The sequence below is a fragment of the Erythrolamprus reginae genome, chromosome 12 (assembly GCF_031021105.1).
Source record: "Erythrolamprus reginae isolate rEryReg1 chromosome 12, rEryReg1.hap1, whole genome shotgun sequence".
Classification (NCBI taxonomy): Eukaryota; Metazoa; Chordata; class Lepidosauria; order Squamata; family Dipsadidae; genus Erythrolamprus; species Erythrolamprus reginae.
The window spans coordinates 1,863,919-1,936,007 of NC_091961.1; the positions used below are offsets into that span (position 1 = coordinate 1,863,919).

Sequence of the window (72,089 nt, forward strand, 5' to 3'; positions counted from 1 at the left end):
CAGTAAGGGGCCTGCATAAGTGCACCAGTGTGCCTTCCGTCCCCTGTCCGAATGTTTCTCTCTCACTAGTATCATGTATAGAAACATTGTTATATCTCTGTATGACACCAATATGTAGGCAAAAGAACCCCAAATAAATAAAAATAAAAATTTTGAAAAACGGGAAGAGGAGTCATTAGATGCCCCCAGAGGATCCGGCATCTCTGCTAAGTGCTTTGAACAGCCGTGGAGGCTGAGGACGGACCCTGCCTCAGACGGCTCACCATTATCCCTGGAGCCTGAAGAGGGTGGACAGGGGGGAGACGAAGGGGGCTGGGAGGGAGGCTCGGGGCAGCCCGTGTGAAATCTCCCACACCCACCTCCTGCTTTGGGGACAGTGCAGTCAAATTTATTTATTTTATTTTATTTATTTATTTATTGGATTTGTATGCCGCCCCTCTCCATAGACTCGGGGCGGCTAACAACAATGATAAAAACAGCATGTAACAATCCAATACTAAAATAACTTAAAAAAACCTTATTTTAAAACCAAACATACATACAAACATACCATGCATAGAATTGTAAAGGCCTAGGGGGAAAGAGGATCTCAATTCCCCCATGCCTGGCGGCAGAGGTGGGTTTTAAGTAGCTTACGAAAGGCAAGGAGGGTGGGGGCAGTTCTAATCTCTGGGGGGAGTTGGTTCCAGGGGGCCGGGGCCGCCACAGAGAAGGCTCTTCCCCTGGGTCCCGCCAAATGACATTGTTTAGTTGACGGGACCCGGAGAAGATTCACTCTGTGGGACCTAACCTGTTGCTGGGATTCGTGCAGCAGAAGGCGGTCCCGGAGATAATCTGGTCCATCCAGAATATGTGCGAGCCGCCGCCCAGTCCAGACGCGCCCCCTGTGCCCATTGGGTGTGCATGCGCCTGTTGACGCAGGATTTGGCTTTTTCGCATGCACAGAAAGCAAAATCACATGGGAGGATGCTCGTGCGAATGAGATTTCAGCAATTTTCGCCGGGTTTTTTGCTTCTGAGCATGCGCGGAAACAAAAACATCGGTGAAAAATCGCCGAAATCTCCCACACGCCAGCATCCACATATGAGATTTTGCTTGCTGTACATACAAAAAAGCCAAATCTCGCACCGACGGGCGCATGAAACACCCAATGGGCACAGCGAAGCAGTGGAAGTGATGTGCCGGTGCCTGGAGGCTGTTGGGGTCTGGATGGGTGTCAACAGACTCAAACTCAACCCGGACTAGACGGAGTGGCTGTGGGTTTTGCCTCCCAAGGACAATTCCATCTGTCCGTCCATCACCCTGGGGGGGGGGAATCATTGACCCCCTCAGAGAGGGTCCGCAACTTGGGCGTCCTCCTCGATCCACAGCTTACATTAGAGAAACATCTTTCAGCTGTGGCGAGGGGGGGGCGTTTGCCAAGGTTCGCCTGGTGCACCAGTTGCGGCCCTATTTGGACCGGGACTCATTGCTCACAGTCACTCATGCCCTCATCACCTCGAGGCTCGACTACTGTAGCGCTCTCTACATGGGGCTTCCTTTGAAGAGTGTTCGGAAACTCCAGATCGTGCAGAATGCAGCTGCGAGAGCAATCATGGGATTTCCAAAATATGCCCATGTCACACCAACACTCCGCAGTCTGCATTGGTTGCCGATCAGTTTCCAGTCATAATTCAAAGTGTTGGTTATGACCTTTAAAGCCCTTCATGGCATCGGACCAGAATATCTCCAGGACCGCCTTCTGCCGCACGAATCCCAGAGACCGATTAGGTCCCACAGAGTGGGTCTTCTCCGGGTCCCATCAACTAAACAATGTCAGTTGGCGGGACCCAGGGGAAGAGCCTTCTCTGTGGCGGCCCCGACCCTTTGGAACCAACTCCCCCCAGATATCAGAGTTGCCCCCACCCTCCTAGCCTTTCGTAAGCTCCTTAAAACCCACCTCTGTCATCAGGCATGGGGGAATTGACACTTTCCCTCCCCCTAGGCTTATAAAATTTATGTATGGTATGCTAGTATGTATGGTTGGTTTCTAAACTGGGGGTTTTTTTTTAAATTAACTTAAATATTAGATTTGTTTACATTGTATTATTATTGCTGTGAGCCGCCCCGAGTCTGTGGAGAGGGGTGGCATACAAATCTGATTAAATAAAATAAATAAATAAATAAATAAATAAACCCACGACAGCCTTGGAGGTCACACTGTTAGGAGGTAACGTTAGGACAAGCAGCCCTTCATTTTCGCTGATTTTTTACCTCCGCGCATGCGCAGAAGCAAATATATCGGCGGAAATCACGGAAATGTCGCTTGCACGAGCGTCCTCACACGAGATTTCCCTTGCTGCTCATGCGCAGGAGCCAAATCTCGTGCCGGCGACAAGCACACGCGCAGCCGCGACGGCCTCGGAAGGCACAGCGGTAGGAGGTAAGACGAGCGGCCCTTCACTGTCTATGGGACAATGTTGATGACTTGAGTTGAGGGAATAAAGGGGGCTGGAAGGATCCGAAACCAAATCAGAGTCCGTGGCAAAGTATTCCTAGAAAGGGCAAGCGGAGCAATGGACAAGAATAGGACAAGACTGCCCCCTGCTGGATAAGGAATTTATAAACCTGATTAGATCTCTTCTATTTGGGGTCACTCAGCTTCCAGATAAGTGACTATCCAGCCACCTTCTATTCTTCTGACTTCCATCGTTCCCAGCCAGAAGGTTGGAAATTACCGAGTGGAAAGCACAATCTATTATATGAGGGAGACATTTACAGGTGGAACTTGAAAAATTAGAATATCATGCAAACGTTCATTCAACTTGACTGTAAAAAATACGACTTCAGTAACCGAGTTGTCGAAGCGTGAAACTCATTACCGGACTCCCTAGTGTCATCCCCAAACCCCCAACACTTTACCCTTAGATTATCCACGGTTGACCTATCCAGATTCCTAAGAGGTCAGTAAGGGGTGAGTACAAGTGCACTAGAGTGTCTTCCATCCCCTGTCCTATTGCTCTCCTATATCTCCTATACCTTTATTCTATTCCTGTATCTCTTCTTCTATTCTTTCATTGATATATTTTACTATGAGTATCTCCTCTATAACCTTCATCATGTATTTTACTATGTGTGTATGGACAACCATTTGTCCAGGATGGAACACATTTGGACAGGGGATTCAGCTAGAAGACCCCCAAAGTCCCTTCCTACCCCAGGATGCCATGAAATACAGACAGCGGGCAGTCAATGAAGCTGTTAATCCAAGGTTGCCATATACTTTGTATTTATTTGATTTATCTGTGACATGGGTCATTCTATTGCAAACACTGCCCACGGGGCTCCTGACAGAGAGACAGGTCATCGATTTGAGCTTTGCATCTGACTTCGTTGCCAATGATGCCTTCGAGAGCTACCTGTAGAAGACAATAGGAAAGGAGATGGAGTTGCCATCATTCCCAGCAGAGATCTCTTGTTGATACGATGGAGGTGGACAGGGTTGCTTGCAAGGAAAGACTCGTTTTCTTCTACGTTCCTTCGGTCCTTCAGGCTCCTGGTCGTCTCTTCTAAGGTCATTGCAACTTGGGTCTCAGAGATTTGTCGGGATGATTGGGTTGCAAGGGGAAAGAGTTCTCCATGCTTCATTCCTGTGGCCTCTTCTTGACCTTTGGCTCCATATGTCATGGAAGACCTCCGTCCCGTTTCAGCTGAGCCAAGAGTTTGGATTTGGGGCAGAGATCTTCCAGTAGGCACCAAAGCCTCTTTGGAGAACTTTGGGACCGTACGGTATGCAGCTGAAGCTTCCACCTTCTTTTTTGCATCATGAAGGTTATAAGCATCTGGAACAGAAGGTACCACTTTTGGTGTTGCAACGTTTGAACGGGGAGGCATCGAAGCAACAGAATATGGTTGGGCAGAAGGACCTCTGATGGTGTGATGTACATTCAACTTCTCCTTGAAGATGGTGGGTTCTTCGGTTGCCTTGGAGGAATGAGTGGGGATTGACTGAGATGGGGACTTCACACCTGGGTGGGTGCCTCCTCCTGTTGCGCTGAGATGGCTTTCTTGAGATGCTTTCGAGCCAAGGGTAGCAGCAGCTGTCTCGTCAGATCTGGATGCACCGTTTCCTTTTGTAAAGATCTTTCTCGTGCTCTCCAGAAAGTGGGTTGAACTTTCTCCATCCAGTATTGACCCAGTGACTTCCTCTAAAGGTTTCGCTTTAGTTGGTGGTCCAGACTCAAACTGTAGGGGTTTTGTGTGCTCCTCATGGGACCCCCTGGTAGAAAGTCTGGCATGAGACGTCCCATGAGTTTCAGTGGAAGCCAAGGTGCCACCAATGGTCCCCAGTGGCATCTCTCCACTTGGTTCAGAAGGAGTGCCTGCGTTGTGTTTTGAATCATAAGACATAATAGTCTGGTTTTCCCTATTAGAGTCCAGAATGATGGTACTGGATGAGTCAGTAGATAGCGCAACTGTAGTGCCTACAATGGATGTGTTCCTTGGAAGCGATGAAGTAGCTGTTCTAAGATGTCCACCAGCAGATCCCTCTTTAGGGTTCACAGGTTCTGGAGACTGTAAGGAACCTGTGACTGATGGTGGAACTGTTCCTTCTAGAGAAGTCAGTTGCCTTTCTAACAAAGGAAGCCTTGTGCTAGGTCTCCCAGCTGTCCCTTCCTGAAGATGAGCCATGGTCAAGCTCATCCCACCCATCGTCAATCCTGCCGTTGGACTGGTTGGCATGAGAGGTCTTCCTTCTGCAGAAGGGACAGTTCCATTAAGCTGGAAGGGAAGTTCTGTTCGCGTGGCAAGTTCTAGACCTCGTGTAGGCAAGTTTCTAGGACGTGTTACAGAATCTGTGGCCCCCACATAAGAATGACTTTGGGGTCCATTCAGAGTTGGCTTGCCATGAGCCAAGATGGTGACAAAATGAGAAGACCCTACCATTGGTGGTGCGGCAGTCCTGGTGCCACTTATCCCAGTAATCTCTGGAGCCTCCTTGGCTGGACTTGTTTGCGTGAATTCATTCGTTTTCGCTGACAAAGTCTCTTCTTCAAAATGTTCCATGGGATTACTGGTTCCATTTCTACCTCCTGACTTCGTGAAAAGTATAGGAGAAGTATTTTTTCCTCTCCCTAGCTGAAATATCCTACTTGACGTAGGCCTGGATTCTTGAATTCTTGGCCTTGGACTTCTTTGACCAGTAATCCCCAATTTTAATTGCCTACTTAAAGAGCTGAGTTTCTCAGTGGTGAACCTCACAGGTGTAGTTAATGTTCTAGTTACAGACATCGCTAATTTCTTACCACATTGTTTTGGGGACACTATTGCTCTCAGCCTACTAATAGAATTATTGGCTTGAGTTTCATGACGTTCAACTCCAGTGATAATTGACAAAGGAGAAGACGGTCGACTTGGAGTTTCTTCATCCCTTGGTTCATGTTGGGTGGTCACTTGGCTCCAAGATGGCCCAGTGGAAAATTGTTTGGCCAAAGTGGTTCTTCTAGGTCTTTCCCTGTGGCCCAGATCAATCTTTTGAGTCATCAGTAACCTCTCCAGGGTCTTCCTTGATGCTGTTTCTACAGTCTTCCCCAGTGTAGGTCTTTTGACATCTGCAGATGGAGACCATCCCACAGTGACAAACCTACTAAGGGGGTGACGCTTGTCACTGCTTGCTTGGGACCGATTGTCGCCCGATCCTGCAGCTGTCTCAGAGCTTTGCATTGTAGGTTGGGCAGCCACGTTGCTTTCGACAGCTGAAGAAGCCACTTTCCCCCAAGTGGGAATTTGGCTTGGCAACTCTGCATGGTCCACAAAGTGGCTTTCAGCCTCCACTTGCCTTTCTGTAACATACAAAGAGACAGTTCCAGGAGGCTCACCTGTAATGGATCCCCCCCATTCATAATCATTTCGTGCCAGGTGAGATGGTAGCCGCGAAAAGGATTCTGTTATCCTAGAAGAGCTATCATACAAAGAACTCTTCTCCTTGAACTCTGAAGCCACAGGATGGACAGTGACCGATCCCTGAAGGGATGATGGCGCTCCAGAAGTGACCCAACCCATGTATTGTGTTTGACCTTCCAGAACTTCAGGAACTGGTGTCTCCTTTCTAGGAAATAGAAGAACGTCTCCATGTTCATCTATATTTGTCATGGTAAGAGGTTGACTATAAGGAAATGCAGTTGATTTCTCATGGTACGAACTCTCTGCGTCTACTACTTTCCTTCCCCTTGAGCCAAAAACGGTGACGATGTTTTCCAGAACTTTGGTGCCTTGAGGTTTTTCTCCCAATTCCCCATGGGTGGAGATGGTGGTTGGGTTCCCGAGGATACTAGAGCTAGGTACAGAGCTGGTCACGTTAGCCAAGACGTTCTCCACTGAAGCTGGGCTGCCTCTTTGATTCATCGAAGCAGTTACAACTTGACGGAAGGCCTCCTTCGATTGTCCCTCGGAGTGTTTCTCCACCGCAGGTAGGGGGGACCTTGTAGAACCCATTCCGACATCTGTCCCATTGTGCCCCATGTCCAACAAGCCTGACAACTCCACAGCTGTAGACAGATCCCTTCCTGTAGGTCCCAGAACGGTGGCTTTGGAGTCAGGAACTTCCACGCTAGCTTCGTTCCGACCAAGTGTCATCGTAACTCCATGGATTTTTCCCACTGAAGAAAAGATGGAATTTCTGGGCCTGATTCTTGTTTCCATGGGGGTTGGCTCAGTTGGTGTATGTGCTCTTAGATACTGGTGTCCTGACTGGTCTCCAGTGATCGGATTCTGGGATGTCAACGATGGAGGAGCTTTCTCAACAACATTGCCTGTTGTCTTGATCTTCATCGGTCTAGTTTGCGTTGTTCCCAGCACTTGTTTTGAAGGCATCTGAAGTTCTCTGCTGGCTTCTCTTGCGTAAGAAGTCACGGCAGATAATACCACATTCTGTTCTGCCACCTCTGTTCTCCTCAACTGACCTGCTACTGTGCTTAGGTCTTCGCCAAGGGTCTTTTGAGCAATGGGTTCTGTAGTCTTTCTAACAGCACTGGCTAAATTGCTTTTACCAGTAAAGGGCTCAGGCTGAACGGGGACAAAGTCCATAACCTTCTCTTTGATGGCTTCCTCAGGCATCGCTTCTGGAAATATAACACAAAAAAATTAGATAACCATGAGCTCCTAATGTCACATAAAAAGGCATTTTCCACCCCTTAGCCAGCTACACATGTGCCAACGCAGTTTTCCCTTTTAATGACAACTTGAATAAGCCATAATTGCTTGTGTTCATCTATTGAGCAAAACCATAAAACCTGGTTTATCAGCCAGCGTTGAATTCACATTCAATCTGTAGAGTCTGGAGGACAGAAGGAACAGGGGGGACATGATTGAAACATTTAAATATGTTCAAGGGTTAAATAAAGTTCAGGAGGGAAGTGTTTTTTAATAGAAAAGTGAACACAAGAACAAGGGGCCACAATCTGAGGTTAGTTGGGGTAAAGATCAGAAGCCACGTGAGAAAATATTATTTGACTGAAAGAGTAGTAGATCCTTGGAACAAACTTCCAGCAGACGTGGTTGGTCAATCCACAGGAACTGAATTGAAACATGCCTGGGATAAACATAGATCCATCCTAAGATAAAATACAGGAAATAGTATAAGGGCAGACTGGATGGACCATGAGGTCTCTCCCCACCTTTTCCTTCTGTCCTCCAGACTACACAGATGGAGTTCCTGAAGTCTTTCCTGATCAGTTTTATACTTAAGTCCTTCCACCATTTTTGTTGCCCGTCTTTGGACCCGTTCAATTTTATCCATCTCTTTTTGTAGGTGAGGTCTCCAGAATTGGACACAGTATTATTCCAAATGGGGTCTCACCAGTGCTCTATATAGTGGGATCACAATCTCCCTCTTCCTGCTTGTTATACCTCTAGCTATGCAGCCAAGCATCCTACTTGCTTTCCCTGCCGCCTGACTGCACTGTTCACGCATTTTGAGACTGTCAGAAATAACCACCCCTAAATCCTTCTCTTCTGAAGTTTTTGCTAGCACGGAACTGCCAATACAATGCTCAGACTGAGGATTCCTTTTCCCCAAGTGCATGATTTTACATTTGGAAACATTAAACTGCAGTTCCCATATTACAGACCTACAATAGCTGGAATTAAGAGTGTCAATCGTTCACGGCCCCATTTTGAGCCTTACCTGGCTGAGCTGCCACCTGAGAACATTTGTAGAGTTTGTTGATTTTTGCAATGTCCGAAACGCTCAGGTTCAATCTTTGTCCAAGGAACGCAGAAGGGCTGGAAAGTGGGACGATGGTCGGCAAACCAGTCATACTGAAGGCGTTCCTAAAAAGGGTGAGAAGACGATGTCGTCGGGATTTAAAACCTGAGGTCATATTCCAAGTGACAGTGGAAATGCTGCCATTACTATAAAGTAGAAGGAACGCTGAGTCTACAACCTGATTGGTCAATACTTGTATATATCGTAATACACCTTTTCCCATAGGTGTGGTCTTGTGTTTAATGGTTAGTGGTTTGTGGTTTGGTCTTTTGTGGCTGGTTGGTTGGTCTATTGTGGTTTAGTAGGTTAGTTGGGGGAAAGATAAGAAGTAGCGTGAGAAAATATTATTTTGCTGAAAGAGTAGTAGATGCTTGGAACAAACTTCCAGCAGACGCGGTTGGTCAATCCACAGTAACTGAATTGAAACATGCCTGGAGTAAACATAGATCCACCCTAAGATAAAGGGCAGACTAGATGGATCTATGTTTACCCCAGGCATTTTACTTATGATAAGCTGCAAGCAAACTATTGGCCTTTTTCTCTCCTTCCTTCCTTCCTTCCTTCCTTCCTCTTTCACTCCCTCCTCCCTCCCTCCCTCCTTCCTTCCTTCCTCTTTCTCTCCTTCCTTCCTTCCTTCCTCTCTCTCTCACACACAAACTACCAAAGATATATTCTCCATGTACAGGATGTATCTACTGAGCATGGCCTCTATTAAAGTAAAAACTTTACTTTGCAAATCATTAACTTCTCTACATTTTTTTAAAAAAGGGGGGAAATGTTACAGTCATTTGCATTCATAATGCTGTCTATGAATCGCTCCTAATTTCTGTAATAATGAAGATGAATTAGCCCCAAAGTTATTTTTTTAAGTGCACGCTGCTTTGTTTAAATGTCATATTATCTGAAACTCCAGCATGGCCTTTTCAAATGCAAATTCCCCTTTTTAAAAGCGATGTAGGAAGTTTGCGCCCACCCCTCTCCTAGAAAAACGAAATATCCTAAGGAAATATTTTAAAAGGCAGGATATTATATAGAATATTCCAGGCTGAGAAATGGAGAAACATGCTTTTAGGCAGGAAAAAATGATTCATTCTTAGTAGCCTCCACCTTTGTCATAGAGAAAGGATGGAAGGCTGAGTTAACCTTGAGCTGGTCAGGATCGAACTCCTGACAGGGAGCAGTGAATTAGCCTGTAATACTGCATTCTAACCATTGTGCCACCGAAGCTCCTATAAGGTAACATTGCTAGAGATTGAGAGCAAATCAATATAACATATCAGAAAATATTCTGATAAGAGAATATAAATTAAGAGATGCTATTCCTGCAAAAAGTCCAATCCATTTTTCCTGGCAAGACACTTGAATGCAGAATAAATGAATAAGTAACCATTAAAGCCCACCAAGCATATCAAAATACAGACAAAACCATATAAATAATATAACACACTCCAGTAATCCACACACCAGAACCAACCAATAAACGTCCCAAATTTAATTGCCATTAGCCAACTACAGTAAAGGTTTTGTAGTCTATAATGCAAGATTAATGTGTTATTGTAGGACTTTGCCAAAAATGCATTTAGTACATATAAAAGTTGCGTGATCATCTGAGGAATTGCCCAAAAGGAATGTAAGAAGTATGCTGTGAGTATCTCTAGAGAAGCTACAATAGAATAATAAGCCAGATTGACCAGGGTAGAAAGTGGGAGACCATGAGTTTAAACTCCATCCTAACCATGAAAGATGGTTGGATGGACCAACTTGAGGCCGGTCTCTCCCAATCCACCTCAGAGATTTGTCGTTGTGTAGAAAAACAGGAGAAATAATGAGTGTGTGTTTGCGCCTTGAGTTATTTGTAAAACGAGTAAAGGTTGGATATAAATAATAAGAGTGATTGACGACAGAGACAAATCCTTTTTATGTAGCAACTTGCCAACCACAATAATGAAGAACCATAAAATTATAAGGCTGAAAGAATCCTCGAAGGTCATCAAGCCGAACCCCCGGCCCAAGGCAGGAGACCTTATCTCACCCCAGACAAATGGCTGTTCAATCTTTACTTTACTAGATACGTTACTAGAAAAGCCCTCCACTCCTCCACTCACAACAGAATCCCCTACGCAACTAGACTTACCATCCTAAGTTTAGAAAGCTTAGAACTACGTTGCCTTAAACACAACCTAAGCATAACCCATAAAGTCATCTGCTACAACGTCCTTCCTGTGAACAACTACTTCAGCTTCAATCACAACAACACAACAGATACAAACTCAAAGTGAAGCACCCCAAACTCGACTGCAGGAAATACGACTTTAGTAACCGAGTAGTTGATGCCTGACTCTGTAGTATCATCCCCTAACCCCCAAAACTTTACTCTTAGATTCTCCACTGTTGACCTCTCCCGATTCCTAAGAGGTCAGTAAGGGGCGTGCATAAGTGCACCGGCGTGCCTTCCGACCCCTGTCCTAATGCTCCTCTTTTACTAATATCCTCGGCCACCCCAAGTCTATGGAGAGGAGCGGCATATAAATCTAAATAATAATAATAATAATAATAATAATAATAATAATAATAATATTAATATATCTTTGTATACCACCAATACGCACAGTACTTGACAAAACAAACAAATAAATAAATACCATAGAATTATAAGGCTGAAAGAGTCCCCAAATCTTTAGTAAAGATTTTATTCATAAGCCTGAGAATGAGTGGGCGACGGTATAAATCTTCTCCATGAATAAGTAAAATATACTTCGCATACCTGCTATAATGCATAATGGAGGAATAATCATAATCGTCGAGCATGTTCGTGTTCCAGTTCTTGATGAAATTAATTTCGAAACCTGAAAAACCAACAGGGGCATTTTTAATCATCTAGGAGTCACCTTAGCAGGCAACGAGCAATCGGGAGTTTTAAAAATGGTGAAAATTAAGCAAAATTTAAACACAGGCATGGATATGTTTTCCTCTGCATTTAGAATGACCTTCTCATAGCTGGTGGTAACATAAATGTATAATTGTATTGGACTAGATGTCTAGATGTAGTTTTAACACTACAGTTTTAATACTAACCTAACTTTTGTGACTGTATGAGCAGAGTAGCTCTTGTTTACCAAAGTTGTGCACACACAGAAGTGTTTAGATTGAGATTAGTTGTGAATAACTACTCGGTCTCAGACACACACAGATACACTAGCTTGAATTAAAGTTTACATGTTCAGATAAACAGTCTAAAGCCATATACTATAAATCAGAAGAACAATCCAAATATTACCAAGTACGTAGTGAATTTGTATGATTGATTTTTTAATATATTGGGATTTTAGGTTATTTACTTTTAACTAATTAGATTTGTCTTTGTATTTATTGTTTTATATTATATGCGGTAAGCTGCCCCGAGTGTTCGGAGAGGGGCGGCATAAAAATCAATCAATCAATCAAACAAACAAACAGTCTTTGTCATAATCAGTAAACAAAGATACCAAGCCTAAACACATTTATTATTATTATTATTATTATTATTATTATTATTATTATTATTATTTAGATTTAGATTTGTATGCCGCCCCTCTCCGTAGACTCGGGGCGGCTCACAACACAATAAAAACAGTTCATGACAAATCTAATAATTTACAATTTAAAATATTTTTAAAAACCCATTATTAAGCATACATACATACAAACATACCATACATAAATTGTACAGGCCCGGGGGAGAGATCTCAGTTCCCCCATTCCTGATGACAAAGGTGGGTTTTGAGGAGTTTACGAAAGGCAAGGAGGGTAGGGGCAGTTCTAATCTCTGGGGGGAGCTGGTTCCAGAGAGTCGGGGCCGCCACAGAGAAGGCTCTTCCCCTGGGGCCCGCCAACCGACATTGTTTAGTTGACAGGACCCAGAGAAGGCCCACTCTGTGGGACCTAATCGGTCACTGGGATTCATGCGGCTATAATACATGACTACAATACAGAGAAATTGCAGAGCTAATCTAACAACGAGTAGCCATTAACAATGAGTAGTCAGACAGAGAGAAACAGAGAGGGTGACTCCAAGAAATAAGATATAAACTCTAGCTCCCTCTTGTGGCAGTCTGCAACACCTGCAGCCAATATAGTGCCAATCCAATAATGCAGAACCTCTGGTTGGCCTATTGGGCCATTTTCACCATCCTCCGGCTTCAAGGAGGCCTCCTGTGCGCATACATGGGGAGCATCGTGTGTGTGGGGGGGAAATGCGCATGGGTGGTGGTGCATATGCACAAGGGAGGGCATGAGTGTGAGATCATTTACTGCAGCGAACCAAGTCCCCCGCCCCAAGACGGTTCCGAGAGGGCCCCCATCTCCTACCAGTCAAGATTTCATTCCAGGAAATGCTGATGTATTTGTCTCGGTCAGCCCTGGAGTGCTCGTGCCAGAAGCCCAGCACATGCATCAGCTCGTGCAGAACCACCCCTTTGCCTTTCTTCAGGCAGTCTGGAGCCAGCGACAACACCTGGATGCCTCCGATGCGCCCGGCACTGGAGAAGCAGCTGGGAGAAAGAGGAGGAGGAGGAGAAAGGGAAGGGGAAGGAGAAGAGGAGAAGGAGAAGGAGATAAGATGGGCTGATGCCCCAGGCAGAGCATCCTCCCCTTTAAATAAAAATGACTCGGACATTTGCCATACTAGACTTATAGGAGACTTCAGAGTAGACCGACTCGGACTTCAAAGGATAATCAGAACTGCAGGGAAAACAATTGCTGCCTTCCATTGTCAGTGTTCATTGTTTTAAGGGGCGAGTACAAGTGCACCAGAGTGCCTTCCGTCCCCTGTCCTATTGCTCTCCTATATCTCCTATACCTTTCTTCTATTCCTATATCTCTTCTTCTATTCTTTCATTGATATGTTCTATTACTATACCTTCTTTTCTATTCTTTCTTAGATATATTTTACTATGAGTATCTCCTCTATAACCTTCATCATGTATTTTACTATGTGTATATAGATATATACCCACTAAAACCATCGTTGTGTATTGGACAAAATAAATAAATAAATAAAATAATAAATAAATAATAAATAAAATAAAATAAAATAAAATAAAATGAAATGAAATGAAATGAAATGAAATGAAATAAAATAAAATAAAATAAAATAAAATAAAATAAAATAAAATAAATAAAAGTTTTCAAATGCTGGCTGAGGTCTTTTGCCACAGCACCCAGTGTGCCAATTATCACTAGGACCACCTGTACCGGTCTGTCTGTCTGTCTGTCCGTCCGTCCGTCCGTCCATTCATCCATCCATCCACCCACCCACCCACCCACCCACCCTCCCATCTACAACTGGGCAGGCAAAAGCAACACATGAGCTTCAGCGAGACAGTGTCCTCCTCGGTTATTACTCACCCCGACAGAGGGACAATGGAGACGAAATCCCTCTGGTAGGAATAAGGGACAAAGTGGATGCAGGTGAACTTTGCGAAATCTTCAAATGCTTGCTTGATGATCTGCACACTTTGCCTGTCTGCAATGGACAATTCAGGGACAATTTGGGGGTGGGGGTAGTGGGGAGGGGGGGTTTTTGTCCTTAGAGTGAAAGCTTTTGGAAGGAAATAGGAATGGAAGGAAATGTTTTCAAAACAAAGAACAAACACCACGGGAGTTCGCCCCTTCCGTAGGCCCTTAAATAGATTTGGCCGTACCAAGAATCCTGGTTTAAGATCCTAGCTAGAGATGCCCCGGTTGAAAAAAAAGCGAAGCATAAGATTCCAAAAGCCTTGGAGAAACACCAACTGAACTTGAACTTCTGGACTTTTACAATGATTTCTTGCCATTAAAATTATTTGCTGTTATTTGTTTTCTTTTCTTTTTTTTGAAAAAAGTTTTATTAAATATCTACATTAAAAATACACAACAAGGGACAACACAATGACAATATGTACACATAAGACCGATATGAAAAGAAGGGAAAAGGGAAAAGAAGATGAAAGAAAATAAAAAGAAGGAAAAAAATAAAGCATCCTGCTTTATACATAACATATTTGGTACCATTATTTACGATTTGCACTACTCGAAGAGTAGAGTAATTTATGTGCAGCTTACGTCTAATTTACAAAGGAATATCTTCCTTTTAACAATTGTTATATATTTAATACATAAATACAATCTTATAATTTCCTTGTCAATATATCTGTCATATATCCTTTTTTTCTTCAATGGTTTAATGATGCTGTTATTTGTTTTCACGTCACCAAAGTTTTCAGAATAATAACATAAGAGTTGGAAGGGGTCTTGTAGGTCATCTTTTGACCCTGGTCCTTCCCAAAAGATGGAAGCCGGCCTGCTATTGTTTCTTTTCATCCCCGTGGGAGGTTTTTCCCAGAGTTTGATCCTTACCGTATTTATAGGAGACGATATAGGGAATTTGGACAATTCCTTTTCTCTTTGGCCACCTCGGACTGGCAGAGGAGAAACTCCTGTAGGGGCTCTAGAGAGAAAAAGGCAGACCCTCTTTCACGGATATGGACACCCTTTTCTTGCAACAATTAGGATAACTGTAGTTATTCTCCAGGCATTTAATAAACAATCCATTCCGCCACTTTATCTTAGTACTATGTACATGACAGTTGAGTTTGGCAATATATAAACAAACTAACAATGAATGCTTAAATGTATTGAAATACTATAGCTTTAAGAGTTAGTGTTGCAGATCACCACTAGAGGGAGCCAGAAGCACGATTCTCTCTCTCTCTCTCTTTCTCTCTCTCTCTCTCTCTCTCTCTCTCTCTCTGTGTGCTATCTGGTTTTTGTATGACTGAAACATTATTCATATCTCCAGGTTACCTGCTGGACGTCTGCTAGAATTCCCTGTTTCCTTTGTGTGTGTGTATCCTTGATAACTCAGGAGTCACTCTGCACACTCCTTAACACTTTATAAAGTTCAAATTCACCATCTGCCTTTAAAGCAGGTGCCTCCAATCAACTCCCAGAATTCCCCAGCCAGTTTTGCTTTAAAAGCTTCATCATCAGAGGCCTTTCAGGACCACCTAACAGCCACATTAACAATAAGAGTTAGAAGAGACCTTGGAGGTCTTCTAGTCCAGCCCCGAGAAGCTTCATCAACCTGGACCAATGGTTGTCCAAACTCCTTTTTTTTAAAAAAAAACCTTGCCCAGCTCCTAGAAATATTTCTTGACTTACCACCTTGATGATATCACCTTCAAGCAGAAAACTGTGCTCCGGCGCTTCTAGTGGAATCAGTCCTGGCAAGAGAAAGTGGGAATGGGTTTCAAGACAAACTGGACCTACTCGGAAACTCAAGAGACATCATTACTCATAATAATAATAATAATAATTAATAATAATAATTTATTGGATTTGTATGCCGCCCCTCTCCGTAGACTCGGGGGGGCTAACAACAATGATAAAAACAACATGTAACAATCCAATAATAAAAACAACTAAAAACCCTTATTGTGAAATCAAACATACACACAAACATACCATGCATAACTTGTACTCATAGCTCCTAAGGGGCCCAAAAATGTATAAATATTGTAATTAGCCCATGCACAAGACGGGGAGGCTTTGAATTTTCTTTTTAAAAATCTATTAGTGCTCTCTCGTCCTCATCGCAAACACATTGTTTACCTTTTTTAAAAAGTATTTAGAAACAATATTAAGGAATAGAATGAAATGTGAAATCGAATAGAAAGATGGAAAAATATAGAAATATAGAATCATAGCAATATAGAAATGAATGAAATATGAAAAATGGAAAATTGAATAGAAAAATGTAGAAAAATACAGAAATAAATACAGAGATATAGAAATATAAAAATATATAAAAATAGGAAAAAATGGAAAAAGGAAAAGAAAAATAGAAAAATAGAAATGAAATAGAAAGATAGAAAGATAGAGAGATTGAGAGATTGAGAGATTGAAAGGTAGAAAGATAGAAAGATGATAGAAAGATAGAAAGATAGAAAGATAGAAAGATAGAAAGATAGAAAGATAGAAAGATAGAAAGATAGAAAGATAGAAAGATAGAAAGATAGAAAGATAGATAGAAACATAGAAACATAGAAACATAGAAACATAGAAACATAGAAACATAGAAACATAGAAACAAAAGAAACATAGAAACATAGAAACATAGAAACATAGAAACATAGAAACATAGAAACATAGAAATAGAAGCTAGAAGGGACCTTGGAGGTCTTCTAGCCAGCCCCGTGCTCAAACAGGAGAACCTATACCATTTCAGATACATGACTGTCCAGTCTCTCCTTAAAAACCTTCAGTGATTGACTGCCCATGATTTCTGGTGGCAAGTAGTTCTTTTGGTTAATTATCCTCACTATTAGGAAGTTTCTGCTTAATATAGAGTGGTGATCTTAACATTAGCAGTAGATCTGGGAAGGAAACATTTATTGTTTGGCAAACAGTTTCCTACAACTTCCCACATTTTATTAATTGCTCTGCTCAACTCCAGATGTAGATATACTATTCACCAATTGCATTAAAATATTAAGTAGAAATGCTATTTATTGTCTTCCTTTTTTTTCTTTCCTAATAGTATATTTCCACAGTCCTACTTAATCTGGATGGATATTAACTGACCCAGGGTGGCTGTAATATTATATTTATCCATTTTATTATCTTCTTTATTTCCTCTTTTATTGGTATTGTTATTACTAATATTCTCTTTTTCACTTTGCAAGTACTATACTGTAATAAAGATATCTGAGTGATTTGATGCTTAACAACGTTAATATTTTAATATTTCAAAGCGTAACTAGGATTGACAATGCTTATTTTATTGAAATTGAACTGAATTCAAAGGCTTACACTAATTAAACATTCGCGTGCTAATCACTTTTCATCAACATTGTAAAAATATCACAGTGTTGAACTAATAGAATGTACAGAGCAAGTTTTACAACAGTGTAATTAGAATAAAATAGGGAATGGGAATGAGGATATGGAATATAGAGTAGGGAATAGGGAATAAAATAGGGAATAGGGAATATAGAGAATAGAATATAAAATAGGGGAAAGGACCGTAAGTTCTACCTTGGTTGATGTCAAGGATGTCATCCCTTGGAGCCTTCTTCTCCTCCTCTTCCTCCTCCAGGTCATAATCCGGAGTAGGGGCTACTTGGAAGGTGTCTCCACGGCTGCGTACGGGCTGGGCTGAACCAAGAGAAGGGAAGAAAAATTTAGCCAACCTCTCTATCTGCCTGACGGGCGCAGGAACCCAACAAAACTTTTCCTGCTTCGGTCTGAACTCATCCAGGGAAGGGAAAACCCATCGCTTCCTTGGCCCAACAGACCAACCTGCTACAACAATGTTTCGGGACCTCAGTGGCTTGAAGATGCGTGGACTACAACTCCCAGAATCCCCCAGACAGCTTTGCCACACACAGGTGGATTAGAATATGGAATATAGACTCAAAGAGTTGGAAGGGACCACCAGGGTCATTGGGTCCAATCCCCTGCTCAATGTAGGATTCATTAAACCATCCCAGAAAGATGACTGTCCAGTCTCTGTTTGAAGACCTCCATTGAAGGCGAGCCCACCACCTCCTGTGGCAAACCGTTCCACTGGTTTATCACCCTTATTGTTAGAAAGTTTTTTCTGATATCTCATCTAAATCTCCTCCCTTGCAGTTCCATTCCATTGTTTCTAGTCCTTCCATGTGCTAATGAGAACAATGCTGACCCCTCTGCTCTGTGACGGCACTTCAGATATTGGTAGACAGCTATCAAGTCTCCTCTCAGTCTTCTCCTTTGCAGACTAAACATCCCTAGGTCCTTTAACCTAGGTCCTTTAATAAGACATGGTTTCCAGACCACTCACCATCCTTGTAACTCTCCTTTGAATTTGCTCTAGTTTATCAATGTCTTTTTAAAATTGGAATATGAAATATGGAGAAGAGAAGAGAAGATATAATGGAATGGAGTGGAATGGAATAGAATATTGAATGGAGTGGAGTGTATTAGGGTAGGGTAGAGTAGAGTAGACTAGAATAGAATAGAATAGAGAATAGAGTAGAGAATAGAGTAGAGTAGAGTAGAGTAGAATAGAATATTGAATACAATAGAATAGAATAGAGAATAGAATAGAGAATAGAGTAGAGTAGAATAAAATAGAATAGAGAATAGAGTAGAGTAGAATAGAGTAGAATAGAATAGAGAATAGAATAGAATAGAGAATAGAGTAGAGTAGAATAGAATAGAATAGAATAGAGAATAGAATATTGAATAGAATAGAATATTGGATGGAATGGAATTATGATCTTTCTTGTCAGAGTTGTTCAATGTATATTTTAGTGGTTAAATGAACAACATGGTCACTAAGTGAATCTTGCTTCCCCGTTTGGGGATCACATGACCCCAGGATGCTGCAACCTGTCATAAATATGAGTCCGTAGCCAAGCGGCCCAATTTTGATCACATGACCAATGGTCACAAGTGTGAAAAGCAGTCGTAAGTCTTCAGTGCAGTTGTAACTTCAGAGGATAACTAAAGGTTGTAAGGACCGCCTGCCTTTTTTTTTTTTTTGCTGGAGGTAATACCAGCATGCGCCACAAGAGGGCAGCTTTTGACCAGGGATTTCCAAAGTAGGTTGACTAAATTATCTTTCAGTTTATTATGGTGATAAACTTTAGATTCTTGTGGCATCTTAAGGTTGCCATGCCTACCTCCTGGAGTTAGGCACAATCTACTTGGAATGCTGCTCAGAAAGCGTTCCTCCTCCTCCTCCTCCTCCTCCTCCTCCTCCTCTTCCTCCTAAATGCGAAGCTGGATGTTTTTTTTAATCAGAGCTATCGTGAACATTACGTGGCTGGGGATAAATTAAGAGGTTTTTGCAATTCTAGAACTTCCTGAATCACATTGCATCTCCAAGCACGGTAACATCCATTACTCAGTCTTCTCATTATTTCATTTTATGTATATTTATGGGCTGCACGACTCCGGGCTTTGGGATGTTTGCAAATCAAAAATATTATAAACAAGGAAATGTAAGTAAAAGATGAAATTAGAGGAAAGGAAGGGAGAAAGGGAAAGGGGAAAGAAAAATGGAAAAAAGAAAAGAGAAAAGAGAGAGGAGAGAAGAGAAAAGAGGAGATAGGATGAAAAGAGAGAAGAGAGGTGAAGAGGAAAGACAGAAGAAGAGAGAAGAAAGAGAAAAGGAGAGAGAAAAGAGAGAAGACAGGAGAAGAGAAGAAAGAAAAGAGAGAAGAAGACAGGAAAAGAGAGAGGAGGAGAAGAGAGGAGAAGAGAAGGGAAAAGAAAGAAGGAAGAAAGAGAAGAGGGTATAGAGAGAAAATAGAGAAGAGAGGAAAAGAGAGAGGAAGAGGAGAAGAGAAGAGAGAAGAGAGGAAAAGAGAGAGGAAGAGGAAAAGAAAAGGATACCTGGGATAACCCCCAAAACTCACACCTATGAAAAAACCCACACACACCTGCCCTCCCCAGTCCCAGTGGGGAAATGGAATCAAAGGAGCCCAACAATCCTGGTTTGTTGCCTGCACAACACAAAAAGCACTCAGCCATGTTTGCTGGATGTTGTAACCTTCTGAGCAGGAACAATGATTCGGTATCATGATCCACTAAACAGTGGTTTGCTTTAACTAAGCCCTATTGAACAGGCCACCATGGCCTAGTTCAGATATCACACCAAGCCATAAAGCAAAAACAAACCCACATTTCCTGAAAAATAATAGAACAGGGAATGTCCAACTTTGGCCACTTTTAAAACTTGTGGACGATACTGAGGGTTGAAGTCCACAGCTCTTAAAGTGGCCACGGTTGGATGGATACCCCTGACATAGACCATAGAATCCTAAAGCTGGAAGGGACCCGAGAGGCCTTCTAGTCCAACCCCCTTGGCTCAAGGCAGGAGGCCTTATCACCCCCTGGTTAAAAAGTCCAATTAACATTTGGTCTTTGCATGGCCTAGTAGCAACTCAAGGTCAAATGAAGACCACCAGAATGGAAAGTAGCAATATCAATAGGATTTACACTTCTACACCCCTTCACAGTGGTTATATACCCCTCTCTAAGTGGTTTACAGAACCAGCCTCTTGCCCCCAACAATCTGAGTCCTCATTTGACCCATCTCGGAAGGATGAAGGCTGAGTCCACCTTGAGTCTAGTCTGGAGGACAGAAGGGAAAGGGGGGACAGGATCAAAACATTTAAATATGTTAAAGGGTTCAATAAAGTTCAGAGGGGAAAGTGTTTTTAATAGGAAAGTGAACACAAGAACAAGGGGCCACAATCTGAAGTGAGTTGGGGGAAAGACCAGAAGCAACGTGAGAAAATATTATTTGACTAAAAGAGTAGTAGATCCTTGGAACAAACTTCCAGCAGACATGGTTGGTAAATCCACAGGAACTGAATGTAAACATGCCTGGGATAAACACAGATCCATCCTAAGATAAAATACAGGAAATAGTATAAGGGCAGACTGGATGGACCACAAGGTCTTTTTTGGCCATCAATCTTCTATGTTCCTATGTTTTAACTTCTAGGAATTCCTGCCCGGGCCTTACCTGAAAGAAACCAAAGGTAGCCTAGAACCAGGATCCCAAACCCGGAATTGCAGAGACCCATGGCTGAGGAATCAACCTTAGCAATGCTAGAGTTTGGTTTAACCACTAATCAGCTCCAGAAGGACAAATCAACAAGCATTCTTGAGGAGGGAGAATGCTCCCTTGACCTCTTATATAGAGCCCAGGTGTAGCTGTCCACACAAGCAGGTTTAACCCCTTGTGTGACAGGGAGCCCATCAGCCTTTGCTGCAATCAGGGCTGGGAATCATAGAATCGTAACCTTGCAAGGTACCATCATCTGGTCAAATTCTTAGTCCAGGAGATGCTAGAGACCGCTTCTCCAAAGTAGTCAATGGGGCTACTCCTCGTTGCTTCTTTGTAGTAGAGTTCACTGAAGTGGTATTTGTTGCATTATTGTCATAAAATAAATATGGGAGTTGGGGGTCTATGAACCCTTTGAAATTTCTTGAGGGGGGGTGATGAGTTGAAAAATGTGGGGACCCCTGCTTTAAGAGCATTGACCAACAGCCTATGAACATAGAAACATAGAAGATTGACAGCAGAAAAAGACCTCATGGACCATCTAGTCTGCCCTTTTACTATTTCCTGTATTTTATCTTAGGATGGATCTATGTTTATCCCAGGCATGTTTACATTCAGTTCCTGTGGATTGACCAACCACGTCTGCACCTACAAACAGGAAGTTCTTCCAGATGGTTACCATAGATCTTCTCCTTGTAGGCTTAACCCTTGGTTGTGGTTATGACTTTGGAGGTCTTCTAATCCCACCCACCCCCACTCAAAAGGAGACCTTACACCAGGGGTCTCCAACCTTGGCAACTTTAAGACTTGTGGACTTCAACTCCCTGAGCTTTGCTGGCTGAGGAATTCTGGGAGTTGAAGTCCACAAGTCTTAAAGTGGCCAAGGTTGGAAAACTTTGTTGGCTGAGGAATTCTGGGAGTTGAAGAATAGAATAGGATAGACTAGACTAGACTAGACTAGAATAGAATAGAATAGAATAGAACAGAACAGAATAGCATAGAATAGAATATAAGTCTTTATTAGCCAAGTATGATTGGACACACAAGGAATTTATCTCTGGTGCAGATGCTCTCAGTGTGCATTAAAAAAATATGCATTTGTCAAGAATCATGAGGTTTGCCATCAATGATATAAGATCTCCTGCTATGAGTGAAGGGTTGGACTAGAAGACCTCCAAAGTCCCTTCCAACTCTCCTGACACCCTTGCACATAGGACAACCCCACCTCTGCCCTCCGCTGACTTACCACACTTAGTAACCCTGTAGAGCAGGGGTGGGCAAAGTGGGCTCTTCTCTGACTTGTGGACTTCAACTCCCAGAATTCCTGAGCCAATCATGCTAGCTCAGGAATTCTGGGAGTTGAGGTCCACATGTCAATTTTGCCTACCCCTGCTGTAGAGCAAGAGACCCATGTTATGATTTTATCTTATTGTATAAATATGACTTTAGCAATCGAGTTGTCGAAGCGTGGAACTCATTACCGTAGTATCAACCCCCAACCCCCAACATTTTCCCCTTAGACTCTCCACGATTGACCTCTCCAGGTTTTTAAGAGGTCAGTAAGGGGCGTGCATAAGTGCACTGGTGTGCCTTTCGTCCCCTGTCCAACTGTCTCTCCTATATATCATATTATTATTATTATTATTATTATTATTATTATTATTATTATTATTATTATTTATTAGATTTGTATGCCGCCCCTCTCCGGAGACTCGGAGCGGCTTACATGTTATAATCTCTTCCATTCATATACATCTTTTCCTCTATTCTCCATTGATGTATTTTATTCTTATATCTTTTCTTCTGTCCTTCCTTTGACATATATTACTACATGTCTATTCTCTTTTGCCTCCATTGCGTATCAGACAAAATAAATAAATTAAAATGTCCCCTTGTCACATTCTTCTTACTCCGGCAGACGAGGCTTTGCAAGGTATGTGGAGCTTTCATCACACTGCAAAGTCCTCCATCTTGACTTTTTTGACCACACTGGGGGAGGCTCCTGCTCACAGGCCTTTGGGGGCCCAGCACAATCTTCTCCCCTTGCGTGATGTGTGATTCTGCCTCGCTGGCTTGGGGCTGACTCTCAGGAAGTTCTTCCCTGCCGCCACTCAGCCTCTCCCTTCCCGCCGACTGACGCCAAAGTTTCCTGTGCGAGAGAAGCTCCAGGTGAGAACCGGGCGGAGGAAGGGCAGGCCAGACAGTCGCAGAGCCTTGCAGAGTTTGGCCCCGGGTGCAAGGACCGGTCTTATTATCTCCCGGCGGCCAAAACCGATGCGGCTCATTTCCCTCCTGCCCAGGCATTTGAGACGGCAATGTCAGTCTGGCAGGATCCGTCGGTTTCAGAGCCAGGGGGCGTCCACAATGGTGTGTGTGTTTGTCTGTGTGTAAGCAGACAAGCTGGCTGTGTTTGTGTGCAGTTTTGTGATTCAAATCCTGCCCCTTTTGAAAACTGACTTACAAGAGGATGTCCAACCTTGGCCACTTGAAGATTTCCATACATTACAAAGCATCTAGAAATACGTTTACGAGAGGAGCCTAGTGCTTGGAAAGGTTAGAACTACGTCGCCTTCAGCACGACCTAAGTGTAGCCCATAAAATCATCTGCTACAACGTCCTTCCTGTCTACGACTACTTCAGCTTCAACCACAACAACACATGAGCACACAACAGATAGAAACTCAAAGTAAACTGCTTCAAACTTGATTGCAGGAAATATGACTTTAGTAACCAAGTAGAGTAGTTTATACACGAAACTCACTACCAAACTCTGTAGTCTCATCACCGAATCCCCAAAACTTTACCCTTGGACTACCCACTGTTGACCTCTCCCGATTCCTAAGAGGTCAGTAAGGGGTGTGCATAAGTGCACCAGCGTGCCTTCCGTCCCCTGTCCTAATGTTTCCCTCTTATTAGTACCCATGTCATCTATATAAACTATGTATACCATCAATACATACTTGACAAAATAGAGAGAGAGAGAGAGAGAGAAAGAGATGATAGATAGATAGATAGATAGATAGATAGATAGATAGATAGATAGATATGATAGATAGACAGACAGACAGACCGACAGACAGATAGATAGATAGAGAGAAAGAGATGATAGATAGATAGATAGATAGATAGATAGATAGATAGATAGATAGATAGATAAAAAGATGATTGATAGATAGATAGATAGAGAGAGAGTGAAAGAAGATAGATAGATAGATAGATAGATAGATAGATAGATAGATAGATAGATAGATAGATGAGAGAGAGAGAGAGAAAGAGATGATAGATAGATAGATAGATAAAGAGATGATAGATAGATAGATAGATAGATAGATAGATAGATAGATAGATAGATAGATAGATAGATAGATAAAGAGATGAGAGAGAGAGAGAAAGAGATGATAGATAGATAGATAGATAGATAGATAGATGGATGGATGGATGGATGGATGGATGGATGGATGGATGGATGGATGGATGGATGGATGGGTGGGTGGGTGGGTGGGTGGATGCACTAGATGGATAGATGGATTGTATTGAATTCTTATTGCTGTTGTGAGCTGCCCCAAGGCCTCGGAGAGGGGCAGATTACAAATCTAATAAATTACTTATTATTATTATTATTATTATTATTATTATTATTATTATTATTATTATTATTATTATTATTATTATTATTTTCTTCTGTTAGCCATTCACCAATGCAGGAGTTTCCTCCCCCCCCCCCAGCCCCTTCACCCGAGGGGGGACTGGGAAGGAGCCGGGCGTCTTGTGCCTTGCCTTAAAGGCTGTTTCCTGAGTCTGGAGAAAAACCCACGTGCGGGGGCTGGGGGGGGGGCATGACTGCTTGTCACTCTCCCACCCACCCACCCTGCCAGAAATATTCCACGCCCCACCCCCCTTGAATCAGCTCGGCTGCTGGCTCCGTCACAGCCCCCTCGCTCCCCGCAGCCGCCGAGCGCCCCGGGCCGCGCCAGATGTTTCCGTGCGTCTCCTGGTGGTCTCCCCTCCAACGCAGCTTCTAAACTTAGCTGGGGGTACATTGGCGACGTGTCTCTCTGCACGCACACACACCTACACACGGGGGGGGGGGGGGGTTCCAGCCGGGGTTCATTTGGGGCCGCGCGCTTTGCATTTTCCATTTCGCTTTGCACGCGAGGTTTTTGCGCCCCTGCAGCCCCGTCGTGCTAAATTCGCGTTGCATTGAATGTTCCCTCCCTCCCTATTGATGGGGGGGGATTCTGCCCCCTTTTTGGCAGTTCTGTTTCTCTGCTGTCGAATGCCGTTCGCCCTGCAGGGACTGAGCCAGGCAAGGAATCTCCGAGGTGGAGAGAAAAGGGGGAAGGCGACCTGGGCTAAGTTGCAAGGACCCTCCCTCCTGACTTGGAGTCAATTAAGCCCCTTAACTGCTTAACCTCTGCTGTGGGAATTCGTCTTTCTGGGTAGAAACCTGCATGGACGGGACCACTGCCATTTCCGCTTAAAAGCCCTCCACTCCCTATTTACAGTGGTGCCTCTACCTACGAACGCCTCTACTCATGAACTTTTCAAGATAAGAACCGGGTGTTCAATATTTGTTTGCAATTTTCCACTTACAAACCCCAGCCTCCGAAACTGTAACTGGAAAAGGCGGGGAGAAGCCTCCGTGGGGCCTCTCTGGGAATCTCCTGGGAGGAAACAGGGCTGGAAAAGGCAGGGAGAAGCCTCCGTGGGGCCTCTCTGGGAATCTCCTGGGAGGAAACGGGCAGAAAAGATGGTGAGAAGCCTCCGTGGGGCCTCTCTGGGAATCTCTTGGGAGGAAACGGGCAGAAAATCTCCTGGGAGGAAACAGGGTCGGAAAAGGCAGGGAAAGGCCTCTGTGGGGCTTCTTTAGGAATCTCCTGGGAGGAAACAGAGAGAGGAGAAGAGAGAAGGGAAGAGAAGACAGAATAAGAATAAAATAGAGAAGAGAAGAAGATGAAATTATTCCGTTAAAGAATAAATTTCTTCTTTAACGGAAGAAATGGAACATTTCATCCTAAGGCCGATTAAATGAAGGACCCTCCGCGCAACCAAGCAAAGCACTTTGAGACACACACATCCTGCCATATAAAAAGTGGTTGTTTTATTGCAACGGGTGTCAATAAATATAAAGTGCAGAAGACATTCTGAAATCAATGTCCTTCACAAAAGAGATTCTCCTCGCAGCACACACACGCGGAGGAACCTATGAGTATTGCTTTTTGGGGAGAGAGAGAGAGAGAGAGAAGAGGGGAGCAGTTTGGGGCCCAATCCCCCATTGCTCCGGACCCCCAACCCCCTGACGGTTGTGCTCAAAGAGAAGGAGACATCCCCAAATTGTCACACTTCACTTTTCAGATGGTTGAGGGCACCCTTCATCAATTCACACAGCATGCACCTATTGCAGTGGTACTTGTCAGTTGTTGGTACATCTGACCCAAAAGTACCAGATTAGGTTCTCTGGTGCGTTTCACCACAATAACACTGGGGAACAATTTGTAACACAATTTTTGAGTTTGATTTTTGAGCTTTTTTTATACTTAGGCATGCTGGTTTCAAAACTAGTTTGTTTTCTTCTACCACGTCAAGTTTTTTCTCTACGGCTTATATATATATATAATATAGTTAATTGGGCAACATGAGCATCAAATTGCATTTTTGACATAGCCCTCTTGCTAACTTCTTGGAAAATCTTGGTGGAGTCAGTGATGATCAGGGTGAGCGATTCCACCAAGATTTGAAGGTCACGGAGGCAGGGGATCAAGGTAGAATATTATTATTTTAAAATAATTAGATTTCTCATATATATTGTTTGTACTTACAATGTTGTACACCACCCCGAGTTGCTTCAAGAAGGGCAGCATAGAAATCTAATTAATAAATAAGTTAATAAATAGATGGGATGTACATATGATGGCTGACTATTGTTGGAGCGTCAAGTCCACAGATTAAACACTCCAGAAAAAGTTCTAACTGAATTTTTTTTTACCTTAATATAATTACCATTCGATTAAAAAACCATTTTGTATGAACACAATTTTAACCTGCAGTATTATTATTATTATTTATTAGATTTGTATGCCGCCCCTCTCCGTAACTGTTATAGCCTTTGTATGAATAAAATTATTCTTTGTAAACAGTATATTTGGTAAAAACTTACCAAAGAATAATTTTATTCATACTTGCACAATTACATGCACAATTTCTATGACTTTTGAGGGTGTCCTGTAGCTTAAAAAGTTGACGTGATAGACAAAAACTGTGCTTATTTTTGGATCCAGGGGCCAAATGTTAGTTGAAAACAAGTCACAGATTTGAGACAATTAAATTCTTGTTCCTCAGTGTAATGCAGAGCTCTCCAAACATGGCCCCTTTAAGACTTGTGGACTTCAACTCCCAGAATTCCCCAGCCAGCATGATCTCCACACTCCACACCTCCTTCTAGCCCTGATGACGCTACCGACTTTGGTAACAAAACGTTTTCAAGAAAACGGTTGTGCGCAGAGAGAGAAACCCAGAATTCAACCTTGAGCTACAAAAATATTTTCTTCTGTGGGTATCTCCATCTTTTAAGCTGTTGCTCGACTTTTTCCAATAAATGAACTGTTGGGCATTGAATGCATGGGGGGGAAAAGAATCTATCAGTGTCACTTTGCAAAGTGACATTTGGACGTCCCTATCACTGAGGTTCTACGTAATGGTCCACCATGGCAACGGATGACCAACAGCACCACAAGGTTGCTGGCTTTGGGCAAGGAATAAACTCAACGGTCCATCAACCGGAACCTGCCCCCACCATCCAATGCATTAGCAAGCTCAACCTCTTTTTTTTTAACTGTTAATTTTGATATATTTTATGACTTTTGAGTTTTAAAAAATTGAGGTCCTCCAAGATACCCAGGTATGAGCCACTTGGGCTGGAAAGGATGGCACTGTATCCAATTTTGGAGGACACGAAGGGAGATAGAGGGAGTCTTGGATTTAAAACAAGCTCATTTTGTGATGGTTCAGAGTTGGAAAAAGTGGCTTAGGACATTAGTTTGAAACGTGACCTAGAGGTGGAGCTCCTGCCTCACAATCAGCAGGTTGTGAGTTCGATCCTAGGTAGAGGCAGATGTTGGGCAGGGGGTTGGACTATAGATGACCTGCGAGGTCCCTTCCAACTCTGTTAAATCTGTTAAATAGGGCCGTTTTTTTCAGACTTTATGACTTTTGCCAAATCCACAAGGTCATTCACGGTTGACATTCCGATGCTTGACAAATGGGTCACATTTATGGCTGGGTCCCGAGGGTGGGGAGGGGAGAGTCACGTGATCTTCTTTGGGGACCTTCTGAACAGCAAAGTCCCCCCCTCGATTCACTTAACAACCGGATCGCTAGCTTAACGGCCGCCACAATTCCCTTAACAATGGCGGTGAGAAAAGCCGTCGGCTGGGAAAAAACGGGAGGGGAAAACACACTCAACACCTCTCTCTCTCTCTCTCTCTCTCTCTCTCTCTCTCTCTCTCTCTCTCTCTCTCTCTCGGCTCCCTCAACGTCGGGCTCAACGGGTGATCGTACCTTGTGGATCACCTCTTACTGGAGTTGAGTTGAATTTAGGCCAGGCATCCAAACTAGCAGTCGGCGGACAATACACAAGCGTACAAATAAATAACATTTGTCTCTCTTCGTCTCCAGCTTATTCGCTTTTTTTTTTTGTCTTTTGTCGCCGTGGAAATTTCACGCGGCGGAGGAGAAGTCCGACCAGGGTGGGTATAGCAGAGGGGGGCAATTCCCCGTCCCTCTTTGGGAGGTTGTTGCTGCCGATGAGTACAACTGATGGAAAAAAGGAGGCGGCCAGGGCCCAGCGCATGGCTCCCCTCCCTCCCCCGCCTGGGAGGTGTAAACAGAAACGCCCCCACCCCCTAAATCTGTGGTCCGTGAGAAGCCCCCCTCGGCCTCCTTGGGGCTAATGGCAGAGGACCTCGGTCTCGAACTGGAGGAGCTGTCCCATGAAGCCGAAGTTGGGCGAGATGACTCCGCGGCGCTGCTTGATGAAGTCGAAGGCTTCTTCCAGCCGCACCCGACGGCTCTGGATCAAGTAGGCAAGGCAGATGGTGGCGGAGCGAGAGATGCCCGCTTGGCAGTGTACCAGCACGTGCCCACCGCTGGCCTTGACGGAGTCTGCAGAGGGAAGAGGAGAGAAGAGGAGATCAGAGGTGTCTTCACCATCGGAAACTCCCCAGGCCTAAAAATAATAATAGACCCTTTGGCTGTTTTGGGGGGGGCACAGAATGGGGGCAATGAGGCCTCACGGCCCCACCTGGCAGGTGTAACGCTTGGAAGGCTGGCCAAAGAAAGAGGCCTGCTGTAGGTTATTATCAATTATTGCAATGGTAGGCAAACCTATCTTCCAATAAATCATCTCATTATTCTGCATTATTTAACTCTATAAAATTATGTTCTCTCTGTATCTAAGGTAAAGGTTACTTGCTTATTCAGCTCATAACAACAACAACAACAGAGTTGGAAGGGACCTTGGAGGTCTTCTAGTCCAACCCCCTGCTTAGGCAGGAAACCCTACACCACTTCAGACAGATGGTTATCCAACATCTGCTTAAAAACTTCCAGTGTTGGGGCATTCACAACTTCTGGAGGCGGGCTGTTCCACTGATTAACTGTTCTGATTGTCAGGAAATTTCTCTAGAGTAGAGTAGAGCAGAGCAGAGCAGAGCAGAGCAGAGCAGAATAGAATAGAATAGGACCTTGGAGGTCCTCTACCCTACACCACTTCAGACAAATAGTTATCCAATCTCTGCTTAAAAACTTCCAGTGTTGGAGCATTTACTGGTTAATTGTTCTAACTGTCAGGAAATGTCTCCTTAGTTCTAGGTAATGGATCTCTCCTCGATTGAGTCTCCACAGTATAACTACCATCATTCCTTCCAGCCAACAGATCAAACCGGGCCAACTACGGTAATTCTACCTTGCTTCTTCCAATGACTTCATTGGGGTCAACCAAGGGAGACCCTCCCTCATTCTACAGAAGGGTGAATTCCATCCCTCCCAGTTTACCAAGAAACAATGGGTTCCTCCAAACGATGGCACTCACCAATGAAATCTATGGCTTCCTGGAACCATATGCTGATATCGGCCATGTGGTTATCTTCTACCGGGATGCTCTTGTACAGGAAGTGTCCTTCGAAGTAGTTGGGGCAACTGGAAGAGACGTTAAGGACCGCCGTGATTCCCAGGGACTCCAGCACCTCTCGGTTGGAAGAATGGTAACAGCTACCCAAGTAAAGGAAGGGTAGGATCTCTACGGGTCCATTCTGAAAAGAGAAGAACCAAGAAGACAACCTTCAGCTTTGGGGTCCATCAATTAGCTGAAGACAGAACGTAGCTTCAACGTAGCTTTATTTATTTTATTTATCTATCTACTTGGATTTATTTTATTTATTTACTTGGATTTTAAAAAAAATATCTTTATTAACTATTAACCATTTAAAAAGACAAAGCAAATACAGAACAGAAATAATTTACAATAAAGACATTAACAAAAACAAACCATAGCCTATAAGAACATAAAAACTAACTTAAACACTTAAACGATTTATAAGTTTGCCAACCTACTGATTGGCATTGCTACTACAGCTTTCTAACTATTATTTTCCACATTATTTATAAAAAATCTTGACCGTGTTAATTTCACATTTATATCTAATAATAATAATAATTTTTTAAAAGGGAATAACAAGAAGTAACAAGATTGCTAAATTATTATTATTATTGTTGTTGTTGTTGTTATTATTATTATTATTATTATTATTATTATTATTATTTATTAGATTTGTATGCCGCCCCTCTCCGAAGACTCGGGGCGGCTAACAACAATGAAATGATAATACAGTATATTTGACTGTGATGTGAATATTTAGGATTTTAAGTATTATTTTTTTGTTAACCCAATTGTACCATCTATTCCAAGTTTGATAGAATTCTGAATTGTCTTTTTGTTGAATTTCCATTTGTCATTTTGTTCATCTCAGCAATTTCATAAATTTTATTTATTATATTTAAAGTTGATGGGATACTGCTTGAGTTCCATGTTTGCGCAAAGGTGATTCTGGCCGCAGTAATTATATGTATTATTAAATATCTAAACAAACCCCAACCCTGTGTTGCAAATCGTGGTCAATTTACATAATTTCCCAATTGAGAAGAAATCTCCAAATGTTAGGAGGAGAAAGAGGTGTTGTGTTACTATTTAAAACTTCTGGGTTAAATTGCATAATTCATTAACAGGAGGTGGAATAATGGAAGGGGTGACAGCTGAGAATTAAAGGGACTTTTGGCTCAGGTATAACCTGCAATTAAGCCACCAAGAAGGTAACTGATCTTCATACCTTCTTGGTTATCTCCAAGGCATTCCTGCCCGGAGATGGTTGCAATAGGCCATTAAACCATAATTAATTGATTTAGAAAATGATTATGCGACAGCTAAAATCCAAGTTTAGCATAGAATAGAATAGAATTCTTTCTTGGCCAAGTGTGATTGGACACACAAGGAATTTGTCTTTGGTGCAGATGCTCTCAGGGTACATAAAAGAAAATATACATTTGTCAAGAATTCTGCTTGTGATCACTTCTGAGCCATAAGTAAATAAACAGATGAATAAAAGAGAAGTACCACCTACTACTCTAAAACTATTAACTAAAATTATGGAATGTGCAGAAATGTCAAAATTAACGATGGAAATTCAAAGTAGAGATGAATCGGATTTCTACAAACCCTGGGGAAAATGGTATCATTGGCCAAGTCAAAGAAAATACCTGAATATTATTTTAAAAAGAAGACAACTAAACAATACTTCCCACCATCAACTCAAGAGATAAAAAGAAAATAGCTTTCATTTTGAATCACATTAGTTATTGAACAAGACATTTTTTTCAAACTGTATAAACTAATCCCCAAAGGACTGTTTACTTACACAAACCTACAATGACCATTAAAGATTATACTTCAACACTCAACTTGAATAACAACACTATATGAATAATCAACATTGAGGAGCAACATATAACATATAACTATAGAAACCGATACTATAGGTTGTTTGTGATCAAAATGCCAGCTAGATAGTTGTCATAACTCTTTTCTCTTCCCCTTTCTAATCTTTACTTTTCTTTTATTCTTCAATTCTATCTTTATTTTCTCTTTTTTGTTTAACTTGCATTTTTGAGATACTTTGTATTTGTTCATGTTCTCTTTTTAATGTATATACACTGCTCAAAAAAAATAAAGGGAACACTTAAAAAACAGAATATAACTCCAAGTAAATCTAACTTCTGTGAAATCAAACTGTCCACTTAGGAAGCAACACCAATTGACCATCAATTTCACATGCTGTCGTGCAAATTGAATAGTTGTGCAAATGAAATATTCAATGAGAATATTTCACTCATTCAAATGTGTTATTTGAGTGTTCCCTTTATTTTTTTGAGCAGTATATTTAATTTTAAAAACAAATTTTTTAAAGAGAAATACGGCCCTTCTCCTATGTCAACTTTGCGTTCCACCACACGGGCAATCATTTCTCCACGGATTACTCACTCAAGAAAGTCTAGACGGTTTAATTAAAGCAGGCCAGAAGATTAATTAAATATAGTATATATATGCCGCATATTTTGCTTGGGGAATTACAGGTGTGTCGGTAGGTCTGTAGCTGCTTCCCTTATCCATTTGCTCCTACACCTTTTACCTGGTCCAGGAACTTACCTGGTCATACAAGGGAGTCACCACTTCTGCGCCATTGTCTTCAGGGCTTCTCAAGGCTGCCGAGGAAGGCGCCAAGGTAGGTGGGGCCACTGCGCACAATTCTGGGAAGTTGGCTTGGAAGTGTTCGAATCCACCTAGATGAGAGGGATGGGGAGGAAGTGGGAAGGACGTTAAGCTGGGAGACAGCAGATAATAGCCATCTTCCAGGCTATTCCCGTCTGAACGGGAAAGCTGGTTAGCAGTCAGCAGGACGTTCTTGGTTCACGCCTAAAAGTGGCCTTTCTCAACCTTGGCAGTTTTCTGAGAGGTGGACTTCAATTCCCAGAATTCCCAAGCCAGCTGGGAGATTCCCAAGCCAGCTGGGGGAATTCTCAGAATTGGAAAAAGCCTTTATCCTTAATTTAATTTTATCACACAGGTCTACAAAAATATTTTTTGTAATCATCGCCGTTGACCTTGCACTTTTCTGAATCAATTTTTTTTGTTCCGATTTCAAAAATGTATACAGTTTTTCTGTAGCAGGTGTAGATTCCACTGACCAGCATCATTATTATAAGGTATAGGAAATATACTGGCGATATTAAGAAAACAGTAACACAGGTCTACAAAAAAATATTTTTGGTAATCATCACCGTTGACCTTGTACTTTTCTGAATCATTTTTTTTGTTCCTATTTTTAAACTGTCTATAGTTTTACTTTTAACAAGTATAGTTTCCATGGAACAGCATCGTTATTATAAAGTATAGGAAATATACTGGTGACATTAAAAAAACAGCAATCTACATATCAGAAAAAATGTAATCACAAAAATGCTTCCATATCAGACATTTTATGTGATAGAACAAAACTAAGCATATTTTTGGAATCAGCGCATCAAACTTCATAAAACAGACGTATTACTTTTGCTGGTGATTTGTGTGAGTTTGTGTGTGTGTGTGTTGACCAGTGTTATTTGTATTCTGCCTTCATTTTTTTTCGTTTTACAAATTTTACAGATTATCTCAGGGACCGCCTTCTGCCGCACGAATCCCAGCGGCCAGTTAGGTCCCACAGAGTGGGCCTTCTCCGGGTCCCATCAACTAAAAAATGTCGCTTGGCGGGACCCAGGGGAAGAGCCTTCTCTGTGGCGGCCCTGGCCCTCTGGAACCAACCCCCCCCCCAGAGATTAGAATAGCCCCCACCCTCCTTGCCTTTCATAAGATGCTTAAAACCCACCTCTGTCGTCAAGCATGGGGGAATTGAGATGCTCTTTCCCCCTGGGTCTTTACAATTTCATGTGTGGTATGTCTGTATGTATGTTTTTTTTAATATATTAATGGGTTTTTAAATCATTTTTAGTATTTATTGGATTATTATTGTACATTGTTTTATTACTGTTGTTAGCCGCCCCGAGTCTCCGGAGACGGGCGGCATACAAATCCAATAAATAAATAAAAATAAATAAATAAATAACTCAAGCCAGGGAATATATCCAACACACACCTTCCTCTTTCTATGTTGCCCACAACAACAACTATGTTGTGGGTTGGGCTGCGTGAGAGAGAGGGACTAACCCAAAGTCAACACAAACTGGCATTCGTGGCTAAGGTAAGACCTGAACTTTGAGTCTGCTGCTGCTTTCTAAGCCCAGGGGCCTTGACCACTAGTCCCAACTGTCTCTAATGATCCAAAATTTGCCAGCGGAAAGGACTCAAAGCAGGCAAGGGATATTTTTAATTCCAAGTATAATTTTAGGTGCTTCGGTGGTGACGTGGAAAAGCCACAGCTAAGTGATCCACTTGAGGAGATGCTAAACCACGTCTTGATAGATCACAGATGCTGACATGGGCTGTTTTTTCATTTGTGTGTTGGGTCTAAGCATCAGACATGACCCAGTGAGGACCAAGAGATGAAGCAAGAGCCAAAATCTTGCAGAGAGACACAAAGGATGTCACTTGACACTCTGCTTGACTGTGGGAAGAAATAATTGCAGATGTTCCAAACCATAGATTATGGACCATTAAACCGGGCACATGTCCAGTTTAATTCCTACTACAACATCCAGCTGGAATCTCCTTGGAAGTCAGAATGAACCTGGCCCGAAGGTCCGCTACGGCCGAGATTGGGCATTCGTGCCTTTTAATGAGATTCCACACAATTTAAAAAAAAAATGGATTTATGATTGGCAGGTGATGAACAAGTCACACACCGACCCAAATGAAGAGGTTGCAAGACAATGGTTGACACCTTGACTTCTTTGGCCATACTCCTGGGATCATCCTGATATCATTATCCTTTAGTTCTGTGAAGAGAGAAGCCAAGACTTCTGCCACCAGTCCTCAGCAGATGATCCCTGTTCTGTCTTTGAGAAAGGCTGCATTCACACAACCTGCCCAACTAGCCTGAAATAGACACTTGGGGAGGGTCAGATGGGGAGGAACCAACCATCATCGAGCACCAGAGACTGTGCCCAGAAGCCAGGCCAGTATCTAGGCTTGGTGTGAACCCATGGGACAATGGGTGGGTTAATTCTGGTTAATACATGTCATGTGTGAATCCAGATTGTGTAAAGCAAAGGTTGTTTGTTTGTTTGTTTGTTTGTTTGTTTGTTTGTTTGTTTGTTTGTTTGTTCGCTCACTCACTCACTCACTCATTCATTCATTCATCCATTCATGGGATTCATATTGCCACTTATTTGTGCATGGCGACTCAGAGGCAGCGTATAGAATATAAAATATCATCTAAAATAATAAAACTAATAAAAGAGGAGTTCTATAATAACATTAATGCAATCCCACCTCCAACAAAGGTCTCCCAAATGAAAGTAAGTTAACAGTAGGACATTTTTTTAGTTGCTTCTCCTGCCTCTGCCCTCGTGTATGTGTGTGTTGTGTGTATTTTGTGTTGTGTTGTGTGTGTGTGTGTAGGAACTACAAGCCGGCTTCATGCCTTCCCAGTCCCTGTGCGGACCCCGTCTCTTCCCCCTGCCGCTGCCCCCAGCCCTAGCCCTTGTGTGTGCGCCCGCGCGTTGTGTCTTTGTGTATGTGTGAAGCAACCACAGGCTGGCTCCTTGCCTTCCCATTACACCGCGGACCCCGTCCTTTCCCCCTGCCACTGCCCCCAGCCCTGGCCCTTGTGTGCCGCGCGTGCGCTGTGGGTGCGCGCCATCCTCCTCACCTTGCAGCAGGTAGATGTGCGCGGCGCCGGCCCTCTCCTCCCGCAGCAGCGCGTTGAGCAGCAGCCGGGCCAGGCTGTCCGGCCTGAGGGCCGCCGCGGAGCCGCCGCCTTCGTCCAGCACCACCAGATGGGCCAGCTCGCCTTTGCGCAGCCGGGCCAGCAGCGCCCGATCCGGCACCAGCCGCTCCAAGCTGACGCCGCTCCGGCCCCGCGACCGCCGCCGCAGCAGCCCGTTCCAGGGGACCGGCCGGGCGTCCAGCAGGTGCGCCTGGCAGTAAGCCAGGAAGGGCCGGCAGTCCAGCACCAGCGTCCGGCCGCTCTCGTGCGGGTCGCGCAGCAAGCGCGCCAAGCCGGAGCTCTCCAGCGGCACCACCACCTCGATGACCATGCCGGCGTAAAAAAAAAAGACGGGGGGACACCACGCGTGGGCAGGCTCGGTTCACACGACACGCGAGTCCAGGGATGGCCCTCGCTGGGTTCTGCCTGCGCTGCCGGCCGGGAAGGAGCCTAAATAGGCTGCCAAGCCCCGCCCGCCTCGGCCATAGTCTGCGTGTCACAAGGAACTCCCCACCTGGGCCGCGCCCCTCCCTCCTTCCCTGCCTCCTTCCCCGGGAGGGGGGAGAGTTCCCCGCCTGGGCACATGCTCTACAATGCGCGCCTGGGCATCCCTTGGTCTCCAAAGAGATGCCAGGGATTCCAAGGGAGGGAGGGAGGGAGAGAAAGGAGGGAAGGAAAGAAAGGAGCAGGAAGGAAGGGAGAGAAGGAACGGAAGAGAAAGAGGAAGGAAGGAAGGAAGGATGTGATGGATGGGAAGGAAAGGAAGGAAGGAGGGATATAGGAATGGACAAAGGAAGGGAGGGAGGGAAGGAGGGAGGGAGGAGAGAGGGAGGATGGATGGATGTAGGCACAGAGAAAGGAAGAGAGGAAGGAAGGAAGGAAGGGAGAGAGGGAATAAGGAAGGAGACAAAGAAGATTGAAGGAAGAAAGGAGGAAGGGAAAGAGGAAGAAGAGAAGGAAGGGAGGAAAAGGGAGGGAGGAAGGAGGGAGAGAAAGAATAGAAGGAAAGAAGAAAGGAGGAAGGGAGGGAGAGAAGGAAGGAAGGGGATTGACAGAAGAAAGGAGGGATGTAGGAATGGAGAAAGAAAGGGATGGAGGGAGGGGGGATGGATGGATGTAGGGACAGAGAAAGGAAGGGTGGGAGGGAGGGAGGGAGGAGGGAGACAAAGAGGATTGAAGGAAGAAAGGAGAAAAGGAAAGAGGAAGAATGGAAGGGAGGGAGAGAAGGAAGGAAGCAAGGAAAGAAAGAAGGAAAGAAGGAAGGAAGGAAAGAAGGAAAGAGTAAAGCAATGGACCCCAGGAATCACAAATTTCATTTAGCAGGGGTTCCCTTTGGCAAATCATCTTAGCTGCATTATTGGCTTCATTCTCTGAGAAGGGGATGGCGTCTCTACAGTCTCCAGGGCCTGTTTTCTTGGGAAGTTTGGAAAACTCCTCCGAATTCCAGAATAACAAAGTTGGAGCCTTGGAGGTCTTCTAGTCCAACCCCCTGCTTAGGCAGGAAACCCTACACTACTTCAGACAGATGGTTATCCAACATCTTCTTTAAAACTTCCAGTGTTGGAGCATTCACAACTTCTGGAGGCAACTTCTGTTCCACTGATTAATTGTTCTCACAGTCAGGAAATTTCTCCTTAATTCTAAGTTGCTTCTCTCCTTGCTTAGTTTCCACCCATTGCTTCTTGTTCTACCTTCAGGTGCTTTGGAGAATAGGTTGACTCATTCTTTGGGGCATATTGAGATATTGGAAGACTGCTATCCTTTCTCCCCTGGTCCTTCTTTTCATTAAACTAGCCGTGCCCAGTTCATGCAACCGTTCTTCATATGTTTTAGCCTCCAGTCCCCTAATCATCTTTGTGGCTCTTCTCTGAACTCTTTCTAGAGTCTCAACGTCCTTTTTGCATCGTGGCGACCAAAACTGAATGCAGGATTCCAAGTGTGGCCTTCCCAAGGCCTTATAAAGTGGTATTAACACGTGATCTTGATTCTCTCCCTCTGTTGATGCAGCCTAGAACTGTGTTGGCTTTTTTGGCAGCTGCTGCCCACGGCTGGCTCCTATTTAAATAGTTGTCCACCAGGTCTCCAAGATCCCTCTCACAGCTACTACTGTTGAGCCAAGTACCACCTATATTGTCACCTGTGTGTTTTATTTTTCTTGCCTAAATGTAGAACCTGACTTTTTTTCACCTCTGAATTTCATTTGGATGATGGATGGGCTGGGGATGGGAACAAGCCAAGGATGTGGGCACCACCACCACCACCACCTCCAAAAAACAGTTCGGTTGTAGGGGAGAAGGGTTAACCCTACCCAGCCCCACTCCAGAATGAAATGTTTGGGAGGAAGATACGAAAAGAGGCAGAATATTTATATATTTCCCCAAAAGGAGAAGTGGGAGGCAAAATCTCAGCTTCTCTTCATGGACTCAGGGCAGTTTACAAAGATAAAATAGACCTGGATGACGAAATAAGGCTCAGTGGCAGCAACAGATAAGGATTTAACACAGAGGTGAAAGGATGAAATTGGATATTGAGTAAAGATATGTATGTTTTAATATAGAATATATGAAATAATAATAATAATATAAAAAGGGAGATAAGGGAATAGATTTTATAATATCGTTATTTGTAGAGGATACGTGTTTGATGAGAAGTTAACTTTAATTAATTTAGCAGAGAGGAGCAAATTTTAAGATATTTAGACTTTCTTTTTGAACATTTAATGTAACAAGGAAATATTGTGTGTTATTACTTTTAGGCATTGACTCGGTGTTTTTTATTGCATATGCTGTTATTTTACTGTATGTTGGAGAAAAACAAAGAAAATTTTATACGCGAGGATAAAAGAGACATGGTGGCAATAAATATAATTTCATACATAAAAAAATCAGTAAAACCCACTATAAAAAAATCAGTCACCCTTCTATTATTATTATTATTATTATTATTATTATTATTATTATTATTATTATTTAGATTTATAGGGGGTGATTGATGTATTCCCTTGTTGACTAGTAAGATTTATGTGTGGTATGATTGGGTAGCATTGACTGTTTTTAAATGATTGTGGGTTTTTAGCTTTAGTTTTTAATTATTGGATTTGTACTACATTGTGTGTTGTTGTTGTGAGCCGCCCCAAGTCTTTGGAGAGGGGCGGCATACAAATCTAATAAATTATTATTATTATTATTATTGTTGTTGTTGTTGTTGTTATTGTTATTATTATTTGCCGCCCCTCTCCGAGGAAGGAAGGAAAGAAAGAAAGAAGAGGAAGGAAGGAAAGAAAGAAAGAAGAGGAAGGAAGGAAAGAAAGAAGAGGAAGGAAGGAAGAAAAGAATAGGAAGGGAGAGAGGGAGGGAAGGAACAAAAGAAGAATAAAGGAAGGAAGGAGGGAAGGAAGAAAGGAAGAATAGAAAGGGAGGGAGGGAAAGAAAGAAGAGGAAGGAAGGAAGCAAAGAAAGAAGAGGAAGGAATGAAAGAAAGAAAGAAGAGGAAGGAAGGAAAGAAAGAAGAGGAAGGAAGGAAAGAAAGAAGAGGAAGGAAGGAAAGAAAGAAGAGGAAGGAAGGAAGGAAGAAAAGAATAGGAAGGGAGAGAGGGAGGGAAGGAACAAAAGAAGAATAAAGGAAGGAAGGAGGGAAGGAAGAAAGGAAGAATAGAAAGGGAGGGAGGGAAAGAAAGAAGAGAAAGGAAGGAAGCAAAGAAAGAAGAGGAAGGAATGAAAGAAAGAAAGAAGAGGAAGGAAGGAAGGAAAGAAAGAAGAGGAAGGAAGGAAAGAAAGAAGAGGAAGGAAGGAAGGAAGGAAGAAAAGAATAGGAAGGGAGAGAGGGAGGGAAGGAACAAAAGAAGAATAAAGGAAGGAAGGAGGGAAGGAAGAAAGGAAGAATAGAAAGGGAGGGAAGGAGGGAGGGAGGGAAAGAAGAGGAAGGAAGGAAGGAAAGAAGAGGAAGGAATGAAAGAAAGAAAGAAGAGGAAGGAAGGAAGAATAGGAAGGGAGGAAGGGAAGAAAGAAAAGGAAAGAAGGAAAGAATAGGAAGGGAGGGAGGGAAGGAAGGAAGGAATGAAAGAAGAGGAAGAAGAAGAGGAAGGCAGGCACATGCGTGCCCTTTTCACATCCTGGGGTCTCCTGTCTGAGCAGGGGGTTGGACTAGTAGACCTCTAAAGTCCCTTCCAGCTCTATTTCATAGTCTATAGTCGAAGACCAGGCGGGGCCTTTACCCAGTAAAGAGAAGCTGGTGTGAGGGCTCGTTTTGTCTTGGCACCAGCAGGTGGCGCTGCAGGCACTGAGCCATCCAAAGGGATAGAATAGAATAGAATTCTTCATTGGCCCAGTGTGATTGGACACACAAGGAATTTGTCTTTGGTGCAGATGCTCTCAGTGGACATAAAGGAAAAATATACATTTGCCAAGAATCAGGAGGTGCAACACTTAACGAGTGTTAAAAAGCAATGAGGAAACAATCAATATTAATAAAAATCAACACAGTCCTACAGTCCTAAGTGGGAGGAAAAGGATGATAGAAACGATGAGAAAAACTAGTAGAAATAGAAGTGCAGACTTAGTAAAAGGTTTGACAGTGTTGAGGGAATTATTTGTTTAGCGGAGCGATGGCGCTCAGGAAACAACTGTTCTTGTGTCTAGTTGTTCTTGTGTGCAAGGCTTTGTGCCATCGTTTTGAGGGTAGGAGTTGAAACACAGTTTATGTCCAGGATGCGAGGGGTCAGTAAATATTTTCCCCACCCTCTTTTTGACTTGTGCAGTCTATAGGTCCTCAATGGGAGGCAGGTGATGACAAGAATGGGAGCCACGTTGTGAGTTTCTGTTCCGTGTTGAAACAAGGAGTCATTTTGGATGGCTGAGCAAAACTCTCCATCCCTCCACCACGTAGCACCTACTCTGGGGTTCCACACAATCCATGTCAGGCACAAAGACTCCGCATCCTATGTTCGGTTACTGTTCGAAAGATTTACCGTTCAAGGAATAAATGCACATGAAGCTACTCGACAAAAGCACTAAAGCAGCACCCGATGAGGGTCGACAGTATTCAAAGAAGGGTGGGACTTAAGCTGCAATGGAATGGAATAGAAAATAGAACGGAATAGAATAGAAAAGAATAGAATAGAAAATAGGATGGAATGGAATAGAATGGAATAGAAAATAGAATAGAACAGAACAGAATAAAATAGAATAGAAAATAGAACAAAATGGAATGGAATAGAATAGAATAGAAAATAGAATAGAATAGAATAGAATAGAATAGGAATATTCTTGCAAATACTCGATGGTGGACATTGAAAATGCAATGTTTTCTTTTTCAGCACCTCAGATGTTGGAGAAAAATCCGACCTCCGTGTAAAGCTTGGACTCTACTCAATCCCTTTTCTTTCTTGTCCTGGACCCATTTCGCTGATTCTCCCCGACACAAATTCGCGGGCTGCTTCACACGACCCTCTCGTCTGGATGGGGCCGTGGGAGGTTCAACAGGGGAACCCAGGCCTGGTCATGTGAAGCCGCCTTATTAGGCTCGTGAATCCAGCCACTCTTTTATTAACTCCAGCTTATTTCCGACGGAGCCTCCCGAGACGAGGAAACACCCGGGGGCCCATTACCCAATCCTTTGTGTTTATTTGTGTGCACTTACGGAGGTGTCTGTGCTTCTCCTCCATTGGACATGGGTTCGAGGAGGTCACGCCCAGGTCTTTGATTGTCTTGGAGGAAACTCCTTTCCATATCACCCGCAGATCATCATCCTCCACAGATGGAGCAAATTTTAATATTTATTGATTTGATTTGATTTGATTCCTGCGCCACCCTATCCTCCAGACTCACAACAAAATAGTACACAATACATAGAAATCTAATTTAGAACACAATAAAACGCCCAGTCTCTTAAAAACCAATCACTCACATTCAAACAATTGGAGATAAATTCGATTTGTCGGCCAGGGGTTAGGTGGTGTTCTTAGGGGGCTGTAAATTTTTTTACTACCACACTGTGGGTGTGGCTTATTTTGTGGGCGTGTCTTGCTGGCCATGTGACCAGGTGGGAGTGGCTTGATGATCACGTGACCAGGGGGTGGCTTAAAGGTCATGTGAGTGGCTTAAAGGTGGCCAACTTGAGGTCACTCACGTCAAGAGTTAGGGTTAGGGTGTCTGGCCTCTCCTCACCTCTAAAAGATGCAATTTCCTTATCTATTTACTATTGCTGAACATCCAAAATATACTCTTTAATTCTATGTATAGATGCCACAGGTGTACATACATATTACACACAGGCACACAAAAATATAAATTATCTACTATATAAAGTATATGTACACACACACACAGTTCTAAAATTATACACATTCAACCTCATTTACTGTGATAGGAAAAACCTACCCAGAGCCCAGAAGGGGAAAATTAAAAGAAAAATCAAAATTTCTCTACCGGTTCTGTGTATCTGACCAATTTTTTTCTACCAGCTCTGTGTATCTGGCCATACCTGTAGGAGCCCATCACTGCTTAGCGGTCACAAGCCTATCGGCAAAGATGGGTCTTTAGGTTCTTGTGGGAGGCAAGGAGCGTGGGGGCAGTGCGAATCTCCGGGGGGAGCCGATTCCAGAGGGCCGGAGCCCCCACAGAGAAGGCTCTTCCCCTAGGCCTTGCCAAACGATATTGTCTATCCAGAGATAGGTACCAAACCCCATTTTTTTTAAAAAAATAAAATAACATGAAATGAAACCTCAGCATGATGTAATATCCTCCAGCAGTGTCAATCAATCCTGCCTCACTTCCTTGTCTTGGGTTTGGTGGCAGAAAATGTGACAATTCCCCCCCTCGCGCCGCCGCCACTTTCAACCCACAACTTTTGCAGGAAACGTGCCCCCTCCCGGTTCAAAGCTCCCACCACCACTTCCTTTATCAATGAAGCAACTTGTTCCATTGGGGTTTTTTTGGGGTTTTTATCTTTCTCCCACTCTCACCTGGGACCCTTCAGTGGCGGTTTCTTTTTTAAGAAAATAGAACCATGGTCCCAAAGGTGTAAGGATTTGCTATTTTCCTTCCTTGCACAGAGGCTCTGGGAGGGCGTTTATGGCTTCCAGAGAGACTCTGGGGGGATGAGGGAGGGTGTTTTTACCCTCCCCTGGCTCCAGGGAAACCTTTGGAGCCTGGCTAGGCTAAAGTGACCATTTGCCAAAAAGAGAGAAAGATAGAGGGAGGAAAGAAGAGAGAGAGAAAGAGAGCAAAAAAGAGAGGAAGGAACAAAGGAAGAAAGAAAGAAAGAAAGAAAGAAAGAAAGAAAGAGGGACCGAAAGAGAGAGAAAGAAAGAGGAAGAAAGAAAGAGAGGGAGGGAGAGAGAGAGAAAGAGAGAGAAATAGAGAGAAAGGGAGGGAGGGAGGAAGGAAGAGAGAGAAAAGAAACAGAAAGAGAGGAAGGAATGAAGAGAGAAAGAAAGAGGGATGGAGAGAGAGAGAAAGAATGAGGAAGGAAGGAAGACAGAGAAGGAGGGAAGGAGGGAGGGAGAAAGAAAGAGAGAGAAATAGAGAGAAAGGGAGGGAGAGGGAGGGTGGAAGAGAGAGAGAAAGAGAGAAAGGAAGGAATGAAGAGAGAAAGAAAGAGGGATGGAGAGAGAGAGAGAAAGAAAGAGGAAGAAAGAGAGAGAGAGAGACAGAGAAAGGGAGGGAGGGAGGGAGGAAGAGAGAGGGCATTGAATTATGGATGTGGGCACTCACACATGCGCAATAGCATGCACGCACGCTCTTTCGGCCCCCGAGGAAAAAAAGGTTCACCACCTCTGGTGTAGGATCTCTTGCTTGGGTGTGGGGCTGGACTAGATGACCTACAAGGTCCCTTCCAATTCTCTTAACCTATTTAATTGAAATGTGTTCCTGGTTTTGGGTTGGTTGTTTTCTTGGCCGCTTTGCATGTGAACTTTTGCAAAGTTTGCGATTGTTTTCCTTTTATTTCAATTCCGTTCCCCACCCAGAGACACTCACTGAGATTCCTGGCCAAATACCTTGGATATATAAATAAACAAGCGCCTGTAATTCCCCAGACAGTTTGCTTTAAGACATGTGGATATCAACTCCCACATTATGGAGGTGGATGGACACACGTGTTAAGGTTGCTAAATGTTGACAAAGATTTTTCAACTTCACCGGAGCTGGAAGAGGAGGAGGAAGAGGAGGAGGAGGAAGACTGTGGGGCCCTTGGTGGTCTCCCAGCTTGGATATTTTCTACCATCCTTTAGTGTTGCACAATCCTACCCTGTTTCCCCAAAATAAGACCTCCCCTGATAATAAGTCCAATCGGGCCTTATAAAGTCAAGCGCTTATTTCAGAATTGAAAAAAATATAAGACAAGGTCTTATTTTCGGGGAAGGAAGAAAGGAACAAAGGAAAGGAGGGAGGGAGGGAGGAGATAGATCAGTGGAGATAGATGGATGGATGGATGGATTAGATAGCTAGGTAGATAGGTAGGTAGGTAGGTAGGTAGGTAGATAGATAGATAGATAGATAGACAGAGAGATAGATAGATAGATAGATAGATAGATAGATAGATAGATAGATAGATAGAAAGATAGACAGAGAGAGAGAGAGAGAGAGAGAGAGATAGATAGATAGATAGATAGATAGATAGATAGATAGATAGAAAGATAGACAGACAGAGATAGATAGATAGATAGATAGATAGATAGATAGATAGATAGATAGATAGATAGATAATATGGATGGATGGATTAGATAGATAGGTAGGTAGATAGGTAGGTAGGTAGATAGGTAGGTAGGTAGGTAGGTAGGTAGGGATGGATAGATAGATAGATAGATAGATAGATAGATAGATAGATAGATAGATAGATAGATACCCTATTTCCCCCAAAAGAAGACCTCCCCTGATAATAAGCCCAATCAAGCTTTTGAGTGCATGGTAGTAAGGCCAAGCGCTTATTTCAGGGTTTCAAAAAATGTAAGACAGGGTCTTACTTTGGGGAAAACACGGTAGAACTGATGACGTTACCTAGTTTGGTTAATGAAATGTCGGCAAGAAAGCCACCTCACTCAGAGGGGCCCTTGGATGAAAGACTCCCAGCCTTCATTCCGGGGGGCCTAAAGGGGTCCTTGGTCCCTGCGGAGAAGAGCGTCCCAGGGGCTCGAATGGCTCCCTGAAGGACAACCTCCCTCCCAGGCTCCCAACTCCGGCCGAGGGCCACGTGCGAGAGAGCTGCCTTGCTCCAGGCAGGCAGGGGAGGCTGCAGCCTACGGACTAATAGGCACCTGCAGCAAAGAATGGGGCCCGACAGGTCTCTTCCGCCCACTTTGGCCTCTGGGTTCCGCGGCTGCAACACTTGGACCGAGCTAGAAAGCGGCGCATTCCAAGCCCCTGAGCCGGGGGGAGCCCCTCCCTGGGCCGGGTGCAGCTGCCTTCTTTGCCGAAAAGAGGTTCTACTCATTGGAGCGAAAGAAGGGGGAGATGTGCAGCCCCCTCCAGGCTGAATAGGCTTAGGGAAGCGCATTAATGCTCCTTCTTTGCATGAGGCTCGGTCCCTGCCCTCCACCACCACCACAAGGGATCTATTTATTTATTTGTTTGTTTGTTTGTTTCTTTGTTTGTTTGCTTGCTTGTTTTGTCAAGTACATATTGGTGATATACAAAGATATAACAATATTCATATACATTATTATTATGTCAGTACAACACAGCAAACGAGATCACTATGCTGGATTTCGTATTTCATCCCCAGTCGGGCGCTTCCCAAGCACCTAGGACTGCGTGATGTAGCGGCGCATTATGTTTGCCGATCCCAGTAAAGCGGCCTTTTGCAATTGACAGGTGGAGATTTTGTCAATTCCGATGGTTTTCAAATGTCCGCTGAGATCCTTTGGCCCTGCGCCCAGCGTGCCAAGGACCACTGGGACCACTTTCACGGGCTTATGCCAGAGTCGTTGCAGCTCAATTTTTAGATCTTCGTATTTCACTCATTTCTCTAGCTGCTTCTCCTCAATTCTGCTGGGATTGTGATGTCGATGATCCATACTTTCTTTTTCTCCACGATCACAATGTCTGGTGTGTTATGCTTCAGAATTCGGTCAGTCTGAAGTCGTAAGTCCCACAGTAGTTTTGCTTGCTCATTTTCGACCACTTTTTCGGGATTATGATCCCACCAGTTCTTTGCCACTGGTAAATGGTAGTTCCGGCACATGTTCCAGTGGATCATCTGTGCCACAGCATCATGTCTATCATGTAGTTAGTCTGTGCGATCTTTTTATTATTGTTGTTGTTGTTGTTGTTGTTGTTGTTGTTGTTGTTATTATTATTATTATTATTATTATTATTATTATTATTTAGATTTGTATGCCGCCCCTCTCCGAAGACTAGTAGATACTAGTAAGAGAGAGAAACATTGGGACAGGCGACGGAAGGCACGCTGGCGCACTTATGCACGGCCCTTACTGCCCTACATAAAAGAAAAAAAGAGACGTTTGTCAAAAATCATATAACAACACTATAATTGTTGTGTTTGGAATTCTCTAATTCCAGTGGAATCTAATAATGTCCCTTCTGCAGATCACCGACAGTTTTAATCCCTCTTCGTTCAGGCTGCCATGTCGCTTAAAGCAGAATAGATACGGAAGCTGGCTGAGATGAACACCGAAGATTATGCAGGCGTTCACATGTGTATTAGGGCAGTGTTTCCCAACCTTGGCAACTTGAAGATATCTGGACTTCAACTCCCAGAATTCCCCAGCCAGCGAATGCGAAGTCCAGATATCTTCAAGTTGCCAAGGTTGGGAAACACTGCGTTAGGGCACTTACAAAAATAATGGGTGGGAAGGAAACAAGGCAGAAATCCAATAAAAGTTGCAGGATAGTTTTTAAGAGTTGCCGCATACCCAGTGGGGAACAAAATCTTGCCTAAGCCCAGATCAGAGGCGCACGAGGCAAAAAAGGTGGGAGAAACCAGGTAGGGTGTGCCCCAATGAGTGAGCCAGGCTGGGATGAACCACTGGTGTTGATGAGCTCTCCAGTTGGAGTTTTTGTTTCTTCGGTCTTTACGGTAGAACATAAGCATCAGAGAAAGGCAAATGGGTGAACAGTGCAGTCAGGCAGTAGGGAAAGCGAGTCGGATGCTTGGCTGCATAGCTAGAGGTATCACAAGCAGGAAGAGGGAGATTGTGATCCCGCTGTATAGAGCGCTGGTGGTGAGACCCCATTTGGAATAATACTGTGTCCAGTTCTGCGGACCTCACCTACAAAAAGAGATGGATCAAATGGAACGAGTCCAAAGGCGAGCTACAAAAATGGCTCTTTTATAACTTGTGGATCAAGGACACCCAAGTTGCGGACCCTCTCTGAAGGGGTTAGTAATTCCCCCCCCCCAAGGTGATGGACGGACAGATGGAATTGTCCTTGGGAGGCAAAACCCACAGCCACTCCGTCTTGTCAGGATTGAGTTTGAGTCTGTTGACACCCATCCAGACCCTAACAGCCTCCAGGCACCGGCACATCACTTCCACTGCTTTACAGTAGAACATAAGCATCAGAGAAAGACAAACGAGTGAACAGTGTGGTCAGGCAGTAGGGAAAGCGAGTAGGATGCTTGGCTGCAGAGCTAGAGGTATAACAAGCAGGAAAAGGGAGATTGTGATCCCACTGGTAAGACCCCATTTGGAATATACAGTGTTCCCTCGCTTTTCGCGGGGGATGCGTTCCGAGACCGCCCGCGAAAGTCGAATTTCCACGAAGTAGAGATGCGGAAGTAAATACACTATTTTTTGCTATGGACAGTATCACAAGCCTTCCCTTAACACTTTAGACCCCTAAATTGCAATTTTCCATTCCCTTAGCAACCATTTAGATTATTACTCACCATGTTTATTTATTAAAGTTTATTTTAAAAAATATTTATTAAAAGCAGACGAAAGTTTGGCAATGACATATTACATCATCGGGTGGGAAAAACCGTGGTATAGGAAAAAAACCTGGGAAGTATTTTTTAATTAATATTTTTGAAAAACCGTGGTATAGACTTTTTGCGAAGTTCGAACCCGCGAAAATCGAGGGAACACTGTACTGTGTCCAGTTCTGGAAACCTCACCTACAAAGAGAGATGGATGAAATTGAACAGGTCCAAAGACGGGCGACAAAAATGGCTCTTTTACAATCATGCTGGCTCAAGGAATTCTGGGAGTTGAAGTCCAGATGTCACAGAAGAGCCCACTCTGCCTACCCCTGGTCTAGCAAATGTTTTGTATGTGCTGTGGGAAGACCACGAGCAGCCTCCAAAAAGCTTTCACCAGCCATTGCCACCATGAAGTCCATGTGCTTCCTAAACAGAAGCAGGAGAACATGTGCTCGTCCATGTGCTGCTTTCAGAGATTTCATTCCATCCACCTCAACAGCTGTGCACCTGGCCCATACGCCCCGGTTGGTGCTGATTGGAGTCTCCGATTCCTTTCGACACCCTGGGTTTTATGTTCTTTATTTTGAGGGCTCCACCTCTGCTACGGCATTGTTGTTGTTGTTGCAAAAAAAAAAAAAGGAGACGCCTCACCAGCCGGCTTTCCATAATTTACTGATAGGGGGAAGACCCGGAATAAGAAGAAAAAGTTTGATGTTCGAATCTCGGGGAGATGAAGAGTCTTCAGCTAAGCAAGAGGACAACCCAGAAATAGGAAGCATGAGAATCTTCAGAGTTCAGACCTAATCTCGGAACCACCTTTCAAATCTTTTGGAGCAGAAGAGAACTACCAGAGAACTGGACAAGAGCTCAAGCTACGAAAAAGGGGGAAAAGTGGATCCAGGAACTCATATCTATCGTCCAGTCTCCAACCTTCTCTTTATGGGGAAGGTTGTTGAGAAGGTGGTGACGCTCCAGCTCCAGCGGTCCTTGGAAGAAGCCGATTATCTAGGTCCCCAGCAGTCGGGCTTCAGGTCCGGCTACAGCACGGAAACTGCTTTGGTCGCGTTGATGGATGATCTCTGGTGGGCCCGGGACAGGGGTTTATCCTCTGTCCTGGTACTTCTTGACCTCTCAGTGGCTTTCGATACCATCGATCATGGTATCCTTCTCTGCCGGCTGGAGGGGTGGGGAGTGGGAGACACTGTCCTTCAGTGGTTCTCCTCCTACCTCTCCGGTCGGTTGCAGTCGGTGTTAGTGGGGGGTCAGAGGTCGACCTCTATGTTTCTCCCTCGTGGGGTTTTTGTATCCTGTGAGCCGCCCCGAATCTTCGAAGAAGGGCAGCATACAAGTCTAATTAATAATAACCATAACAATAACAACAACAGCAACAGCAACAGCAACAGCAGCAGCAGCAGCAACAACAACAACAACAACAACAACAACAATAATAATGTGCACAATCCCCCACATACCCGCCTCACTTAAGCCTGTGACGGTGAAAAAACAGCCCAATGGGCAAACCGGAAGTTCTGAACAATGGACTTTTGGGTTGCTCGTTGTGCTGTTTTTTTGCACTCCGGAGGGTTCAGGGAAGCTTCCTGAAGTCCCGGAGTGTGAAAAACAGCACAATGGGTAAACAGGAAGTGCATTTTCCAAACTTCCGGTTTGTCCATTGGGCTTTACTTTAAGTTTGCTGTGTGCTCGTGTGTTGCTGTGGTTGAAGCTGAAGTACTCATTGACAGGAAGGACGTTGTAGCAGATGATTTTATGGGCTGTGCTTCAGTCGTGTTTAAGGCGATGTAGTTCTAAACTTTCTAGGATTGTACGTCTGGTTGCGTAGGGGATTCAGTTGCGCATGGAGGAGTGGAGGGCTCTTCTCGTAAAGTATCTCTGGACATTTTCTAGGGTGTTTATGTCTGAAATGCAATGCTTGGAGTTTTTTCTTGAACCCCTGAGAACCCCCAGCAGCCCACCCCTGCTCCTACTGCTTCTTCTTCATCTCCCTGCCTGGCTCACTATCTCAAAACACCAGATTCTTTCGTTTTATGGGGCCACACAAACCAATTTAAAGTTATGTGGTTTTCCCACCACCACCAACCCTGCAGAAACCAGCAGCTGGAACAAAGCCCTTCCTTGTTGTGTGCCCGTTCTTTCTCAGAGGTGTGTCTCTTTGCGGTGTTCCCAACGATGCTGGGAATTGCACCAGGCAGGTATCGCCGGTACGGAGCGGACTCCTTCTTTACCAGAACCGCCCTCGCATCGCGTGGAAAAAAACCCCCTCCAGAACCACCACCCCAAAAGCACGCAGGGCTCTGGATCCTACCACGTTGGCTGAGAAAGGGATAATAATCACAGCTGCCAGTGAAAAGCCAGCTGTTATATAATTACTCGCCACCTTCATACAGGCAAACAATTCACCGTCTAATTGCAGAAACTAGAGAGAGCGCTTAATGAATGGAGTTCGCTTAGGAAGGAGACCAGCCCAGCCGCGAGTAATCAGAAATGGAATGCAGCCTGTCCATCACGGAGAGAATTGGAGAGAAAGCAGGGAGCTGGGATGCTGGTGTGTCACCTGGACAGGCAGGTAACCCGAAGAGAGTGAAGGGATGACTCGGCAGCCAGAAATGAAGATTTCAGGCAGAGGAAGAAAAAAACCCCAAAGACCTGCAGAGCTACAAACAAGGGCTTTGCAGACGGCCATCCGTGCAAGGATATCTCCAATTTTGCTGGAATCGTGGTGGAGCAATGGAGCGGCCAGGTTTAATCTGAACTTTGGAAAATCTACGAGATTGATACCTCTACCCGATGCACCATGCAGACAAAAGGGGGCTTCCCCCCATAAAATCCGATTTGCTCCAGAAGGTTAAAAGTACAACAGCTGGTGGGGAGTGGAATACTTGTGCAATGTGCAGAAATGGGGCAATTTTCCACAGGTTGCTCTTTGACATCTGCAAAATTACCAAGATATATCAGATTGTGTGTGTGTGTGTGTTTGCATGTGTTACCAATTTCCTACATGTTTGTGCATGATTGCATACTTGGGTACATGTGTTCTTGTGCATCCGTGGACATGCGTTTATGGAATGCGCCCTTGTGAATTTCTACACGGCGGTGTGTTGTCTTAATGCTTGATTTTGCATTTGGGCATGGAAGTCCCACCAAGATGTTCTGGTGCATGGCACAATTTGCTCTGTGCATGCCCAGGCAAAGCTGTTCTTGCAGCATTCGAAATGTCTGCATATATATTTTATTTATTTTTGACGCCTGTTTGCATATTGTTACCATGTAGGCGTTTGGGCTGCTGTTTCATTCCGTTTCCTAAAACTCTGGCTTGTTTTGCAGAAGGGGGCAAATGTGTAGAACTTTGCCTGACGTACGAAATACAAGACTTGTGGACCTTGCAAATTGTGCAAACTTACACCAATGTGGCTGCTCTACAATGCGTAAATATGGTGCAGCTTGGTGCACACATTCATTTGTGTGTGAGAGAGAGTCTTTTGCACATGTGGGCATGTTTGTGCAGCCGTAGGAATCCGAGTAGCCTCTGCAGGTCTATTTGTATCCTACACTGCACAAATGGCTTGGTGTGTTCCAGCTGTTGCATTGTTTGGTTCTATCCGTGCCCTTACGTGCCAAACGAAGAGCTATCGAGCTGTACGTGGAAATAATTGTGCATGAGTACACTGTTGCTCACAGGACAAATAATATTCTTCCTATTTGAATATATATTTGTTTTTTATTTAACCAGACAATCAGATCTGCCCCATCCCATTCGTAGGGAGTTGATTGTTTCTCCTCCAGAGATACCTTTTGCCCACAAAATGGCAGCTATTTCGGTCTCCTCCTTTCTTCTATCATAATTGACCACTTAAATTCTGCGTTAGTCACGGATGGAATCTGCAGCATCTCTCCTGGAAACCTAACGAAGTCCTGTCAAATTCCTCGGTCGCTGTTCCCCATTTGGCTTGTGTCCAGAAATGACTCCAGCTAGGGCGTTTATGGGGTCTCCACCTGTGAGTGGTTTTGAAGAGGTGGAAAACCAGCCGTCATAAACAGGCTGCCTGGTTTAGCACATTGCCAGATGGTTTCTGTGGTCCATCCTTTCCAATTCCACAATTCTTTATTGGCCCAGTGTGATTGGACACACAAGGAATTTGTCTTTGGTGCAGATGCTCTCAGTGTACATAAAAGAAAAAGAGACATTAGTCAAGAATCATGAGATACAACACTTAATGATGGTCATAGGGGTCAAATAATCAATGAGGAAACAATCAATATTAATAAAAATCTTAAGTATACAAGCAACAGGTTATAGTCATACAGTCCTAAGTGGGAGGAAAAGGATGATAGGAATGATGAGAAAAAACTAGTAGAAATAGAAGTGCAGACTTAGTAAAAGGTTTGACAGTGTTGATGGAATTATTTGTTTAGCAGAGTGATGGCATTCGGGGAAAAACTGTTCTTGTGTATAATTGTCTTGGTGTGCAGTGCTCTGTAGCAACGTTTTGAGGGTAGGAGTGGAAACAGTTTGTGTCCAGGATGCGAGGGGTGAGTAAATATTTTCACCGCCTTCTTTTTGACTCGTGCAGTCTACAGGTCCTCAATGGAAGGCAGGTTGGCAGCCATTGTTTTTTCTGCAGTTCTGATTCTCCTCTGAAGTCTGTGTCCTAATTCTAGGATACTGTGGTCCCTCTACTTACGAACTTAATTTGTTCCATGACCAGGTTCTTAAGTAGAAAAGTTTGTAAGTAGAAGCAATTTTCCCCATAGGAATCAATGTAAAAGCAAATAATGTGTGCAAACCCATTAGGAAAGAAATAAAAGCTTGGAATTTGGGTGGGAGGAGGAAGAAGAAGAAGAGGAGGAGGAGAGTCGCTGCCAAAGGAAGAAGGTGAGGTGAGGGGGAATTTTAAAAATCCTTGGGCCTCTACACATTTTTTCAAGAGACTCTGCCATGACCGGTACGCGCCCTGGAAGGCGTCTTCGGGGACCTCTCGCAAGGTCTTTGTCACAGCTGATTGGATCTCTTCTATGGACGAAAAACAGATTCCTTTCAGGGCTGGGAACAAAAAGAAGCCTGCTGGGGCGACGTCAGGACTATGGGGGGTAGTGGGGCAGCGTTGGCACCTGGTGTTTGGCCAGGAACTCGCAGACTCGTAGCGTGTTGTGGCAAGGCACATTTATCATCCATAGAAGAGATCCAATCAGCCGTGATGAAGACCTTGCGAGAGGTCCCCAAAGACGCCTTCCAGGGCACATATGGTCATGGCAGAGTCACTGAAAAAAAGGTGTAGAGGCCCAAGGACAGTGCTTTGAAGAATTTTAAGTGTTTGTGCAAATCTGTTCAATAAATTACTTAAAAAATAATAATTGCATTACTTTTGGAACGCACCCTGTATATACATCCACACTATTCATACAGTTGGCCATCAAGGATGTAAATTTATGGCCCGCAGAGCCAGGTCTTCGTGGCCTTGCGAAAGGCCAGCAGAGTGGGAGCAGTATGGACATTGGGCGGTAGTAGGTTCCATTAATTTGTATTGGGGTGAAATCATGCGCAGAAGTGGAGGCACGTTTGCACACCTCGGAGATGTGAAACCGCATGCGCATCCTGAAAATTGCTACCGTAGCGGAGCATCTTACGCTTCTGGTAGCGGCCCATCACTGCCTGATATGGACTCTGCAAGAAAGCGAATGCTCCAAATCCAGCTCTAACTCCACCAAAGGGAATTCGAATAGAAAATGACAGAATGGATCTAGGACAGCCATTACATAATATTACGCAACAAGGCTTGTCATTATGAGTCTTTCTGTAACACCCAATGATGTGGCAATCATGAGGAATGTCCTTGATAGTTGCCGGGCAGAGCCATACAGGGCAAATGCTACCTGTCCACGAAACTCCCTCCTCTCCTCCTTCTCTTCCTCCTCCTCCTCCTTGAGATTAGTAGGTACCAACCATAGACATTATTTTGGATAGGAGGTGTTGGGAAACCTCAAAGAAGGCGTTGACACCATCGATTGGAGCTGTTCTCTACAGCAGTGTTTCCCAACCTTGGCCACTTGAAGATATCTGGACTTCAATTCCCAGAATTCCCCAGACAGTGAATGCCTATAAGAATGTCTATAAGAAATAAAATGTATATTGTTTTTTCTAGGAGTGAGAGCCTCGCCAAGCATCTTGAATACCTAGTTCTGAAAAGCTTAAATAAGAAGAGAATCATATCAAGCTCATGAGCCTGGAATTTCAAAGCCGAGTGCAAATGCTGAAATTGGAAAGTGGTGACCTCATGTTATACTCATCCCGCTGCAATTTTTCAAACGCTGAAAAAGCACATCTAATTATTCGGCTTGCCACCGGCTTCTCCGCTGACCAATTTGTCATTTTTCACAAAGCAGAACAGAGAAAGTCCTTCAAATCAGGGATGAAATTCAACAGGTTCTGACCGGTTCCAGAGAACCGGTAGTGGAAATTTTGAGACGTTTGGAGAACCAGCAAACACCACCTGTGTCTGGACCCAGGAGTGGGATGGGAAGGGAGATTTTGCAGCATCCTTCCCCTGCCATGCTCACCAACCTGCGCCCACAGAACTGGTAGTGAAAAAAATTGAATTTCACCCGCTCTCCCTTTGACAGCGTAATCTTTTCCTTCTTAATATTCTACGGTCCATGATATCAACGGTTAATAATCAGTCTTCTGCATAACTTATTTTTTCAATTGCTTTTCTTATTAACTCTCATATTCCCATACTTATTTCTTATATACTTATAACAATATGAGGAAGCAAAAAAGCACCTTTGGGACAAGCACATATTTCAAACTTGGTGACTTGATCGAAGTGTATAAAATCCTGCATGGGATAGAAAAGGCGGATAGAGAAAAATTCTTTTCTCTCTCACACAATACTAGGACGAGGGGCCCCTCCCTAAAGCTCATAGGTAAGAAAGTGAGGACAAATCAAGGGAAATATTTCTTCACCCAGAGGGTCCTTGGTTGATGGAATTTGTTTAGCAGAGTGATGGCGTTTAGAAAAAACTGTCCTTGTGTCTATAGAATAGAATAGAATAGAATTTTTATTGGCCATGTGTGATTGGACACACAAGGAATTTGTCTTGGTGCATATGCTCTCAGCGTACATAAAATAAAATATACATTTGTCAAGAATCATGTGGTACAACACTTAATGATTGTCATAGGGGCCAAATAAGCAATGAAGAAGCAATATTAATAAAAATCTTAGGATATAAGCAACAAGTTACAGTCATACAGTCAACATGGGAGGAAATGGGTGATAGGAATGATGAGAAAAACTAGTAGAATAGAAGTGCAGATTTAGTAGAAAGTCTGACAATGTTGAGGGAATTATTTGCTTAGTAGAGTGATGGCGTTTGGAAAAAACTGTTCTAGTGTCTAGTTGTCTTGGTGTGCAGTGCTCTGTAGCAATGTTTTGAGGGTAGGAGTTGAAACAGTTTATGTCCAGGATGCGAGGGGTCAGTAAACATTTTCATATTATCAGTCACTTTCCACTTTCATTGTAAGAAATAAAGGACACGAAAGAAATCATCCCTGTGGTTCTCACACTGAAATGGGCAACGTGATACGAGAGATACATCAACACGAAAAAGGTTGGGCAGAAGAAAGTCCATCAAATGCCTCCTCCAATTTTCCAATCCTCCCATGCATTTTGGAGTTGTAGCTCAGACCCGCCGGCAGAATTCCTCAGTAATACAATGGAAAGGTAATTTTAAGCCCAGTCAACGTCTGATTAATGTCAGGAAGGCTGCTTGGACCTGTCGAGGGAAGGCTGACGTTTTTATGGAGTGGCCCTTCAGACAGAGTTCATAAATCCCGAGACTTCTTGGAATAACTGGTTTCGCTCAGGGGGGAAAAAAGAGACAGCCCAAAAAATCCCAGAAGTGCTTTTTCAGGACTTTCTCGTTTTTTTCTATTGCAGGGCACACGAGACTTTGCCCTGGGTCAATCCCAGCATTTGCGTGGTAGCCAGCTGGTTTTGGGCCTTGGGAATGGCCCTTTCATCCTCTAGACCAGTGTTTCCCAACCTTGGCAGCTTGAAGATATCTGGACTTCAACTCCCAGAATTCCCCAGCCAGAGAATGCTGGCTGGGGAATTCTGGGAGTTGAAGTCCAAATATCTTCAAGTGGCCAAGGTTGGGAAACACTGGTCTAGACCAATGAGGGTGAACCTTTTTTTCCTCGGGTGCTGAAAGAGCATGGGTGCGCGCTATCTTGCATGTGCAAATGCCCCCACACATAATTGAATGCCTGGGAATGGCAAAAACTCTGGAGAAGGTGCAAGAAAGAGCAACCAAGATGATTAAGGGACTGGAAACCAAGACTCACGAAGAGAGACCGAGGGAACTGGGCATGGATAGCCTAGAGAAAAGGAGGGCCAGAGCGGACATGATAGCAGTCTACAAGTATACGAGGGGATGTCACAGAGAGGAGGGTGTCACTTTATTCTCCAGGGCACCAGAGGGCCGGACGAGGAGCAACGGCTGGAAGCTGACCAAGGAGAGATTCAACGTGGAGATAAGGAGGAACTTCCTGACAGAGTGATCAACCAATGGAACAACCTACCAGCGGACGTTGTGAACTCCAACACTCTGGACATTTTAAAGAGAAGATTGAACTGCCACTTGACTGGTGTGCTATAGGGTTCCTGCTTGGGCAGAGGGTTGAACTTGACGGCCTTCATGGTCCCTTTCAACTCTAACAATAAATAAATAAATAAATGAATGAATGAATGAATGAATGAATGAATGAATGAATGAATGAATACAACTTCCCCCATCCCCCCGAAGGCCCTCTGAAGACTGAAAATGGCCTGTTTCCCAACTTCTGGTGGGCCCTGTAGGCTCGTGTTTCACCCTCCTCAGGCTCCAAAGGCTTCCCTAGGGCTGACGGAAGGTTAAAAACGCCCTCCGCCATCCCTCCACAGGCTCCCTGGAAGCCAAAAACGCCCCCCCCAGAGCCTCTGTGCAAGCCAAAAATCAGCTGGCCGGCACACACATGCACGTTGGAGCTGAGCTAGGGCAACGGCCCTGCGTGCCACAACATATACAGACCCAACAGCATAGTAATCCAATTAATATCCATAAAAATAATCTTAAAAATAGTCTTTGAAAATTCTAACTTTAAAACTTTTGTTAGCATTCATTCAATAAAATCATACTAAAAACATTCATTGGTCAGGGAGAAGATCCAAAAGCCCCAAGCCTGGTGACAAATATGAGTTTTTAGGCTCTTTCGGAAGGCGAGGAGGGTGGGGGCAGTGCGAATCTCTGGGGGGAGCTGATTCCAGAGGGCCGGGGCCACCACAGAGAAGGCTCTTCCCCTAGGTCCCGCCAGACGACATTGTTTAGTTGACGGGAACTCTCTGGGACCTCACCGGTCGCTGGGATTCGTGCGGCAGAAGGCGGTCTCGGAGGTATTCTGGTCCGATGCCATGAATGGCTTTATAGGTCATTACCAACATTTTGAATTGTGACCGGACACAGATCGGCAGCCAATGCAGTCCACGGAGTGATGACGAGATATGGGCATGACTTGGAAGGCCCAAAACCGCTCGCATGGCTGCATTTGGGACGAGCTGAAGTTTAAAAATCAAACATGCGCAGAAGCAAAAAAAAAAAGATCGCCCAAACCTCATGTATGCGCACATCTCCTCGTGAGATTTTATAAAATCCCACTAGGAAGCTACGTGTGCATCACGCCCCGACCTGCATCATAGCTGGATCCACCAAACGGAGCGATCCGAAACCGGATCACAGAATGGAGGATTTTTGAGAAGACCTCCGGACATTGACCAGTAGATCCCTGACACGTGACATGAAAAACTTTGAACTTGAGAAGATCCCAGGACAGGTCCCCGTTGAGAGAAGGCCATGTGAAAAGTCTTGGCTTCCAAGGGGCGAGGCCGGGCTTTCGAGCGTGGAAGAGAGCTCTTCGTGTCCAGGCAAGATTGCATCGCAAATTAACCGCCTGCTTCAAACTTGTTCGGTGGGTTTGGTTGCCAGTTTTCACCCTTCCCTCTCTAAATAGTCCCTCGAGATACCGAGATGGCTCTGCCCAGCTTTCTGCTCATTAGTGGGTGTGTGAAGGTTGTCAGATCCACCAGGTAAATCAGATGATGCTTCTCCTTCTCCCACGACTAAATGGACCACGGCCAAAAATATCCGCCACGGAATGCTGGGACCTTGAAGTCATCATCTGCCGCCGATCTGGTCCTTGGGGGTGAAATATGGAGGACCACTAGAAGCTCTTCCCAGCATAATGTCCCCCAAACACCTTAGGACCAGGATGATGGATATATGGCACGCTTGCAACAGGTGGCACATGGAGCCATATCGGAGGGCTCGCAAGGCATTGTCCTATGTCAGCTGCAGTGCGCATGCGCATGTTAGCCAGCTGATTTTCGGCTTTGGGGAAGGCTCTTTTGCCCTCTGGAGGCTCCAGGAAAGCTTCACGTAGCCCCAGAGTGCAAAAAAATTGATCCAATGGGCAAACTGGAAGTTTGGGAAAACGGGCTTCTGGTTTGCCAGTTGTGCTGTTTTTTGCACTCTGGGGCTTCAGGAAGCTTCCTTCAAAGTTCCGGAGTGCAAAAAAAAATTACCCAATGGGCAAACCGAAAGTCTGTTTTTCCAAACTTCCAGGGGCTGTTTTTTCACCATCCCAGGCTTCAGTGAGGCCTTTGTGCATTCACAGGGATGGAGGGGGTGCGCATGAATGCTGCTGCAATGGATGCCCAAGATTTGTGCGCGGTGGGTGCCCCAGATTTTTCTCACCAATTGCTAGGTGTTGAATTTGTTGGTTGAAGGAGAAGGGGTCTGGCGCCACTGCATGGATGGATGTTGGCTCTCTGGAGTTTGGTGATAAGCCCAAATTTCATCTCCTGTCACTCTACAGTTGAGGAAAGCCTTCAATCCAAAACGGTCAAGAAATTCTCGGGCAGCAATGACTCTGTTGGTTTTGTGCTCTTCAATAAGCATCTTGGGCCCCCATCGCAGCAGCGTTCCTGCCCTTCGCAGTCAGGTAGCGTGTTACAGCACACACTTCGCCCTTGGAGGGAAACGGAATGAGGACGCGCATCTCTAACCTTCCCCACAACACCAGTCAATGATCTACTGACCCCTGGCACTGGTCATTCTCTTCCGCTGGCTTCCCGCTACACCAAGGGTCCCCAAACTAGTCAACTTTAAGACTTGTGGACTTCAACTCCCAGAATTCTCCATGGCTGGAGAATTCTGGGAGTTGAAGTCCACAAGTCTTAAAGTTGTCAAGTTTGGAGACCTCTGCGCTACACAATAGTAAGACCAATTTCCTCCGCGAATATTCCCCAAGAGAGCCACGTGCCTTGTAACCTTTCTTTCCGGATAACCCTCGTAACCGATGTCAGACTTTTTACTAAATCTGCCCTTCTATTTCTACTAGTTTTTCTCATCATTCCTACCATCCTTTTATTTTTATTTATTTATTTTGTCCAATGCACAACAATACACAATGAAGGTAATAGAGGGACACCTTCGAGGAAATAGAATTAGAGAAAGAATAGAAGAGAGAGTACAGGATAAAATAATCAATGAGAGAATAGAAGAAAGATAGAGGGATAGAAGAGAAGATATATGGGATATAGGAGAGACAATAGGACAGGGGTCAGAAGAGACTTTAGGGCGCTTATGTACGCCCCTTACTGACCTCTTAGGAATCTGGAGAGGTCAACCGTGGACAGTCTAAGGGTAAAATATTGGGGGTTAGGGGATGATACTACGGAGTCCCACTTGGGACTGTATGACTGTAACTTGTTGCTTGTATCCTAAGATTTTTATTAATATTGACTGTTTCTTCATGGCTTATTTGACCCCTATGACAATCATTAAGTGTTGTACCACATGATTCTTGACAAATGTCTCTTTTTCTTTTATATCCACTGAGAGCATCTGCACCAAGACAAATTCCTTGTGTGTCCAATCACACTTGGCCAATAAAATTCTATTCTATTCTATTATTATTATTATTATTTTGTTATCCATATTTTGTTATCCAGCTGGATCACGCCTTCTGCAAACAAACAACCTTAGAAGCTTAGAGAGCACCAAGGACTCTTCAAGCAGTTCTTCCTGTCTGAAGCCTCCTCAGATAGGGTCAAAGAGAGCAAATGATGAAATGAAGGTTGGGTAGTCATGGTGCAGGCTCCACCCATTGGGTTCGTCAATGGCATCTAGAATGACTGGCATAACATTGCAACATTTAAAAAAAAATATTTTGACAAACCATCAAATCTTGACCTCGTCCTCAAAGGTTTCCCTGGGCTGAAGGGACTTAGGAAAAGCTATGGATGCTGGAGTGGAATGAAGGATGTGATGTTCCATTCACACCCCTGGTTACCTTCTCATTAATTGGGTGGAAGGGGACCATTCTTGAGAACTTCTCCAGAAGATTCTTCACCTTTGAGGAGGGGGAAAAATAAGGCCAATTGCATTTCTATCAAATTGAATGAGAACAAGTGGGGAGGGGGGCACCTACAGGATTTGTTTGCCTGCACTAATTTATAACCACAATACAATACTACTACTATTACTACTAGTATGTATGTATGTATGTATGTATGTATGTATGTATGTATGTATGTATATATATACATACATACATACATACATATATATATATATATATTACAATACTACTACTATTACTACTAGTGTGTATGTATATATATATATATATATATATACACACACACACACACACACACACACACACACACTAATATTTGTTTTCGTAGATTTTCACAGGTATATGTATGTAGATTGTTCTGAGTTTGGGTTTTGCCCTGTGTAATATTTTGAGTGTCTATGCGACGTTTCGGTGAAATCACATTCACCATCATCAGGCTGAAGTTGTAAGCTTCGTGCTGCTGTAAATATAGTTTGTAAATATAGCACGAAGTTTACAACTTCAGCCTGATGATGGTGAATGTGATTTCACCGAAACGTCGCATAGACACTCAAAATATTACACGGGGCAAAACCCGAACTCAGAACAATCTACATATATACTAGTAGTATATATCATATATATCATATATAGATATCATATATCCTCTCCTCTAAGTTCACTTTACCCTTATATATATTACTACATGTCTATTTTTCTTTCTATGTATTTGTGTATTGGATAAATGAATGAATGAATGAATGAATGAATGAATGAATGAATGAATGAATGAATGAATAAGAGTAATCTATAGGAAGTACCGTAGTTATCTGGAAAAGAAATTCCATTTTGCCAAGCTGACCAAAACTGCCTGTTACTTCATGGTCTGGGCAATTATTTTGGAAATGAAACAGAAGTGCTTTCTCAATCCCAGTTTAGCCTTCAATCCCAGCCAGTTTCAAGCAGGTTTAAACCAGTTCGGGTTTTGTAAATCAGCCACGATCCACTAAATGCCACCACCCAAATGGGCCTGGTCACTTAGCCACCCTCTAATTTGATTTTTAATTAATTAAATTAATCGGCTGCCTGACTCCCAGCAACTTTAGGATTTTAATCAGGGGTGGGTTCTGACTTACCTCGTTGCCGGTTCAATTCCTCACCTGGCGAGAGTTCCGGCTTACTTTGGCTACCGGTGTGGTTGTGAGTGCAGCCCTGGGTGTCGGAGTGAGATTTGGCATCTAAAGGAAAGCAAATCTCGTGAGAAGATGCTTGGGTGCGCGAGATTCTGGCAGGTTTTTTGCACGGGAACCTATGCCCACCAAGCCATGCCCACAGAACTGGTAGTTTGTTTGTTTTTTTTAAAAAAAGTAGATTTCACCACTGGTTGGGACCATCAGAGTTTTAAAATTGGGCTCTGAGTATTTTCGGGGAGGTGAACATAAGAAGATAAGAAGAACCATGCTGAATCGGGTCCCACAGTGGGCCCCCAATTGTCCATGGGGATCTTGAGCAAAAGGAGAAGGCAAAACCCTCCCTTTCTCTGGACCCCCAACAAATGGTACCCAAGGGAACCCTGCCTGCCTCAACTCAAAGAGAGAGGGAGGGAGGGAGGGAGGGAGGGAGGGAGGGAGGGAGGAAGGAAGGAAGGAAGGAAGCAAGGAAGGAAGCAAGGAAGGAAGCAAGGAAGGAGAAGAACAGAGAGAACATAAGAACCTAAGAAGAGCCCTGCTGAATGGGGCCAAAGCCCATCGAGTCCAGCATTCTGTGTCATACAGTGGCCCACCAATTGTCCATGGGGATCTTGAGCAGAAAGAAAGGCAAAACCCTCCCTTTCCCTGGACCCCCAACAAATGGGACCCAAGGGAATCCTGCCTGCCTCAACCAACATAGAGGCGGCACTTGGACATCCGTTTCAATAACCACCATCACCATGGATACACTTGGCATCCGTGAATCTGTCTCATCCTGCCTTGAAGCCATCCAGGCTGACAGCTGTCACGACATCTTCTGGAAGTGAATTCCATCAACCAAGGACCCTCTGGGTGAAGAAATGTTTCCCTTTATTTATCCTCACTTTCTTACCTGTGAGCTTTAGGGCGGGCCCCCTCGTCCTAGTATTGTGTGATAGAGAAAAGAATTTTTCTCTCTCCACCTTTTCTATCCCATGCATGATTTTATACACTTCGATCAAGTCCCCCCTTCAATGCCGCCTTTCAAGGCTGAAGAGACCAAGGTGTTGCAACCTGGTATCATAAGGGAGGGGCTCCATTTCCTTGATCATAGAAATGTTTTATATTGCATCTTTTTATCGAAATGTGAGCCGCCCCGAGTCCACGGAGAGGGGCGGCATATGTCCAATTAATAAATAAAAATAAATAAATAAATCATTCTTGTTGCCCCTTTTTTGCACCTTTTGCATTTCCATTATATCCTCCTTGAGGTGCGGTGACCAGAACCGCACACAGGACTCCAGATGTGGTCTCAAATGTGAATGAATCGATGAAGCAAGGACTCCATTGTTGAGCAAGGTCTACACTGCATTTACTTAACACCAACCATCCCAATTCCCTGATCAGATAATTGCCCTCCTGGAATAACCAGGGTTCTGTAAGGTTGCTCAGGTAGGATTTAGTTTTTCTGCAGAGGAAGCGGGCTGTATGAAAAGGTTCGCCTCCATGATCCTGATTGCTGAATTTTTACAAAAGAATCCAGGCGAGATGTTCGGGCAAAGAGAACAGAATAGTTTTATTTTCTTAGTGTATTCAAATGTTTTTGGCCAAAAGCATGGTGATACATACACCCCCCTCACAAAGAATGACACCCTACGGAAGCGAGATGCTGGTTAATATACTCTGATTACCAAAATACCTTCCCATTCCTTGCCAGCTATTCTGACAAGGTCAGTAACAAACTACATAAAGCCCTACATGGCATCGGACCAGAATACCTCCGGAACCGCCTTCTACCGCACGAATCCCAGCGACCGATAAGGTCCCACAGAGTTGGCCTTCTCCGGGTCCCGTCAACCAAACAATGTCGTTTGGCGGGCCCCAGGGGAAGAGCCTTCTCTGTGGCGGCCCCGGCCCTCTGGAATCAACTCCCCCTGGAGATTAGAATGGCCCCCACCCTCCTTGTCTTTCGCAAATTACTCAAGACCCACCTATATCGCCAGGCATGGGGGAATTGAGACATCTCCCCCAGGCTTTTATATTTTATGTTTGTGTTGTATGGTTTTAATCTTGGGGGGTTTTATATATATTTTTATTATTAGATTTGTTTCAATGTTTTTATTATTGTTGTGAGCCGCCCCGAGTCTTCAGAGAGGGGCGGCATACAAATCTAACAAATTATTATTATTATTATTATTATTATTATTATTATTATTATTATTATTATTATTATTCCTTTCTATGGTGTTACATTTTTATGTAACGCTATGAATTTTACTGAGTTTAAAGAAACAAGAGTTATCTTCAAAAGGAGACAGCATTCAAACATTACTTAGCTACACTTCTAATTGTAAGAGCATCTCAAGGCTGCAACATGTTTTCACATTCACATTAAGTTTCCACATTAAGAGTTGTTAATCTAATCCTACGTAGCTTCCGCTCTGGCAATCTCACACTACTTACCAGAGCTTATAAAACTTTTGCCAGACCCATCCTAGAATATAGCTCATCTGTTTGGAACCCATATCGCATTTCTGACATTAATACCCTCGAAAATGTCCAGAAATACTTCACCAGAAGAGCCCTTCACTCCTCTACCCGTAACAGAACACCCTACAAAACTAGACTTACAATCCTGGGCCTAGAAAGCTTAGAACTACGATGCCTCAAACATGATCTACGTATTGCCCACAAGATCATGTGCTGCAACGTCCTGTCTGTCAAAGACTACTTCAGCTTCAACCGCCACAACACAAGAGCACGCAACAGATACAAGCTTAATATTAACCGCTCCAAACTTGATTGTAAAAAATATGACTTTAGTAATTGGGTTGTCGAAGCGTGGAATTCACTACCGGACTCTGTAGTATCATTCCCTAACCCCCAACACTTTACCCTTAGACTATCCACTTAAATGGACCCTGGGGGACAGTAGAGGGCACGGAGGCCTGGAGGAACGTTGTCCATGGGGTCGTGATGGGTCAGACACGACTTTGCAACCAACAAAATATTAACAGAATCTTCCAAGTCTGATAACATTTTTCCTCCCGTCACTCGTAAACTCATGGTGTCTTCTTGATATCATCTCCCTTCCCAAGACTTAAGGAATTGTTCCTCCCCTTTTAATTTCCGTAGCAGCTTCTGAATAAAGGTCTCTCTCTCTCCATGACTCTCTCCAGGGAATGGCCAGATTTACACCCAGAAACCCACAATTGTGGGGAAATAATGTGGCTCCCACAGCAGGAATGTTGTGGGATAGTAGCGAGACTGCCGACCTGGAAGTATGTGCAGTGGTGCTACCTTTTGAATCTAGTGAAGTTCCTGACTGGTCTCAAGAGGGGAGTTATTAGAGAAAATCATATCTTGTGCAGAGATGGACAAATTAACCTTTGAGCTTAAAAACAAGGAAGAGTCTGTATTTCACAATTGTTGGGATTTATTATACTGCTGGCGAGGGAAAAGGCCAAACTGACACAATATATGACATTAATAAATATAAAGAGTGAAAATGTTCTATGGAAATATGGAGAATTAAGATATTTATATTAATTAATACTATTACTTCTTTCTCTTCTAAATTATTACATTATTGCCGCTCCTCTCTTATCAGAAGTCTCCAGGGAAAAACCTTTGCAAATCAAATCATACAGAAAGGGAGGGGAAAAAACCATATACTTATATTTTCCTATTATTTACAAGTTTTCAACTATATAATACTGTATAATATATTCAATTACATAGATATTCTTCTATTCAGCCAATCATAGACCTTATCCCAGCTTTTGTAATACAGTATTCAGTTTTCTAAACAATATCGTCTGGCGGGCTCCAGGAGAAGAGCCCTCTCTGTGGCGGCCCCGGCCCTCTGGAATCAACTCCCCCCAGAGATCAGAACTGTCCCCACCCTTCTTGCCTCTGAAAACCTACCTATGTCATCAGGCATGGGGAAATTGAGATATCCCTGGGCTTATGTTGTTTATGTATGGTATGATTGTGTTGCATGGTTTTAATAATGGGTTTTTAGATGTCTTTTAATATATTGGATTTGTCACACTGTTGTTTTTGTTGTGAGCCACTCCAAGTCTCCGGAGAGGGGCGGCATACAAATCTAATAAATTATTATTATTGTTGTTGTTGTTGTTGTTATTGTTGTTGTTTTGTTGTTGTTGTTGCTATTATTATTATCATTATTATTATCATCATCATCATCATTATCATTATCATTATTATTATTCCTCCAACCGCCTCATCCTCATATCCATTTCAGCGCACTCAATTTTTTTTTTTAATTATCTCTTCTTCTTTTGGAATTACTACATCCTTCCATCTTTGTGCGAAAACTATTCTTGTTGCCCTTAAAATATGTGTTATCAAATGTTGTATTTCCTTTTTGTATTTTTGAGTGGGGTATGCCTAATAAAAAAAAATTCTGGAGTCTTTCTTACTTCCTGTTTTATGATTTCTCTTAACCATTTCTCAATGGTGCTCCTGTATGATTTAGCTTTTAGGGCAAGTCCACCACTGGTGATAAAGGCCTGATTTTTTTATGGGCACTTGGGAGGGGTGATTTTCTGATGCAGCCACAAAGCATTCTTTCAAGAGGTTCAAGGTCATCCTATGCCCACCCACCTGGGCGGAAGCGGAAGGAGGAGGAAACACGTCGCCCACTCAGATTGTGCCAGTTGGCAAACTCCTCCATCCGCTTCTGCTCAGGTGGTGGCCAAGGATGGCCTTCTCTTCCATCCCATTCCATTCAGGGGTGGGTTGCGACCGGTGCTTCCCAGAGCTCTGGGGTGGGCGGGCCTACGCATCCTGGTGAGGTTTTGCTTCTGTACATGAGTAGGAACCAAAATCTCATGCACACGAGATAGGGACGATTTATTTTGCTTCTGTGCATGGAAGCATAAAAAATGCCAAAATCGCTCTTTCTCTCTCTCTCTCTCTCTCGCATCCTCCCACAAGATTTTGCTGCGCGCACATCACCGATTTCCCTACTGGTGCGCAGTGTGGTGCATACAATAAGCAACCCAAGACTGGAACCCACCGAAATTCCTCTAAGCCTCCACGGTGGATGTGGAGTTGTGTGGGTGAGTGACATTAAGTTCTAGGACAAGTCGACATGTTTCAGTTCCTGCTCTGTATTTTTAGAGTCAACATATGGGGCAGAGCGACGAGGCTTTGAATGTCACCGACTATTATTATAATGCCAAGCAGGAAGGGGGCCAGCTAAGACTCCCCAGTAGAGCAACATTCAATGTAGGGGCTTCCCCTGGTTAATGTTTTTAGAAACATAGAAGACTGGCGGCAGAAAAAGACCTCATGGTCCATCTAGTCTGCCCTTATACTATTTCCTGTATTTTATCTTAGGATGGATATATGTTTATCCCAGGTATTTTTAAATTCAGTTCCTGTGGATTGACCAACCCCGTCTGCTTGGGCATCCTTTCTTTCATGAATCTATTCTAATATTTCTTCAATATGGACATACCTCTTTTCCCGTAGTAAGTTGGCTGGGGCGAGTTAAGTACACTCAATAACCATTTTTATTGACAGGGCTAAACTTTCATGAACTAATTTTAATTTTAAAATGGCTGGTCTTAGAAAGAGATCCCAGAGCAGCTGTAGTTGCTACCAGTTCGGACTGGTTGGACATGCAAGAAAAAATTTGTTGCATGTCCACCATTTGTGGTGGACATGTCCCAAAACAAAAGGAATGTGGAAAACAATACATAAATTTATTTGTTTGTTTGTTTGATTGATTGATTGATTGATTGATTGTTTATTTGTTTGTTTGTTTGATTTGTATGCTGCCCCTCTCCGTAAATAATAATAATAATAATAATAATAATAACAACAACAACAACAACAACAATTTATTGGATTTGTATGCCACCCCTCTCCGTAGACTCGGGGCGGCTAACAACAACAATAAACACAACAGGTACAATCCAATAATAAAAACCAACTAAAACCCCTATTATAAAACCAAACATACACACAAACATACCATGCATAACTTGTAATGGCCTAGGGGAAGGAATATCTCAACTCCCCCATGCCTGGCGGTATAAATGAGTCTTGAGTAGTAATAATAATAATAATAATTATTATTATTATTATTATTATTATTATTATTATTTAATAATAATTTATTATATTTGTATGCCGCCCCTGTCTGTAGACTCGGGGCGGAAATGGCTACTGGAGATAATAGAAATAGATATAGAATTTACCCCCAAACAAGGCATGCTATTAGGAATCAGGGGAAAAAATTTAATACAATACCTAATGACACATATAATAATGGCAGCAAAGATATCGTATGCACAATTCTGGAAGGATAAAATGATTCCGTCAGAAAATAATATTATAGAAAAAATTTACAGATGTGCAGAAATGGATAGGATGGCGGTGGAGATTAAAGGAATTCAGACATTTATGAGAACAATTGGTATAAATGGATTGAAAATAAAAACAAAGGACGGTGTTGAAATGTGAAAGGACTCTGTCCCAGACTCCTGAGTTTTAGCCTCCGCAGAGTAACCTAAGCTCCCTTCCTCCAGTTCTCACCTGCCGAGTGGGTGTGATGTTGGACAGATAAATCTTTCTGAAACTCTGGCTGTAGTCATTAAGGAGCACATGGCATTTTTTAAACAGGATTTTGGGGTGTCAACCTCCAAAACCCTGACCAGATTCTTGCCCGATCGGGCGCAGGAACTGCCTCTCTGCCCTCAGTTTCCCCAGAAGGCCACACTCTGCACACACACACATCCTCTCTTAAAATATGTTCAGTCTCTGGCGTGGGATTTTCACATGGTTTAATTGCCTACTCACAATGTCAGGGGAAACAGGCTCGAAGTGGGAGGGTTTTCATATACACATTCCATATCCACGGTCTGTTAGCATTCTACACTGGGCTTATAGAGGGTTTGGAAACTTCAGATCGTGCAGAATGCAGCTGCGAGAGCTATCGTGGGGCTCCCTAGATTCGCCCATGTCTCATCAACACTCCGCAGTCTGCATTGGCTGCCAATCAGTTTCCGGTCACAATTCAAAGTGTTGGTTATGACCTATAAAGCCCTTCATGGCATCGGACCAGAATACCTCCGTGACCACCTTCTGCCACACAAATCCCAGTGGCTGATTAGGTCCCACAGAGTTGGCCTTCTCCAGGTCCTGTCGACTAAACAATGTTGTCTGGCAGGCCCCAGGGGAAGAGCCTTCTCTGTGGTGGCCCTGGCCCTCTGGAATCAACTCCCCCCCGGAGATCAGAACCGCCCCCACCCTCCTTGCCTTTCGTAAGTTACTGAAGACCCACCTATGTCGGCAGGCATGGGGAAATTGAGCCCCTGGGTTTATATTATTTATGCATGGTATGTGTTTTATGGTTTTAATAATGGGTTTTTAGATGTTTTTTTAAATGTATTAGATTTGTTTACATTGTTGTTATTGTTGTGAGCCGCTCTGAGTCTCCGGAGAGGAGTGGCATACAAATCTAATAAATTAAATTAAATTAATTAAATTATAACCAATATTAGAATCCTAAACTTAGAAACAAAGTATATGTGATAGTGATGGTTGTTCCCCCAATAACCCAGACTAATATAAGTATTTTATTTATTTATTCAATTTTTTTTTTAATGCCGCCTTTCTCCTTAGACTCAGGGCGGCTTACAACATGTTAGCAAAAGCACTTTTGAACAGAGCCAGCAATATTGCCCCCCACAATCCGGGTCCTCATTTGACCCACCTTGGAAAGATGGAAGGCTGAGTCAACCTTGAGCCAGTGATGAGATTTGAACCGCTGGCCTGCAGATCTACAGTCAGCTTCAGTGGCCTGCGGTATTGCCCTCAACACACTGCACCACCTCGGCTCTTAAGTAAGGGTATAAATATATAAAATAGAGTATTCGGTAAACAGTCAATTTCATACATAGTACAGGTCAAGCCATTATAAAGGGGGGACATGATCGGCACATTTAATTATGTTCAAGGGTTAAATAAGGTCCAGGAGGGAAGTGTTTTTAATAGGAAAGTGAACACAAGAACAAGGGGACACAATCTGAAGTTAGTTGGGGGAAAGATCAGAAGCAACGTGAGAAGAAAATATGATTTGACTGAAAGAGTAGTAGATGCGTGGGAAAAACTTCCAGCAGACATGATTGGTCAATCCACAGTCACTGAATTTCAACATGCCTGGGATAAACATAAATCCATCCTAAGATAAAACAAAAGGAAATAGTAGAAGGGCAGACTAGATGGACCAAGAGGTCTTTTTCTGCCGTCAATCTTCTATGTTTCTAAACCAACTGTGGGAATTAAAATATATACAAAAATCGAAAGCATCTACTTATCCAAGGGGGCCCACATGTTTCTATGTAATACAGAATTGGAAGAGTCCTAACTCTTTTTTTAAAAAAAAATGCAGAATTAAATCACTGGATTTCCACTCCCTCTCAATCTAGGATCCCGGGCTCCGCGTGGGATGAATTATGAATTATTTTTGAAGAATTTGACTTCCATCCCTCAATTCCGGATGGTGATGGTATCTCGGTAGTCAAGCTAGGAGATTCGGTGAGGACAACTGTGAGGCTGGTACTCCATTCCACCCACTCACGGCATCATTAAGGCCACCTATGATTCTTAGGTTTCACGAGCGCCTACGTTTCGGGTTATAATGACTAAATAATTTTTTTTTTAAACCCACAAGATCTTTTCTTAAAATATATCGGTTTGGAGGGGGAAGTGGGTGGTGGTTGCTCTATTGCCACTGAGACTGTAATCCTGCCCACACCTACCTGTGGTCTTAATCTTGAATATATCTAAAAACAGGCTTTTAAACTTGTCTGGGAATCCATCTCCCTTTCCTGATGAGATTCCTGCACATAAACACCCAAAAATGCGTGGGAGATTTCATCTTCATTGTTTTCTGGGGTTTTCTCTCGCTTGGATGTCACGTTTTTGTTCAAAGCGAATTTATTATTATTATTATTATTATTATTATTATTATTATTATTATTATTATTTATTGGATTTGTATGCCGCCCCTCTCCGGAGACTCGGGGCGGCTAACAGCAATAACAAGAGAGCATACAATAATAATCCAATACTAAAAACAATTAAAAACCCATTATAATAAAAACCAAATATTATTATTATTATTATTTATTATTATTTATTCTTTGTCCAATATACAATACATATGAGAGAGAATATACATTATGAATATATATATAAAAATAGGAAGTAAAAAGAAGGGAAGTGGATAGGAAGAGAATATATATAGAGGAGAGAATATATAAGATAAAAGAGGTAAGAAAAGAGAATTGGACAGGGGACGATAGGCACATCAGTGCACTTATATACGCCCCTTACTGGCCTCTGAGGAATCGGATAGACATACAGACATACCATGCATAAAATTGTAAAGGCCTAGGGGGAAAGAGTATCTCAGTTCCCCCATGCCTGGCGGCAGAGGTGGGTTTTAAGTAGCTTACGAAAGGCAAGGAGGGTGGGGCAATTCGAATCTCCAGGGGGAGTTGGTTCCAGAGGGTCGGGGCCATCACAGAGAAGGCTCTTCCCCGGGTCCCGCCAGACGACATTGTTTTGAAAATGACATTTAATACAGCACAATTTCTGACTAAGATGGCATATGTGGGCCTGATTGGGGTAGATTGCAGTGGGGGGGGGAACACAGAAATATAATTTTATGTCATTTTATTCTATTTTACATACCGTATTTATGTATTAAATTGTTGGCTTTTATCCTATAACGATTGTATTTTACCTTACTCTCATTTTAAATTGTTAGAAATTTTTTGGTAACGTGTGTTTGAATCTGTACGTTGATATGGTCTATAGGCTAATCAATAAATATAGATAGATGATAGAGAGGAGAGAGAGAGAGAAATAGATGGTAGAGATAGAGATAGAAAGATAGATGGAGAGAGAGAGATAATTTATTTATTTATTTATTATTTAGATTTGTATGCCGCCCCTCTCCGCAGACTCGGGGCGGCTCACAGCACGACACAACAATTCATAACAAATCCAAAAATAATTTAAAATATTTAAAAAGAACCCCATTTTGCTAACAAACACAGACACAAACATACCATACATAAATTGTACATGCCCGGGGGAGGTGTTTCAATTCCCCCATGCCTGACGACAAAGGTGGGTTTTAAGGAGTTTACGAAGGCGAGGAGGGTGGGGGCAGTTCTAATCTCTGGGGGGAGTTGGTTCCAGAGGGTCGGGGCCGCCACAGAGAAGGCTCTTCCCTGGGGCCCGCCAACCGACATTGCTTAGTTGACAGGACCCGGAGAAGGCCGACTCTCTCCCTTTCTTATTTTGCATACTTCTTTATTGACGAACTTTATAATAAATACACTGTTTTTCATTTCATTTATCTTCATATGCCATCAATAGAAGTAGAATGGTTGGATGGTTGGATGAAGGAATGAAGGAATAAAGGAATGAATGGTTCATTCATTGAATCATTGAGTGGTTGGTTGGTTGGTTGGTTGGTTGGTTGGTTGGTTGGTTGGTTGGTTGGTTGGTTGGTTGGTTGGTTGGTTGGTTGAATGAATGAATGAATGAATGAATGAATGAATGAATGAATGAATGAGGTCCATAGTGTTTTTCCAGCCCTCTCTAAGCGGTTTAGCATATTTTCCCCCAACAATCGAGCTCCTCATTTGTCCCACCTCAGAAGGATGGAAGGTTGTGTCAACCTTCAGCTGGAGAGAATCGAACTCCTGGCAGTGGGCAGAGTTAGCCTGCAATATTGCA

At 43.5% G+C, this 72,089-nt stretch overlaps 2 protein-coding genes across 2 annotated transcripts; both read right to left on the reverse strand.

Annotated features, from left to right (window-relative positions):
* Positions 1–3,251: 3,251 nt before the first annotated feature.
* ASTL (astacin like metalloendopeptidase) lies at positions 3,252–20,931 on the reverse strand. Its single transcript, XM_070765156.1, has 9 exons — positions 20,784–20,931; positions 17,300–17,419; positions 15,425–15,486; positions 14,621–14,711; positions 13,631–13,748; positions 12,593–12,774; positions 11,010–11,091; positions 8,165–8,310; positions 3,252–7,100 (listed from the first exon to the last, which is right to left on the reverse strand). Exons 1-9 carry the CDS (start codon positions 20,842–20,844, stop codon positions 3,343–3,345), a joined length of 4,620 nt encoding a protein of 1,539 aa, XP_070621257.1. The 5' UTR covers positions 20,845–20,931; the 3' UTR covers positions 3,252–3,342.
* A 7,816-nt stretch (positions 20,932–28,747) lies between these two features.
* DUSP2 (dual specificity phosphatase 2) lies at positions 28,748–36,125 on the reverse strand. The gene is made up of 4 exons (XM_070765140.1): positions 35,738–36,125; positions 32,581–32,714; positions 29,914–30,133; positions 28,748–28,985 (listed from the first exon to the last, which is right to left on the reverse strand). Exons 1-4 carry the CDS (start codon positions 36,123–36,125, stop codon positions 28,771–28,773), a joined length of 957 nt encoding a protein of 318 aa, XP_070621241.1. The 3' UTR covers positions 28,748–28,770.
* Between the last annotated feature and the right edge of the window lie 35,964 nt (positions 36,126–72,089).

What these genes read in the sequence shown, in the direction of transcription:
- ASTL (XM_070765156.1), bottom strand. Translation starts at nt 20,844, where the DNA reads ATGGGTCTCTGCAATTCCGGGTTTGGGATCCTGGTTCTAGGCTACCTT. An exon ending in AAGGTGATATCATCAAGGTG is followed by an intron (nt 14,712 to 15,424) that starts GTAAGTCAAGAA and finishes TTTTCTCTCTAG; the next exon opens with AGCCCCTACAGGAGTTTCTC. An exon ending in TATCGTCTCCTATAAATACG is followed by an intron (nt 13,749 to 14,620) that starts GTAAGGATCAAA and finishes TGTCCATTGCAG; the next exon opens with ACAGGCAAAGTGTGCAGATC.
- DUSP2 (XM_070765140.1), bottom strand. Translation starts at nt 36,125, where the DNA reads ATGGTCATCGAGGTGGTGGTGCCGCTGGAGAGCTCCGGCTTGGCGCGC. An exon ending in GCACATCTACCTGCTGCAAG is followed by an intron (nt 32,715 to 35,737) that starts GTGAGGAGGATG and finishes CCTCTCATCTAG; the next exon opens with GTGGATTCGAACACTTCCAA. An exon ending in GGAAGCCATAGATTTCATTG is followed by an intron (nt 28,986 to 29,913) that starts GTGAGTGCCATC and finishes TTCCCTCTGCAG; the next exon opens with ACTCCGTCAAGGCCAGCGGT.